General features: G+C 46.0%; 1 protein-coding gene and 1 long non-coding RNA gene across 2 annotated transcripts; both read right to left on the bottom strand.

Moving 5' to 3' along the window:
- Nucleotides 1-21,239: 21,239 nt before the first annotated feature.
- On the bottom strand, nt 21,240-27,119 carry LOC309879403. Its single transcript, XR_014317737.1, has 3 exons — nt 27,025-27,119; nt 26,652-26,753; nt 21,240-21,585 (listed from the first exon to the last, which is right to left on the bottom strand). It is a non-coding gene; the product is annotated as an uncharacterized lncRNA (long non-coding RNA).
- Nucleotides 27,120-51,461: 24,342 nt separating this feature from the next.
- Nucleotides 51,462-67,712, bottom strand: FRZB (frizzled related protein). The gene is made up of 6 exons (XM_082762852.1): nt 67,183-67,712; nt 61,327-61,374; nt 56,807-56,872; nt 54,538-54,742; nt 54,254-54,317; nt 51,462-52,613 (listed from the first exon to the last, which is right to left on the bottom strand). Exons 1-6 carry the CDS (start codon nt 67,634-67,636, stop codon nt 52,503-52,505), a joined length of 948 nt encoding a protein of 315 aa, XP_082618978.1. The 5' UTR covers nt 67,637-67,712; the 3' UTR covers nt 51,462-52,502.
- Nucleotides 67,713-72,089: the final 4,377 nt, after the last annotated feature.

Genomic DNA, 72,089 nt, shown 5'->3' with positions numbered 1-72,089 from the left:
TGCTGTTTTAAAATACTGCTCTAACATTATCCATGCCTCTTAGCCTTCAAAGTTAAACATTGGTGTACAAGAACATTTTTACATCAAACACACCACCACTTCACAGCACTGTTAAGAAGCCAGGCTGGAAGGAGTCTCTCTCCATTTTGAAACTGTAGGCTGGCCCTAACAACAAAACTCAGACAATTTTGAGTACAAGTTTGTACTCAAAAGTTTGTACAAGTTTGTACTTTGGGTACGAGTTTGGAGTCTTGAGACTTGGAGTCTTGGAGTCTTGAGAATAGTCTTGGACTATTCTACCATTAACGTCCCATACATAATTACATCACAGGACTTACAGGGGGGAAAATGTACAGCAACAAGGAAAGGGAGCTGCATACCTATCAGGCTGATATCCCAAAGTTGTCAGACACACGCAGAGCTTTAAGCACCTCTACACAGACGTGCAGCACTCCCGACAGTGTGAAAGCAGGTGCCAAAAACCTAATAGAGAAAAGTGACAAACACTGCAGACAGCTTCCAGCTGGGAACAAACCCAGCCTGCTCCTGCAGGCCCGTTCCAGCCACAGCTCAGCTCCCACTCTCCCTACCACTTCATACGTGTACATGCTCAGGCTTCCTGCCCCACAATTAGCTCAAAACCCCCTGACCAAAACCACATTATTGTGCCTGGTTTTCTGCTTCCTATGTCCCTGCAAAGTATGCCCCTTAGAGGACTGGCTTGAGGTTTGCTCTTTCAAGTCCCCATTTGGATTCCACAAATCCCATACAAGCTGTATGGCACAGGATGCACACCAGCAGCTCCTGCTTGTTGTCAGTATCAGTGTTAGTGGAGCAGTAATTCACATTCAAAGTCTTCACCAGTTTTACTCAAATTACCAGCAGATCTGGTGGGGTAAAAGCACAAGCTCTCTGCTCTTTGTCACAACTTCCCCGAGCCAGGGAGCACCATCACAGCATGCAGCTGCTCCTCGCCTCCTCCTTCATTACTGCTCCAACATCTCTTTGCTATTAAAAAACACACACCCTCCAAGGGCTGAAGCTGCCTGCATGAGACACTGTCTCAAGGAAGTGCCCTAATTATGCCTCTCTCATAATTTACATTTTTATTTCAGCTTCAAAACAGCTGGGCTCCTCTCTGGAGAAAAACAACAGCAGCACAGTAAATCCTCTGGGCACATTCTCCCTGTTCTTCTTTCCAAGATGCTGCTGTGGGACTTTATACAGGTTGAAGACAGAATCAATCCACAAAAACAAACAAACAAACAAACAAAACAAAACAACAACAAAAAAAGGAAATTCAAACCCCTCTGGGTAACAAACTGTTAATGTAAAGATTGTCCAACCTGGGGCAGTAGCTTTCAAGAACTGAGATTTATTTTTCCTGTCCCATGGCTAAAATAAGAAATGCCATACAGTCTTCCAGATTCACAGAGATTAGAAAAAGAAAAGACTTACTGGACAACTTGATCCACCCTTTCATGACAGAGTTGTTCCATATTCACGTGGCCACACCGTATCATGTGGTAGGGTGTTACTGGCTCATCTTTAAAAAAATATACTCAACACTTCCATTGCGTAATGCGAGTTACCTTGTCTTTAACAGCGATCTCAGCTGCAGCACCAACCCCACTGGTAGAAACCTGAGAACTGAAATTATATTCAAAACGTGGATTTTGAGTCACATCACTCCGAACTCACTGCAGGAAATTCACAACATGCTGCAATATAAGCAGCAACAGCTAACTAAAGTGGTATTTGAATGGTAAATGCTTTCGAGTTGTGCTGAGCGAGTTTTAAAATGGAAGAGACAAGATCTATTGTCTGCAAAGAAGATGCTCAGGGAATACAGTGGACAAATGCCAGCAATACTCTTGTTACTCCAGCGGCAGCACGAGAACGGAAGCAATGAACAACACTCGAGCTTCCTGCAGATGCTCCAAAGCGTCTGTAAGGAAGGCAATGACATCTCGCACAGCCACAGGACGACCAAAGTTTGTGCCTGGCTTCTTGTACCCACGACCTACCTAGAGCCCTTTCCGCACAGGGAAGGGCTCCATCAGCCCCAGCCAGAGCCTGAAGACGAGGGCCACAGAGTCCCAGAAACGGCTCCCATCTTCCAGCCCTGCAGCGAGGCAGCCAAAACCCACCCACACATCCCAGTCCTGCCGTGCCTCTTCTACCTGCCCGCGTGGGCAGGCAGTACGGGGGCTGTAGGAGGGCACAGAAGAGGTGTGTTAGCACAACTGAAACAAAACTACACGAGTTTGCCCTTTCTGAATTGCAGGCACGCCGAAGGGGAAATGCAAAACACAACACAGACCAAACAGGAGTGTAAGACACCGAGTGAGGCTTCTGTAAATCACAGAGCAAAACACACAGTCCTGCCCCTCTAATGGCCTGAGCAGCCTGCAGCCCTTCTGTGCTGCTCCTGGAACTATTCAGAAAGCCCCAAAGCCAGCTGCCCCGGGGCAGCAGAATAATACCAGCTCCACATCGCTGTCCCCAGCCCACCTGCCACCACCCCGGGCTGCTTTGTGCCCCACCAAAGCTCTTGTGGGCTCTTTTGTGGGGCACCTGCAGAACACCACACAAGCCCGAACATTTCAAGTAGCTCTAAATCAGCTCCCAGCTCGGCTCTTTGTCCTCTAAAAATAACTTGGGTTTAATTGCAACCGGCCACAATTTTCTAATTCTCAGTGACCCCAAACCTCTAAATCTATTACCCGGAGACAGCCAGGGTAATCCCTAATGAAGGTGTGGGCACGACGCAGCGTGCTAGGGGCCATCTGGCTGCCAGGTGTTTCCTGGCTTAGCTTTTCCTCGCAGCATACATGCCTCCTCTAATTCTAAGGCAGGCAATTTCCACCTCGGGACACCCCTCCATTAAAGACACAACACAAGCAAGGGCTTTCTTGCAAGCAGGTTGCTTTTCTGCCTGCAGCAGAAAGCCTGGAAGGGCTGCTTTTTACCACACACGCCTCCCTGTGACTACCAGCAAAAGACGGCACCGAGTGTATTTCTGCCCGTCAGCAGGAAGGGAGCCAAGTACATTCCCAGGGTAGCCCCGCATCTTCTGCCCTTCACTTAAAACCAAAAAAAAAAAATAATTAAAAAAATGGGGCAGTGTTTGAGAACTAACAGAACTATTCATGCGAAGAGGTGACTGAAAAAGCACGGGACGAGCTTGTCAGCTGGTGTAGTTTGACATCTTTCAAGGAGCAAAACAGCCTGTGCAGGGAGGGTAGATCCCGGCTTTTACTTTCAAAAGGGGGCATCAACTTCCCTGAAGTCCCTGTCTTTCGGACAAGCAAAGCCTTCCAGCTCCCGGACACAAACGCCAGGGCTCTGCAGCATTTTTGAGCAGCGGGCTGGCAGGGAGCGAGCCCTTTTTGCACAGTGCTGGGGCTGCCCTGGCTCCACTTCCCCAGCTGCCTTCCCACAGGGTCAGGCGAGGACCAGGTGCCGTGGGAGCAGGCAGGGCAGGACCCCCAAGGCTCAGCTGAGATAAGCCCAGGCTGCCAAGAGACCTCGTCCCAGGCTGCTCCTGGTTCCCACTGGCTGACAGGCCAGAGGGGACCCTGCTGCTGTGCTGATGTTTGGGGGGCACACAGCATCTCCTGAGTTTTGCTACAGCAAAGAGAAAAGGCCTGCGGACTGCTTCCAGCACACAGAAAGGGACGCAGGGCTGGGGAGCTCTAGAGAGTCGGCCTCGATGCTCCAGCTGTCCTCAGGATATTAAAAAAAAAAAAAAAAAAAAAAAAAAAAAAAAAAAACAGCAGTTACTGGAGGAGCAACGCCACATCTCAAAACAGGATCCAGTGGGGGAATATCACAGGTTCTTCTTCCATAGTTTCATCTACTTACTTGGGAAGTGAACCCACTTTTTTTAATCACAGGCTTATTTATGCGGAGCTCTGCCCAGAGCTGTTTCAATGTAAACCGAGCGACTGAACTGAAAAGCAACAAACAGAGAGACAGGCACACTTAAAGGCAGCCAGAGCTGCACTACAAGGGGAAATAGCTCAGCTCCACTGCCAGTTTTGAAGCATTTTCAAACTCAGCTGTGAAGCAAATCCAGCGTGGAAAGGGCAATATTAACAAGTGACTACAGACACAGCACCTTTAGTCTTGAGGCACACTCGCTTGGTCATTTGACTGTTTGCATATTTTAATCTCTTTTATAGCAGAAACTTTCTGTATAAAAATTATTTTCGCAAGCCTCAAGCCATTCTTCGGGGAGCTACTCATCTGCCTGGTGACACACCGTGGGGCAGGGCTTGTTTACTAATGCAGGACGACGCTTCCATCTCGATTGTGCCTTGCCTGTAGGTAAGGGCAGCGGAGCAGGCAGTAGGTATGCCAGGCTTTCCAACTGCAGACACACGAGGGGAACAGAGCCCAAAAGAAAGTTGTATTTGGATCGTGTTTGGATGGGGAGAAGAGGGGAGCATGTGGAGACAGCTGCTTCTTTGTATCTATTGTACAACAGTCTGTCCAGAAGTCCTGGGCAGGCAAATTCTGTTCCTACTGTTGCATCAACTCTGAAAATAAACCCAACAGCTACAGCTGAAACTAGTCTCCACACCAAGTTTTTCAAAGAAAAATGTAATGCATGCATCAGACCTCGCTTTTTGCCTCTTAAATACACGCATAGATCACTCCCCCACCAGAAGAAAGCTGGTATTTCACTCACCTTTCCTCTCCCTCAGGCACGTGAGGCAAAACTGCCAAAACACTGCCAGACGAGAGAGAGAAAAACCACACTGCATCTCAAGTAGCAGTTCTCCAAGGGAAGCGCAGACAGGTGCCTACACGATGCACGCCATGGTTTGGTATTTATCTAAAGTGGTGGCTCCACTGGAAGCACAAGTGCATCATAAAATCCTCCGGCCCATTCCAGGACAGCAGCAGATCACTTACCCATCACACACTGGGTAAGCAGTGCCACCGATGCTGATCTTGCACTAGCTTAAAATGCAAAAGAAAACCCCACCCTCTTCAGAAAAATCTTGCTGTGAGATAGAAAACAAATTAGAAACAAAACTGTCTCAGATCTCCCCCAAAAGACTGGAACTTCAAAACTGAAATTCATGTGAGAATGGCAGGGCGAGAGGGGCAAACCCATCGCCTGGTGCTGACCAGGAAGGTATTTCAGACAAATGACCCATCACACCAGCTCTGCACTAACTGTAGCTCCATACCCTGAGGTATGGAAACCATTGGGTTTGCCCAATATTATTTCCCAAATTCTTATTCCCTCTGCCTGCTTGTAAGAGACTGTAAAATAAATTTAGTCCTAAAACACTTAATTCGAAGTGTAAACAAGTAACTTTAAGTGCTACCACCACCATGATGCTGTCCCAGCACCTGAAGCAAACAGAAGGTGCGACCCCACCCAAAAAAGAAGCATCGGCCCTGTCACAGTCATCAGTATTTCTATCTGCTGGCTCAGGATTAGCAAATCAAATCGACCTGTCAAAACAGGAAGGTGCTCACTCCACGCCAAGCAAACTGCTGCTGTCAGCCTCTTGCAGCAGTCAGTCACAAAGGCTGCTCTCCTGTCAGTAGCGTACACATCCACTGGTGCTGCAGGGCAACAAGCAGGGTCATGTTCACAGGAGGATTTCACAGCAAGATTTTGTGACTGACCTAAGCAGCCCTGGAACCAACACACTCCAAAAGTTAGGAGCAACAGACTGATACTTCGCCAGCAGGCAGCGCACAGACCTGGGAACACCGCTCTAAGCCCCTTGGCTAGCACTGACTCGGTTCGGGGCTGCCGACCTCCCCAGGCTTTGGGCACAGCATCGCTCCCGCAGGCGCTCCTTGGCTGGCAGCGCCTTAATTTGAGTTCCCAATCTGGGCTTCCAAGATGACTTAGTCCAGCCAAACCAGAGAGCTGAAAAGCACCGTGATTACACATCAAGCAACACGGGTGGCACCTGCACGAATCATCCCTCACCCAGAAGAGGGCAAAACAGACAGGAGGGCTGCAGAGGTGGGTGAGCAGAGCAGCCTGCCTGCCTCCTGCCAGCGATAATCCCGGGCAGGGCTGGCCTCTCCAGCCAGGTCACACGCGGGTCCAATCCCCAGACATCCAAACAAACACACACCGCCACCCAGGCACGTGCAGGATCAGTGTAATAGAGCTGCTGTGAAGGTGATCAGGTGTGCTCTTAACTCGAGGGTGATGGCAGCCATTAATACATGAAAGCTCTGCAACATATTATTAATTCCACTTACTGCTAACGTTGGATGACAACGAGAAGGGAAAACCTGCCTGAAAACAGCTTTCACACCAACAGAAATAGCGTTGTACTAGAGATAACTGCAAGCAAATGCAGCTTGACTACAGGTATTTTTTTTTCCCCCATGCATTTCATGAAAAGAAGTTCTCGATTCTTCACAATGAAATACACTTTTAATATTTTTTTCGTTTACATGTTGCAATCCAAGTACTGACACCATTTTAAGCGACACTAGTAGCATGCCATTTAAGTGATCTAACTGAAGGATTGTAAATATTAGCTATAAATCACTGCTGCTAATTTTGGCAGCCCGTTAAATTATAGATATTGTCACATTATCAAATGCCTCGCACTCAGCATCTCAGCCATAGATTTATTATCTGCTCTAACAGATAGCACTGGGTAACATGAAATGCTTACGTTCAATATTTTGCTAAGTCTAATTCAAAAACACAAGCAGCTCTCTGTACCCTGAAAAGCTTCACTTTGCGGAACACCACGGCCTGAAAGCCCTTATTTACCCTGCTCCATCCCTCGCTCTTTGGAATGAATCATGTTATTAACTGCTCCCCCCCACAGAAAGAGGGTTGTTTGGTTTTCTTCTTCTTCTTTTTTTTTTTTTTTTTAATTACTCTCGTGTGTGTCTGCCAACTTTCCCTTTACCATTCCACAAAATATGTATATTTTCTCTCTCCAAACCAGAAGAAATATTCAGTTTCCTTCCTCCTGGTTTATGTGTTTCTCCATCATTTTCCCAGAGGAAATTTTTTGAATGGAGCATCTAATCAATCACGGGAGAAAGAAGGGGGAGGCGCTAGGGACAAAAACACCTAGCTTGTCACTGTCCTTCCTGACATGCCAAGCCTCTCCACCAGGCCTGTTCTGGACTCCCTGGCAGGCAGAGCCCAGCTCCCCAGCATATCCTGAGCACACTGACAGCCTGGGAGAGCATCCTGAGGGCCAAACTCTGCTCTCCTCGTACCACTGCAAACTGAGAGCGGCTCTGATCCAAGCCTAGAGGAGCTTACTCAATCCATGCAGAAATCTCTCTCCGCACCTGCGAGCAGTTACACCTTCTGGTTCTGTCCGTTCAGCTGGAAAATAACCCTCCCTCCTAGTCTCGGGGCTGTCTTCCACAGGTTTGGGAATACAGGTGCAGGGAAGGGACAGCAGGGTAACTGGGGGGAAGGAAGCAGCACGGGACTGGCACACCCAGCTGCAGCTCTGGTCCACCCCACGCAGGGTGGGATGTGAATTACTGAGCAGCCCCTGAGGAGCGAGCTGTACTACCCTGTTCCCTCACAAACCATTCAGCTACACACCTGTGCCTCTCCTCTCGAAGCCCCTGGATGATTTCCTCAGCCTTCTTGAATGATTTCTAATTGCTGGGGGAAATAAAAGCTGGTATTGAGCTCAGCATGACTCAAGCGAAGCAGGCAAATGCCTAACTGTGTGAACACAGACTTGCTGCAAACAGGAGCAGCAGCAGCCTGCCCACCACACCCTGCGATACAACCCCTGAGCAGCAGCCTGAGACACCTGAAAAGCATGTCAGGCCCCGGCAAACAGGGATCCCTCAGTGAGAGGCACGATGACTGCGCACGTCCAGCTGCTGTTGATCAAGCTCCAGTCCCAGTAGCTCAAACAAAGGGAGCAGCCCTGCTTTCTGAGTGATCCCACATGGCCAGAGCAGGAGCGGGTACCCAAACACATCTTACCTGATCACATGGAAGCAGATGAAAGAACAGGGCAGGGGCTTTTGGAGGCTGGGGGGTCTCTTTGTCCCACAGTCAGCCAGGGGACAGGCGAATCAGGTTGACCTTTGCATGCATGGGATAAGAGTGCTCAGAGTCACGGTGCTGCAGCGCACAGCCCCGGGCCCAGAGCCCTGACACAGCCCCCATTGGGGGGATCAGATCTTCCTGCCCTGCCCTGGTGGTCACAGCAAGGTTGCTGCAGCAAACAGAACAGCTTGGCACAGGAAGAGCTGGTAGCAAACACAAGCCCCGCAGCATAAGGATTCAGATCCAGATCTGAACCCTCAAAATTCAGGGATTTTGAACGTGGAATTTCAGCCCATTTCACAGCAGAGAGCTAACAGGCCTGCCTCACAGCCCCCATTAGTTTCTGAGCCTCCCTGAGGTTATGGGGGCCCTTACTCTCAAGGCACAGCACCTTGCACTTGCCTGCATGGGCTTAGCAACTTATTGCAAATAGCTTCCACAGAATGTGAGGGGAGGAAAAAAAAGAGACTGAGCTCCACCTGAAAGGCAGCTGGGCTTCCTTCGGACACAGCCTGGACAAGGCTGCAGTTGAGTTGTGCGGGGAGGAGGCCAAGCAGCACAGATCTGCTCTCCCAGGCAGCAGGTCTGGGTTTCTGGCCCAGCCGTAAAGCACCCAGGTCACTTTTGAAGGTCTTCAGCACTTCTGCTGTTCATCTCAGGATCAAGTTTGGCCTGGGGCCAGAAGTCTCAAAAGCACAAACCTACCTCTGCTCTGAGCTCCTGTAATATCCCTGCCCTACGTTCATGTTTTGAGGCGTTTTCTCACCTCGTTCATCAAAACTGCACCCGAGATCAGAAGCTCAGGAAAAGAGGCAAGTTTCAGGGGGTGAGGCGGCCGCTCTACCCGATAATGCATGTTCCTCAAAACAGAGCTGACAGCCTCTAGTTTTAAACCAGAAACCAGCTCCTATCATTCTGTCCAGAAAATAAAGTGAAAACATAGGGCTGATTGAATCAATAGGTCTTGTAATTAAATGCTGCCAAGTTAGCTGACATGATTGGCCTACTGCGTTGGTTTTTTTAATATTGTTCATCCAGAGGTTGCATACACATTAAATACAGCTAATTTTGCAAACAGATACTGGAAATTTGATTTAAACCTCCCTCAGGGGTAGCAATGACATGTTTCACCAACAGAATAGCAAGTTTTCATAGACTCAACTCACTGGAAGCTGCTGAGACCTAACTGCATTAGGGCGAGGCAGTGCCACTATCAGGAATCTCCTCCTAATTCTTCCCAGTGGGGCTCGACCAACAGGAGGCAAGGAATATTCCTCAGCTCCCTGTATCCAGAAGCATCAATTGCAAATGAAGGAGGAGAATTCACCAGAAGAGCTGAATTCAACCTACAGATCCACAAGCCAAGAATTCCCAGGTATAAACAGATTATTCCCCTCGAGTGGAGAAGTATCCCACATTTTTGGTAACAAGGAGACAGAGCTGAAAAGGGAATTAGCTCTTTCCAGATGGTGCAAGTCAGGTGCGGGTTCAATGAAGTCAATGCAGTTACACTGATTTTCTCTACCTAACACCCCTGGTAATAACAGGGTCAGCATCTTCCTCATACAAACACACATGCGTATTTTGTCTGGAAGACAGCCATCATGTGCTAAAATAAATAAATACTTACTACACCACATAAAATTAGAAAACCAACATGTTTTGAAGCATTAGAAGAGAAACCACGTACCATAATTTTGGTCATGACTCGACCAGTGCTGACCTGCCTCACTGATTAGAGGAAACAAAGATTTGGTAAATCTTTACATTACCAAGGTTGCCAAAGCCTCCTATTTTCACCACAACTCCTTTTGAATTAGCCCCCTAACAAAGACACTGGATACTGCATACAAACACCCACACTGGCACTGCTGCCTCGTTAGCATTTTGAATGATTGTGACAGGCCCCACCTCCCCAATCAAGACAAAAGAGCAAAGCTAAGTTTCATCTGCTGTAGGGAAAAACACTGGTGAGTGTAAAACCATAAGGAGCAACTGCATTAGCTCATCTTTCTCCCTAATAAAGCAGCAAACAATTAAAGTAAAATGGGTCAATCAAGACCTCAAATCTGCTTAGCAGCTAGCACTGTTAACCCATGTGGCCACAGCAACCCAAATTAACCCCCTGGATGCATCAGGCTTCTTCTAACACCTAGAAAGCAATTACAAATGCCACATTGAATGTCCTTCTGAAACACTCTCCTACAGCTTAGCAGCATAACCAGTGATTAAATCTACCCCCGAAAGAAAAGCTTTTTCCTCTGCTGAGGCAGATGGCTTAAGAAACCACCTTTGTTTCCATCAGTGTCCCTCTGAATCAGCTCCACCCTGTGGAAATCAGTCTTTTTTTTTTTTTTTGTTCATTTGTTTGTTTTCTTAGGTGCTAAAATACACTACAGAATACAGAAGTGCTGCTAATAAGCACACCCATACGTGAAGCAAAAAGAAAAGGAAACCCATACTGTCCCTCAGCGTGTGTTTGGGGAAGGATAAGCAATCCGGTCATTTCAAGGAACATTGCTCACTTCTGTGCTATCTCCAGAGGTCCTCAGCACCACCAAACATCACCAGGGGTTTTCCACAACTGAGCCCGTGTACCCTGAATTCAGACTCTCTCTTTTCAGCAGAACAGCTAAAAATATGCTTTACTTCAAAGCATGCTTACAGCTCACTTTCAAGAGCACTTAAGGATATGTTTAAACAACTGAATAAATCCAGATGGACCAAAGCAAGCATCTTTGAGTCCTAGGGAACAATTGTACATATGAACACACACATCATTTTACTCCCTAATCAAGTACACACATGGAGTTTAAAGCAGCACACAAATGCAACACCCAGCTCGCCAGCTAATTCAGTTCAGGAGGTACCTTGGGAAGTCACCTAGTCCCGAGGCCCCAGCATATCGCAGTTATCCAAATTTCTGTCACTGCCAGTACCTGGTACTGTAGGGAAAAAGAGGTCTGTACTCAGGGTGTTGGAGCATCCCACAGGTTAGAGAGCAGTACTGCTATCAGAGCTTGCCTTTTAGTTTTTCCTCCCTTAAGCTAGCTGCCACTTGTCTTATCGCGGCATATCAGATTGCAGATCTGACAGATGCTGCAGCTGCAGTACAAGTTCTCTCAGGACCTTCCAAGTTTGCAGAGCTTGTAGCAATAAAAAGGCAGCTTTTTGAAAGCCATTATCATACAGTCCTCCCAAGTCTTTTTGACTTCTCCTTCTCACCCCTTTAAAAAAAACAAACCCATCACTCACATATGTATGTGAAATGCCACATTTGAGGGTGACTGCTGAAACAGTCCAGCAGAGCGTGCAGTGGGCCTCACCCATCCATTTCTGTGTTTAGGTATTTCTAGCACTTTCCACAGCTCAGCCAACTGCTCACCAAGAACGGGGCCAGGAACGGCTTTGGTGTCAGTACGCAGAGCAAACGTTTCCTCTCATGAAGCCAGGTATATGGCTTAGCAAACACTAACTCATACAGAAAGCAGCATGACGCAGGCTGAAGGGAAGGCACACTTCCGAAAAAATGACGAGCATAAAGGGAATTCATAACCCAGACTGCAGCAATTAATTTAGGGACTACTGTGATCACTCATGCCCAGGCACAAGACCTCAGGGGTCAGTCATTAAATGACGACTATTTTTGTTATAGTCAGAATATATTTAAAGAGCACAGCTAAGTGGGCACTGACATAACGCGCCATAAAAATTACATCAGATCCCTAAATCCAGGGTTCAGATGCTGCTTTACGTAACAAACTGTGTTAGAGGCTCAATGAACTGCCCTCCGCATTCAAAGTGGGCTAAAATTCTCCACAGAACAACAGTGACTTTTTACTCTGGGGATGCCAGCCCTCTGGCTTCTCTCAAACACCAAAGTCAATCTGCAATACGGGTGCAACAAAGTGTAAAGTGTTGTTAACCAAACCCTGTCCCTTGGTAGAAAAGGAGATGAAAAGAAGGAACTTGCACTACTGCACCTGACTGCTGAAATCACCTTTCGTCCCGGAGCCCTGCTGCATGAGGGCTCGCTCGTGTGCTTTATTTGTGCTCTGTGGATGCTCGCACTGAGCCAAAGGGGTGCAGTGCGCTGGTGTAGCTCATCTGAAAGCTCCACAGGGTTGGGGCCTGAGTGCCATGAGACTCGGTACCGCACCTAGTTTGGGGTCCTGCCCACTGCCAAGTGCATCGTTTTGCAAACAGGAGAAATAAAATGTGCAGTGAGGAAGTCAGGGGTTCCTAAACCTAGGTGCTACAGTAGCGAGTTTGAGGTTTGCCGTACATCTTATGTTTTGGAAACATTCACAGCAGAAATAGACACCTATCCAGACCGAACAGGACTGCCTCTGTGCTAACTGAAGGGAGTTTCTACCACACACAGGGGAGATGCCCGTTTTCTTTGTTAGTGATTCACTCCTTCGTGATCTGTGAAATCATGGCAGGGGCAATTTCACTAGGTAATGCTCTCTCAGCACGTTCTCCCTCGCTTCTCAGCAAGGGCTGAGATGCTGTAATCACGTCATCCAGCAGGGTGGGAAGGGAGAGAAGCTATAGCAAACAAATACATCCTGCAGCTGAACCTCTTCTTGGGTGCATCGGTTCTGACATCTCACGTCTAGACATCCCCGCAAGTCTAAACCAGCACGGGTGGAAAGAAACAGGCTCTTTCACAAGGAGAAAACAAAGGTTTGCGGAGGAAGGGGGAGAGGCAGAACAGAAAGGATAGGCGCTTCACCCTGGTGAGGAGGAACCTGTCAAAACAAAAGGGGCAGGTTTGCTGCACCCGGAGCAGCACAGATGCTGGACAGCAAACGATTTATTTGAGAAAGGACGGAGAAAGGTTCCTTGTTGCAGCCACAAAGGCTTGACGGATCGTGGAAAGGGCTGACAGAAGCCTAGAATAAGTAAGGCTTACAGAATATGCATGTATACCTCGCTTTCTAATGCAGGGCTTTATGTTAATGACCGCTCCTGTGTGAAAGCCTGCTATTTTATATCAGGAAGAAGCCTACATGAAACGCAGAGAATATCTTTATTCAGAGGAAACCTGAAAGCTGCAGCTTAGCATAGGGAAATGCATTACAGTCGTATCTCAAACCCCAAAAGCAGCTCTGCCGGCATGCGGCACACCCCCTTCTTTCCCAAAGCTGCTTCACAAAGCACGTCTCAGCCAAGCGGCAGGTGGCAATTAGCGCCTCAGACGCGATAGGCGACAAATTGGGGCGCGCAGCCTTGGTTTGGGGAGCACACCCCGCGTACCCCGCCGGCACTCACCGCACCTGCGGCACCTCCAGCGGGGCGCGCTCCGCAGCGTTTTTTCCTCACAAAAAAAGGCTTTGTTCACCGTCACCCCCCCCCAATGCACCGCTGCCTCCTCTCTGTGGCAGAGCCAGTCAACGCAGGGAATAATTCTTCTGTCTGTTTGCTTCCCCGGTGCAAATTGCAAGGGGGAAATCGCCCCCTCCCCACACACCCACACACACACACCTCGCTCCCCCCCTCCTCGTCTCAGCCTCCTTTGTTCAGCCTCGCAGATCCCCTCAGAGGGGCTTAGGGCGGGCGGGAGGGGACGCCAGGCTCCGTCCTTCGCCGGCTTTTTCGCTCTGGAGATGCTCGAAACCCTGCGGGCTCGAAACCCTGCGGGCAACCCTCCTACGAGGGGCAAAAGGCGCGTGAGGGGCAGCGGGCACTCCCCGCTTCCCTCAAGCGGGGCTGCGGGGGCGCCAACTCCGCGTCCTGTCAGCGCCTGCCCCGCGCCCCCAACGGCCCCCAACGGCTCCCAACGGCCCCCAACGGTCCCCAACGGTCCCCAACGGCCCCTTACCTGAGCGCCACAGCGGCCGCCGGCACTGGGACGCCGAGGGGCTGAGAGAGGAGGCGCCGCCGCCTCAGCCCGCCCCGCCGCTCTCGGGGCTGTCGCCGGGCCGCGAAGCCCCGCGGCCCGCCCCCCGCTCCGCCCCGGCCCCGTTCCCGGCCCCGTTCCCGGCCCCGGCCCCGCTCCCCCAGGGCCCCCCGGCGGTGGCGGAGGTGGCGCTGGAGGTGCTGGAGGTGGTGGTGGTGGCGGCGGGGCCGGCCCCTCGCTGCCCGCCCCGCCCCGCCCCTCGCCCGCCGCCCGCAGCGGCCCCTGCATTGCGGAGGGGCCCGGGCGCCGCGCGAAATGGCGGGGCCGCCTCTGAGGCAGCGCCCCCGCCGCGGGACGAGATGGCCCCGAAGGTCCCGCACCTCGGGGGCTCGCAGTGATGCTCCAGCAGCTTTCCCTTTCCTTCTTGCCTTCCCTTCCCTTCCCGGAGGCGGCTCGGTGACAGGGGTACGGCACCGTGTGGTGGCAGAGCCCCCAGCCGCCCCCCACACGGAGCTCGGCAGCAGAAAGTACCCCTTCATCACCCACCCGCTTCCCAAACTCATCGCACCTCCTCCTCTGCCCCTCAAAGCAGCCGTGCTCCTCTGGTGAACGTCGGAGACACCATCACCTCACCTTGCAGTCAGTGCCCCCTGCTTTCCGTTCCCTTCGCTGGAGATCAAAGAGTGGAATAGGGCGCTATTAGCTTTTCCATTTCCTAAACAAATCAGCTTTCTTTGTTGTTTTTCTATCGTTAATGAATGTGCAAAAGCCAGTCTGACAGAACCTTAACCAGCAATTCTCACTATAAGTATTAATCTGTGGAAAGGTTCTGAAACAGGTAGTGTATTTTGTTCCATTAAAGATAAATATGCCTATTCTTTACATTTGGGTGCCCAGAATATGTACTAATTTCAACCCATACAACAGTGCAAAACCCTTAAACTGTGACTTCAGTTCTGTCTAATTCCTCTGCAGCACTCTGAGCAAGTCCCCTGTCTATTTTTTCCAAAGCTTCACTAATTCCAGGTACCATGAATCATGCATAATATCAAGCATCATTTTCAGAAGCGCTGAGCACTCTTTCTTCACAGACCCGAGCAGGCGATCTGCGACATTTCAGCTCTGTAATTTGGGCCTCTGCTCTCTTCGACAGGGTGGTCAGGGCACAGGCCGAGAAAAGCACGGGCCTCACTGCCACAGCTGTTTCTTTGACTGCCATCTCAAGATGGCAATCCCTCAACAACTACTGCTTCTGTTGTATTTCATTCTCACGTCAAGGTCAATAAAGGGACTTGAGGGTGCCAAATTATTCTGTGCAGAATTTTTTTTAAATGTATTTATACATTGTGCTTTTTTTCCCTGTAAAGATCTGAGTAAATTAAGGCTGCAGACATTCCTTCCAGTCCTTTTTCCTTGGCCCTCCTCAAGTTATCTGGGAGAACTTCCCATCGCTGCCACTTCCCTGTTCTAGCATTTCATCTATAAATCAGCGGCATGCAAAGGGAGCAGAATCATGCCAAGAGGACAAAGCCATCATGATCCCCGCTGGCTGCTCACCGTCAGTGATGTATATCCATCCGGAGGAGATGCTTCCAGAGGAAACATTTGCTGCAGGCAGTCATTCTTCCAGACTGTCAGGAGTGAAGACTGTCAAGGACAGTGTACCTGCATACCCAGGGCCACAGCAGTGCCTTTCCCTGCTGTCCTCTTCAGTGCCTCCCTTTGGAGGCCCATACAGCCATACAAAGACCCCAGAGGAGCTCCCCCCACAAGCTCAGCTTATTTTGAGCTTACACTATTAAAAAAAAAAAAAAAATGGAAAGGACAGCTTATATTTTTGTGGGAAATAAGCCCTGTGATGAGTGTCATGGAAGAGAGGTCTCAGTGGAAAGATAATAAATAGGCTTCATGCTGTCTACAAATGATCCTGGAGTTCAGGGTGATAAAACTGACCAGAGAAAGGCTCAGAATATTCCATGTGCCATGGAGAAATCAGTGCCTCTAGCTCCAATGCAGTACTTTAGCAGCCTCTTTTCAGCAGCAGGCTGCAAAGAGAGAAGGTGAATCTTGGAAGTTAGTCATTCAGCTGCAGCTCTCCTTTAAACAAGTCATCAAAGATGATGAAAAATAAACACAGAAAAAACAACGTGGCATTCACCACTTTCCACCAGATAATTATCTAGTCAAATTACATTATACTTTACATTAAATATTCAGCAACAATGTTGACACTAGACGTTTTAAGACAGGGAAGATTCTTATAATTTATGTTAGAGATGTTAAGATACACACGCGTATCTTTATTAGAAATATTCATGCAGAGATCAAAAAGCATCATCCCACTAAGAGATAGTGGGGAAAGATTTTTTACAAAGGAGATTTTTACATAACCTCACAAACGATGAGCTTTATAGTAAAGCTTTGACACACTGAATTATGAATGTCTATATGAAGGTCTACTATGTGAAATACAGGAGATTTTTGCCTGCCTGCTAAAAGGAGGAGGGAAGACATTGTCTGTAGACCTTTCTAAAACGATTCGTTTGAAATAGCAGCTGAGAAACACCACAGTCTAAAAGGGACCATGTCAATATACGTCCTTTTCTTTAGACTATATAGCTATAATAACAAACTCCTGCGTCTCCTCTGCCAGTTTATCGAGCTGTAATTGTTGGCAACTTAGGTGTTTGGCTTCCCTTCAGAGCAGAGAAGGAAACATTTAATCTCTCAAAAACACAGTATGACCCAAGACTCGGTGCCAATGTCACAGCATTAGCTAAGTGAACAGAGCAGTCAAGTCGAAGCCAACTCTTATTTATTCGTGATCGGAAGCGCTACAAGCAGAACCCAGAATTATGAAGCGACGGAAAGCATTCTGTAGTGCTTTTGTGCACTTTCCCCAGTGGCATGTTCTCAGTCTCCGGGCATGTGCCACAACCGGTTGAGCAGTTTTTGCCACCTTTCCCCTTGGAAGCACCTAGGCTAAGGTGACCGTGAAGGCATGGTTCCTGCCTTGTTTTGGCTGAGATGTTTCTCCCAGTGACAGAGCTCTAGGGTCCCAGTGCCCAGCTGAGCCAACAAGGAAAAAAAAAAAAAAAAAGTGAGGTGAATAGCTCTTTAAAACGCATTACCAACCTCTAAGCAAACCAAAAGCATCTACTGAAAATATTACATATGTATCCCTGGCTTTGCAGCAGAGACTATGTTCAAGTTGCTTCTGACTTGGACAGGAAACTCAACTGTATCATTAGCTCATATGGTAAAATTTCCGTTTGAAAGACCTCTGTTTTCTGCCTGTCTCCCATTTGATAACATCTGCCTTTTAAAGATTAGTTGGAGATATTACCTGTCTGTAAACGAATGCCTCAGGTTACCACGGGAAAGCTTTAAGCAAGGATTTAGCCACAGTGGGAGGACTGTCACCAAGGGCAGCTCTGCCTTTGTAGACCTTTGCTATCTTTGGTCTTTTTGTGCAAGGGAACTAGGTTCCCACGTGAATTATGATGGATTAGTTAGCTTTAGGGAGCTATGCTCTCATTTGCTAAATGCTTTAGATGTCAAAAGCCAGTTTTTACATCAGAGCTAGAATGATTTGAAAGCAAGCAGAGTACTAAATACTGCTGGCACCTGCTCTTGGGGACACAAGGAGAGAAAAATTACAGTAGAGACTCCGCTCCAGGGGGCATCTCGATCCTCATTTCTCAGTGCTGTGATTGAAAGCAGAGGGTCCCCAGACACACACGGCAGTGCAAAATGCACAGCAGAGGTCCCCTCCTGAGGACGCAGTTCTGTGCAGAGCCTCCTTTTTCCCCTGTCATTTACCTAACCCAGCTACTTTTTCTCTCCACTCTTGAGGCTTTGTGACATCTTGGTTATGGGGCTGCTTGCCTCTGCTGAAGAGGAAAAAGCAGATGTCAGGCTTGTCATGTTAGGGACATCTCGCAGGAGGTTTTGTAAATGTATTCAAAAGGAAGTGAGGGGTGTACCGATCCTGGCAGAATGCAGATGGTGGAAGTTCCTAACCTAAGCCATTTTTCACTGCTTTAACCCGTGTTCTGGGGTAGAGAGGAACAGTTCAGCTGTTAAATTCCCGGCTCCACACGAAAGGAGAAGGCGGCTCTCTAGAAAATAAGGTTTGTTGCTCTTAACATTTTCTAGTTATAGCAGGGAATTATGATTGCCAGAAAGTATCAAATGCAATTTTATGAGCTTGGATTATTTGCTTAGCCATCTCTAGCTTCTCACTAGTATAAGCACTGCCTTCTTTATCTAGCATGAAAGCTGTGGGAATAAAAACTACTGCCCCATTCAGCCTTGCTAGGCCTGCTAATGCAATAAGAAAATAAACAGCCACTGCCTACCTAGAGGTGAACAGAACACACACTAAGGTTTAAGTGGTGAAATCTCTTTGCGCATTGCATCAGTAGAAAATTATACAGAAAAGTCACATTTTGAAGTAAAAAGGATGTATAAATTACTAAATATTCAAATGGGTTAGAACATAAGGGGTATCCTATTTTTGAGATTTAATTTCCTGTTCTGTTTTAGAAAGTCTGATTTTTTCTAACATATCTACTGAGAATTAAAACCTCAGAAGGAGTCTGTTACTACGCTTGCATGCTTGCGCATGGAAGCTCTTCAGCTCTCTGATGCACTGATAGCTTGTTTTATTAATGTGGAATTTTGATAAGGCTTTTTACTTAATATGCTCATCTTCTTATGTTCAAACATGTAAATGTTAGTACGTTTTCCACGCCTAGAGCTTAAACTATCAGCTGAAAAAAATTTTCCTAATCAAGTTAACACTACAATACAGGGCAACATAGTTCATCTTGGGGTTGGGGTTTCATATTTCTTTTCCCCTTTTTATGAATAAAACACTGCTGTTATTTGTTGGGAGAGGGGAGGCATGTGCAGAGGGAATGAGGGGCTGTTTATTCACACAGGCTACAAATGTGGCCTGTTTGCTGCTACAAGTCCTCAGGCAGTTTTGGAAGAGACAAACCTGCATCCTTTCACGCCAGGGCTGGAGCAGGCACAGGAGTCTGTGTCCTGCAGTTCTAAAAGCACTGAAGAATTAAGGCAATTCATAGAGGGCTGTGATAGACTTCACCCTCTTATGTGGATCAGCCATGAGAAGAGCATAAAGGCTGTGAGGCAGGATCTGCCCAAAAGAAGAAGAGGGACTTGGAAGTAGCCTCATGTACGCCACACACTTCCCAAAGGCCCTGCTGGCTGCTAGCCCAGCGGTGCTTCAGGCTCATTGATCACAGCCCTCAGGAAAACTGAAGTTCAGAAGATTCATCTGTAAATCACATCACACTGCCTTGCCAGAACTGTGGCTAGAGGTTAAACATCAAATGCGGTTGGGCTCTTTCCCATCAACAAGCCTCAAACTCTGCCTCAAAATCAGCTTCCGTGCAAACAAGAAATGCGGTGTTGTAGTCTAAGTTTGAGAACGGCCTCAGCCTGACCACTGAACACATCCATCACGTCTTAGTGTGGCTGAAATAAGTCCCTGGCCTGAGGAAGGTGGTCCTAAATGCCTGAAGGTTACCTGTGGGCTTGCTGTCTTACAAAACAGCTCCTCCTTCCGGGTCATCACCAGCACATCACTTGAAAGGTCTGCTTTGTACATGAAAGATGAGGGATGGAGATAAGGTGCTCCTGTAGGGCAGCACGTACAAAACAACTGTAAATTCCTGCCAGCTTGTGCCCATATATTTGCCGATGGTTATCTAACAGCACAAATCAGGACTTCATGTGCAGTTATCTGATCTGAATTACAGATGTTTCCCCACATAAGCCCCTGGGTTAATGAACTGATACATTTGCTGCAACCAGCTTCTGAATTGCAGCCCGTGTGCCTGCATGTTCTCTCCTGAAAGCAGAGCGGAAGAACCCATGGGATCTGTGAAGAGGAGCAGCTGTAGTTGCTTTAGCAACTCTGCCATGCCAGCAGGTAGATGAAGTTATATAAAAAGGTTCAGATCTTGTTAAATCCGCTGTCACGGTAAGAAAGCAGTAGTTCACGCAACTCTTGGGCAGATCACAAAGCAGCCTAGCAGTCACACAGCTACCTGCATGAGCTCTGAAACACATTGGGCTAATAGAGGCCACGTCTTTTTCAACTAGCACTTGGGCTTCTTCATTTGGATACCCTGTGCTCCAAGGCAGTTCAAAGAGGAGAGTCAACAGAGCAACTTGGGGTGCTCGTTTCTGTAAGTTACCTCAGCCAGCAGTTTGAACGAAAAAAAAAAAAAAAAAAAAAAACCAGAACTGGGATTAATTCTGCCTTGCTGGGATTAATTCTGCCTTGAGTCTCGTATCCTGGCAAAGGAGCTGTGAGATAAACGCGAAGCATGTTATAATCAAGGACCTGATGGGTGGAGAGAGAAGCATTTCAGGTGGTTGTGAAACGCATCAACATCTATTGTCTGCAGCGACTCCTTGTCATCACTTGATATTTCTGATTTTCCCAGTGCCTGTGGATGCTTTGCGCAGGCTGCTGTGTTGCCATGGATACAGTGGTGTCAGCGCTGAGGCCCTTAGTAAATGGGCTGATCTGTTTGTGCACCTCCAGAACGAAAAGAAAGACAAATCCCATCGTTTGTGGGGCTGTTAGCAAAGGGAGGCTGACAGTAAAACAAAATGACTCCGCGTAATGGTTTTCAGAGCGCCCTCCTCTTCATAATGATGGTGGAGTAAAGAGAGGGAAGATAATGAAGCAAAGGGATGAGGAGAGCTGTCAGGCACTTACCAAAACCCTGCTTGCATAGCTTAAGGCAAAGGTCCCTACATGACAGCATCAACTACACGGTCAAGGAAAATCAATCAGGTTTAATAATTCAGTTTCCTAATGGCTTGGCAACACTTTCTGCAAGAGCAAGGCAAATCAACAACATCAGAAATACCAAAGCGAACAGGAGCGATCAATAGACAACATAACAAAACAGAGCAGCTTGCTTTTGAGAGATACCCTGGGAGCAAGCAACAGATCCACATTATAAAGCTAATATTTAGATAGTACACATTAAATGCTTTTATCCAGGCACAGCTCCACTGCTAAGTGAGAGGCAAAACAGGTTTAGAAGTGACAGGCTAGTGTATGCACAGGAAATCGAGTAAAAAACCTGGGCAGCAGTCCAGCCTATTTTCAAACTTCTGCTTTTTTCTTGGTGTTAGAACCATCTCATTAGCTGTCCATGTAAACAGCACAGATCTGAGAGCTGAATTCCCATACATCCACGCAGGGCTTTTTTATTATTATTATTAGCATTATTATCAGGCAACAGCACAAGATTGTTTGATTATGACTTTTCATTTTCTGCTGTGTTGTTCTAAAGGGAGCTGCACAGGTTAGGCACGTTACCGTGCATTTCACCGAGAGCTTCTCTTGCCTTTGAGTTTGGGTACAAGCACCAAAACTTTCCCAGGGGAGGCCTGTTCCCCACTGCTGACATGGATGGTTGAGGTAAATAGCTGTTACCAATACGAGGGAAGAATAATACCAGGTCACCCTTAGTGTACCTTTTCTCAGTGGGGCTGCATCACTGAATAGGAACCAGAGATAGAATGCAGGGTGTTTTACAGGGATCTCTTCGTAACCGATGAAGTTTCACCCACTTGGTTTCTCTGCCATAAACCAGTGATAACAAAGTTGGCCAGTTCTGCAGTCAGCTGGAGCGTCCTCCCAGCCTCACATCTGCAATGGAAGCACCAAGAACAATCTTTAGAGGAGCTGAAGATAAGCAGAAAGCCAGAACTGCAGTCCTTGGCCTTCCTGTAAGTCATCTTGGTCTGGCATCTCTCCAGAGGCGTAGGCAAAGACTTGGTGTCTTTCCAGCTCTAGACCAACGTGGCCAGTAGCTCCAAGCAAGCTTCTCCAGCCCAGAGCCACTCCAGCCTCTCCTCGTGGCTTTGCTCTGGGGACAGGCCCAGCAGCACAGCTTTGTCAGGGTGCTGGTTCCACTTCTTTACCTCCTGCTGCCGACTCACACTGAAGACAGCTGAGCCCAGAGAAATGCTTTGCACACCAGCCCGTGGTCACCCCAGAGAAATGTGAGTGTGGACAGGTGGGCTTGGCCCTCCCAGCTGCAGCAGGAGGGAGCCCTGAAGCACATCTCTTCGTTTTGATAAGACTTACTTCTCATTGCACTGGCACTGAAAGATAGCAGGCCCAAGTCTGTTCCCGTTTCTCTGAGGTAATTCTGCTTATGCCAAATCAGTCGCCATGTCCTGTCTCTTTCTGGCTCTCTCGACCAATTTTTTCTTTTTTTCCTGGCATAAATGAGGCGCAGAATTGTCTGAGCACAGCTCTGCTTCAGTCTCATCTGCGCAGCATCCCTCCTCAGCCACCTGGAGAGCAGACTATGGCAGAAGTCAGCAAGTGCTTCTGCAATGTAACAGGAGGTCCTGCTGTCCACAGGGACAAGATCAAGCTTGGAAAATAAGGGGCAAGCTCAAGACAGAAGTAGTCAGCACTCTTTCGGTGCACATTCCCTGGCACTACAGACAGGCATGTGAGAACTGTGTGTAATGCCATCATGCCTAAAAAATCCTCAGCGGTGCAAGTTTCACGCAGCCCTTTCCTGCTGAGAGGCTGGCTTATGCCCTGGAAAATGACAAATTGCATCCCTTCCAAAAATCTTGATTATCGCTCAAGTCCTCGTGTTCACAGTCCTAGCAGATCCTCGTGGAGGTTCAGAGCAGCCTTCTCCTGCGTACAGATAACTGTGATTAAATTTGGCTGTCAGGCTGAGAGCTCACCTCCAGACTGTTAATTAGAGTTCAAAGCACAGCGCTCCTGTCTTTCGCGTGCAGCCCCTCTGGGACCGAGGAACATATCCAGGGCACTCACAGGCACTCGTTTTTGTGACGCTGCAAGAACGCAGCCATGGTATTCTGTCTCAGAGCTCTACTAACCAAAGCAAACTGGCAGGGAAAAGCTGAAGGGCGTCAGCACTGCAGACAGAGATCAATATGCACACAACACGTAAGGGCAGCTCTGCAGCTCGCGTTGCCAGCACATGATGTAGCCTGGCTCCAGTAACGGGGTTTAACTGGGAATCAGTCTTCCTACTGGGAGTTGTATGTCAGCAGCAAAGTAAATGGGGGGTGGCAGGGCAAATTTTCCTCCAAGTCTGCAAAATTTAAAAGGCATCCTGAAAAGAAACTTTACTTTTCATCCTAGAGACCTCCGTGTTTGAGCCATGGGAACCTGCTTCCACTAATTAATGATTCATAAAAGAATTTATAGGAGGGGTGGGGAGGTGCCTGGTCAAGCCAAAGGCTGTACATCTCGCTATTTTTCCGACTAGGTTTGAACTGATTTCTGGAAAGCAGTGACAGAGCTGACCGTGTAAGCCAAGACAATTTCAGAAACACAAACAAGCTACAGCAGGTTGTTCTCTTCAGCAGTCCTTATCCTTTCCCCAAAAAATTTTGTAGCCCTGTCAGAGGAGTAAGCAGCTACTGACATTTCCACAGCACTGCAATAGGTGCCAGAAGCCAACTGCAGAGATCATTAGGGCTTTTCCTTGCAGAAGCCCCCAAGGAGTCCTTCTTTCATCTCATTTCCCCCTTTCAAGGACTTTTGTTCCATAATTCCCCCCCCCAAACCCAGCCACAGCCTGCAGACACCCCAGCTACAGTGAAAGCAGAGCTGGTGGCAGCGCACTCCCCTGCAATCAGCACCGTGTAAGCTAGAAGCTAGCAGTCACGGGCACTAAAACCTCAGCATATGGGACTTGTAATGTTCCTGTGCGTCCTCTGATGAGCATCCTTTGGGTCTTGTCATATTTGAAGCGCTTCAGTGCCTGCTCTGCCGTGGCTTGGGCTGTTTTTATAGAGCCTTGTAGCTAAGCAACAGTAACCTCAGCTGGGCAGCCTGAGCGATGTGGCAGGGGTGATTTATCCCGCAGGAAACCCGTCCCCTCAACCAGGACCACTGCCCCAGCTAATCCTGACGACTGCCCGCATCTGAGCGTGCTGCTGGCTAAAGAAACTCAGGCTCTGAAAAGCCTCAGATGGGGGAAAAAAAAAAAAAAAAAAAAAGGCAGTTAACAGGCAGTGCTGATGCTGGGGGTGCTGCTGAGGGGAGGACTGCTGCAACGGGAATAAAATGAGCTGTACCTCTGCACAACCAAGCACGTAGCAGTGACAGGTATTGAGTGCAGGAGGAAGGCAGTGCTTCCAAGCTGGGTTCATTAAGCACGCTGGGAAAACTTCTTCTGCCTTCAGCAGGCTTCAGATTAAGTCCTAAAGCTCAAAATCAGCAAGGGGGGCTGGGAGAGCAGGTCCACGCTCACCGTGGCTGAGAAACAAACCCATGGAAGGGGGCTCACCCCGAGGAATGATCTGCAGGGCTGGGAACCCCTGGCCTTCCATTTGCTGTGACAAGAGAAGTGGAAAAGCATCAGCAAGGCTAAAGAAATATGGATGGGAACGTTTTCTAAACACTCAAAATAGAGAGAAAAACCCTAATCCAACCACAGCTGGTCACAGCACTGCTGCACTGGACTTGGAGACTGAAAAGGCCTTCCTTTAGGAAGGGCAAACCAAAACCTCTGGTAACATAAACAAACATTTAACAGAAGGCTGTATCTTCCTGGGGGTCAGCCTCTAATTCCCTCATTTAGTCCTGGGCACTAAAATCTCAGCCGGGGAAGCACCACCTTCACCGCTGTCACAGCCACGTGGTAAAGCCCCAGGCCCAAGCACAAACAATTTCAGCCCAGGCCGTGCTTCTTGCTCCAAGTCAGGCTGTAGTCAAGCCGTATAAAGACCTGCAGGCACTTTCTGGCCAAAAAGCATGGAAATTAACTTTTTTTCAGCTGAACAGAGCTCCAAGGTATGAATCAAGTGCCATTTGGCAGCATTCCTGTAGCAAAGTACATGCACCATCAAATATTACCACAGCCCTGATACATCCCAGCTGCTGCTGCCCAACCGACAGGCTAATGCACTTCTCTTCTAATATCACCCTCTTTTTCTGAAGACATTTGCAAACATTTATGAATTAAGCCTCACAGCACTGTCACACCTTACAAAAGGGCTGGTCTTCAGGCACAGCAGCATGGTGGTTAAAAAACCAAGCTGCAACTGAGAGCATTGATTCCAAGGCTGACCTTGGGTAAGTGGCTTTGTTTCCACCTGAGACAGGGTCATAGATCTTGTCCTCCAAATTAGTGAGGACAAATATGTTGATATGTGCCAAGTAGCCTGCCCCTATGTGCTGGGAGCTGCGTAAGTTTCAGGTTAAAAGTAATATTTCTGTCTCTTTTTCAGATGGAGGCAGGCAGACATTTTAGGGTTGGGCAGAAACTTGGCAGCAGATGCAGAACCACAGATTTCCAAACCAGTGCCATAAGATCCTGTACTTCACCACTCACTTGAATTCAGTTTTGCTCATCTTACCTCAGTTGAGAAATTCGTATTTTATTCTTGCTGTGGAATCACAAAAACTTCCCATTAGAGCTGCCTGAAGTTCAATTCTTGACTCCAAATTTAGGAACTAGCTTTATCATCAGTGACTCTGCAGCTCTCCCTGCTTTCCATCAGGATTTACACAGGATCTAACAGGGACATTAGCCTCAGGCTATTCTCTGCCTAGCGGGAAGCATCTTTATGAGGACACATGATTTGCAGAACTCGCTGATAGAGGACTCTGTGAAGGTGAAGAGCCTAGATGGCTTCAAAGGAAGTACAGGGAAATTCAGGAGGGATGAAGGAGGGAGTTCAACATCTCACTCTCAGACATCTCTTAGCAGCCAATTGCTGTAAGGGGTGCTGAGAAGGACCTCTGCAAGCAACCTCTGCTTCTTAAAAAACTCTTTCCCTAAGCATGCTGTGCTTTCCTTTTTACTGTCTGTCTGCTACAGAGCTGTTCAGTCTGAAACAGCTACAACAATTCTTTCGTTACCAGGGAGACCTTAAAAAAAAATGTGATTTAAACAATGCATCAAAATCGAGCTGTTTCTTAAAAAGTCTTTTCAACTAATAACCCCAGAGAAGAAATAAAGAGGCATTTTTGTTGTCAATGTGTAAAGCTCTTTCCTCATTTTGCAAAGCAAACTGAGGGACATAAGGTATAGCATGATCTGATTTTAGAATTATCATATAAGACTCCAAATTTATTTTATTAAAGGGAGCTATAACTAAATTTTGATGCCATTAGATCATACAATTAAATGTTGGCTTGCTTGAAGGTCTTTGTATTTTGCCCCATATAAAAAGAACTATATTTACAAATGGAAGTCTTTTGAGATTTTCTCCTACTGGACGTTTAATAGCTACTGATATATGAAATAGATCCTTAACATCTAAATCTTTTTTTTTTTTTTTAAATCTACAGAACTGAGTGGAAGAAAAGTTGCTGCTTGATATGGAGACCTACTAAATGTTTTCTACTCTGTGAGCTCCACAAGTTCTGAACTCCTCCAGGTAAGTGAAAAATAATTAACTTTATTGTCTCATGTAGAAAGGGAAAAAAAATAAACAGAACTCTCCAGGTTTTCTTAGGAAATGAAAAGAATACAGAACATGAAACAGATTAACTATTATTGTCATATCATCATTAAAAAGCATTAATATTGCCTATCCAGCTAAAAAAAGTCTCAGTAGATCAATTATTTTTGGATCACAGAAGTTACAGTTGAGTAGTACAACAACAGAGTTTTAGAGACAGAGGGCTTGGGACCCATCATAGGTTTGGAATTTGACAGTCACCATTTGAAAATTACTTTTTCCCCTAACACCCAACGTACCAACCTAATATAACTTGATCCATCCAGCAGCAAGGAAAAACGCTCAACTCCAAAACTTTTGTAGAGAAGGTCTGGGCTGTTTTTTTTCTGTTCATTGCCAAAACACCTGTGGAAGCAAAGCACAGCATTATTAAAAAGCCATTAGAGGTGATGTTTTACCCAGAATGGCTCAATATTTGAATATATATTAACATGTTTGTCAACACACTGACTCAATTATTCACCTTGGCTTTTAAAAATAAAAAAGCCCTACATACCTTGCTATTAATAGATATTGATAATAATACAGCAATAAGTCGTAAGCTATTTAATTTGTAAGAGCTGGTTCATGTGTGGGATAGTTTCAGAAGGGACCATTAACCATTGTCATTACTTACGTATGAAAAGTTAAAGAGAAAAGCAAGAATATCCTGTAGCTTCCAGATATTAAAGATAAAAGCACCAGCTGCTGCCCTTTGTCTATGTCCTGGAGAAAGAGGGAAAAAAAGGTGAATATGAATATAAATTTACTCCAGGAAACAGTTATACATCTCCTTTATTACAGTTCATAGCAAGTCTTGAGTGACTTCTAATAATTGCAGGTAAGGAGGTGAATTTGATATTACAAAAAATCCTCATTATGTGTCCATGTTATCAATTCGCAGCTATCATGCAATTAGAACTTCTTTTTTTAATGTTAGTCTATAAGTGATATTACTGTAACTCCAGACTAAAAGCGTGAACTGTTTGATATGTGCTGGGGAAGAAATGTAAGACTGAAAGCATAACACAGGCATTAACGGACCAGAATTTTTTAATAAAAACAATAAAATAAGATGCATGCTAATGCTTGAATGGCAGATTCATTCTAGAAGGTACAGCTTCCACAGGGTTACAGTCCGGGCCAAATAAAGCGACCTATTCAACACAAATACTTGCTTGATCAGATTTATTTAGCCCTTCTGACTTTTCCATTAAATGGTATAACTGTCTCAGTGGTTGAGCTGTCTTAGAGAAGGCATAGCATATAGTTTAAGACTGCAGATTCAGGATATGAAAAATATCTGTGCAGCATAACTGTGTTGTAAACTGTTATGGTGCCTGAACTATTTCCCAAGCAGCTTGGACATCTGCACGAGGAAACAGCTGGAAGCCCTAATTTTACTGCCTGGTCAAAGCTAAGCCATCCCCAGTGTGCAAGCAGAGCCCCTCACTCTTTTAGGCTGCCAGAGAGATTTCATTTCTCATGGAAGTGCTGACAGACAGCACTCAGAGACAGTCTGATTCCTCAGAGAAGCTTTACCTTGAATTTTCCTTCATTAAATATATATGCACGCACAGATATTCTATACGTATATACCAAAAAAAGGATCCTTCTCGAAAAGATTATGCCAAGAAACTAGTGAAATTGATGAAATGGCTCCTAGTGCCTTCCTCGGGCACTCATTCAAAATATTAATCTGATTACCACGATGGCTCGCGTTCAGCAAGGTTGTTCAGTACCTACCTAACAGAAAGCATGTGAACAGCCCCATTATGATGATTCATGAATTTAAAAATAGAAATATGTTTAAATGCTCTGTTGAATGCTCAGGTTGAAATGAAATCAATACATGCCATGCTTCTTATTCATGAAATATTAAGGGAAGATCCATAATTTATTGTGCTCCATGTATGCAGATGTACTTAGCACTGATTATACTGTAATATACTGAGCTATGCATAATTTAAACTGTATAGCACATGGGGAAAAATCATTGTTAAACCCAGAACAGTGCACTTTTTGGTCAACTAGGGATTTATATTATTCTTAAATCTGTTCTCATGTGCTCAAAAGCCCTTTTCCAGAGGGAAAGAAAATCATAACTTCCTCTCAAACCCTGGGAGGGGACCAAAACCAGTGCGCAGCTTCTACAAGCTGTCAGCCAGCACAGAGGTCCTTTGCTGACCTCTGGTGACAGGCAGGGCCACAGCCAGCACCCAAATCACTGCAAGAGCCTCCCAGACCATCCATGAGCAGCAAAGCTAAATATATATGTATATATTTCTAGCATTTAATGGTGCAGCCAGCTGGACAGGAAAAAAATGAGCCCATCCTAGTAAAGTACATATTATTTATTGACTATTGCAGATAACCGTCGCTATTACTGGTTCTAAGCCCTTTTTCTGTTCTGCCAATGGCATCGTGGTAGCTGCGGGCCTTCCAGTAATATATTAAGGGACTTGCTGAGAGAAGCACTCAAGGGCAGACTTAGCTGTATTTATGGAAGGAAGCACACTTCTATTCTGCAGCTCACATCAGGGAGTGTGTAATTAACCTGCTTGGAGTCAGCGTGCATTTAAAAGCTTCGCTCAGCCAGGAGATGCAGGATGTAGTTAGCACCCGCCTTGTAGAGAGGACTTTGGAAGCTTTGCTTCATTTTATTGCAACGTGACCCTTCCCTGCCCACACCTGGACCAAACTCCTCCTCTGCTGGAGGAGGCTGCACTGCAATTCGGATGCCTCCGTGCCCTGCAAAGGGAATGAGCTCTAGGGATGATGCAAGTCAGTCAGCACAGCCAGATTTCCCAGTAGGGATGCTGCAATAAGACCAAAACCCCTGCTGCTTCTCACTCCCCTTCTGGATTGCTTTTGCTGAGAAGCAGCAAGTTCAGCAACACAACAGCTACTGAGTAGCAGCAGCTGGAAATAGCCTGAAACCTCACTGCTTTCCCAGCCCGTGCATAAGGGCTAAGGGTCTCAGCACACCTCATTTCATTTGCTTAGATTCATCTGTTTCTTTACCTCTAAGCATGAGGGGAAAAAAAGTAAATAAAATCACCAGATGTGTTTGAATTAGAGCTAATCTAACCATGATTTCATGTGACTTATGGCAGATAATGCTGAAGAGAGCAAACTTTGATGAATTCCTCTGCAACTTAATCTTTTTTTTTTTTCCTCCAAACCCTTCAAACAAAATGTTCCATTGATAACATCGTGGGACATAAACACTTGGCACTGGTGGTGGTTGTTTTCACCAAATTATTATACCTAAAAACCAGAGAGTTAATATGTCACCCATGACTTCCCCATAGCAATCATTTATGGAGCATTCATTGATTAACACTTGGCAGAGAACATGCCTCCAAGCTAGCTGCGTTGCAAACACCTCCGGAAAGTAGGCAGAAATCAGTCTGAGCCTCCTGAAATGCAGGTGGAACATCCCCAGGAGGCTGCGAGCAGGGAAGGGGTTGTACACATGGCCACCTTGGTTGGGTGCGCCAGAAGTGCACTTGGCGCCCAGTACTCAATTGAGATAAAAATTCAGAAACACAAACTTAAGGTCAGGATTCAATGGGTAGGTCAAAAAGATAAAAGGGGCAGAAAACTATGGAAATCCTCTCCTACAACTCTCTCTCTATATATATATGTATATAATTAATTCTGTAGTCAGCGACACTGTAAGAAGTCACTAACACGTCATAGTTTGCATTGCCCACCTCCAGCTGGCTCTACCCTTCCCGTCCCCTGAGCAAGCCAAAAAATAGTTCTCCAGTTTCTTTGCTGACCCCCCAACCCATTGCCCAGTTTCTCCACGTACGCACCCAGATAAGCCCCACCAAACCCACTGACTTGCTGTGCTTGCAGACGCACACAGCATTACAAAACACCCTACAAAATAAAAGCTATGAATTATTTCCCTCCCCCCACAAATAAATAGTTTGTAAGTGTTGCTGAAAAGGTTACATTACTTCTCTAAAACTACAATGCAACTACAAATACTTGGTGATAGATGGCGCTACATGAACATGAATTTTCTATTGAAATACCTTTACTATTAAATATTTCTTATATTTACAGTGAAGCGTGCCTAAGCAGCGTCAGCAGTTTGTTATTTCTTATGCGTGCATAAACGTTATATTAGAAATAAAAGTGAGGAAAACCATTTATTGAGATGTCAGATTTCACCCATATGTTTGGCAAGGAGAGGGCTGGTGTCATATTTGCAGGCACAGGTCAGGCAGTGTCACATCAGTCCCCTCCTGGATGTGCTGAACATCCTGTAGACTAACCTGGCTTGCTGATGAAGGTGTCCCAAACTGCAACGTGTGTGTAGCCTGCCCAACCCCAGGTCTAAGTGACTGTACCAAAGTGGTTGTGGGCAACGCAGTGGAGTCAATCTGATAGACCTAACTACATTTCTGGTTTTCTGGGTCCCAAATTACGCTGGCAGAGTGCGCTGTTTCTAATGAAGCCAACAGAACAAAGTGTTTAAACTGAACTGGCAAGTGCAAAAACAGCAGAGGTAAACTTCCATTCAATCTAAACACTGGTCCTGGTTGTTGCCCGCTTGCTGGCAAGGCAACCTCCTGCAGGAGAAGACATCAAGTGACAGAAGGGGGAGAACTGCATGAACAGAGAAGCACAGAGTGAGAAGTACACCGTAGCAATAGTCACAATGGGGAGAAGGATTTGCAGAGACAAAAAGCTCCCACTTCTCTTTCAAGAAGTACCAGTCTTTACTCTCAGTATGTATAGGGGGGAAAAAGTTCCTACCAACTCATGACAACATCCTCTCTGCATCTCACACACCTACATTCATAGACTAGATGCTGAAACAGCAAGTGTGGCAAGCAAAGCACGTTTACTTTGATTTCCCATTTTACTGCTAGCAAGACCAAGATCAGCGATTGCTCAAAACCAGCCTGGACCAGCTTACATTTGGGACTGTTCTGTAAAAAGCATCACGGTAATGGCTAAGTAGTAAAAAAGCCTGTTAAGGAACAAGGGGAAAGAAATCAAGGAAATGCCATGGTTGAGAGAAGAACAGAAAAAACTAAGTCATAAGGTTTTGTAAAAGGTAATCACCTCGTACTGTGACCACAGGAGAGCTTGAGAAGTTTTACTTGCCCCTCCACGTTCATGGATTAAACCAATGCAGGCTTCTTTTCTCCACTAGCAATTTAGAGAAACCATAGCACACTAAGACAGCATGAAAAGTTGGGAAGATCATTACCTGAAGCTGAAATCCAGAGGACGCAGAGTTGCAATGCCAGGACACATTTGGAGCAGTCGTCTTGTCACCTCTGAAGCAGATCTTCTGGTTGGTCTCAGCTCCTGCACATTGATTCACATTGCAGGGCAGCCTCAGAACACCTAAACCAGATTCCTGTAGGATGAAATTAAACTGACTGGCCTAGTCCTACCACCATGGTGAGCTCAGACCCCAGGAGGAGAGTAGAGCTAGTCCGAGTAAAGCCTGGAAAACACGCACAGTGCGCAGGGCAGGTCCTCAGCACCCACCACTGCTCCCTGCAGGGGCTCTGCCCTTGTGCCACCTCCTCTGTTTGCCTAAATGCAGCCCTTGCAGCTGGCCAAGAGGCTCCAGTCAGCAACACAAGGTACACCAGCACTGCAGCTGCTTTGGGAGGACAGGCTCATGCTCTGGCCAAAGAAAAAGCCAGTCACCCTGTCCAGCCTGTCTCACCATGCATGGGTACCCAGAGCTTCTCTCTTCGCTTTTCCTTGGGATCAGCATCACGTAGTGACAGCTGATGAAGCCCAACTCCTCCTCCTCCTCATAAACCACCATCCCCACCTCCTCACAGCATTAAACATGAATTGAGACGGGTCCTAGAGAGTTTTTTCTTGCAGAATTGAAACAGATCATATCATCTTTGATATTAGCTGCATTATTAAATCTGCAGGATGTGAACCATATTTAATAACATGCTTGCTCCAAGCAAAGACAGCTAATTTCCCTTTATCAGCTCTTAACCATCAAAATATTTATACCCTAGCTCTCAGTTTTGTATGGGCTAAACAATAATTAGAAAATTTAAGTAGCATCCAGGAAAGCTTCCTGTACTGTTCTGCATTTGCTTATTGAAGTTTGCAGGTCAAAGAAAGTTGTTGTTGTGTCCTCTAAGAGAAGCCTGCTATTTCCTAAAACGCACTTAGCCTGTGGGAAGACTGAAGTAGGTAGAAATGATAACTGTGGGAGGAAAAGCCAGCTTCTACAGCCACTTGAAGTGGCTGTGAGCATCAGGTAAGACTTCTGAGACAAAGGGAGGGAAGGAAGAGCACTGATGATTCCCTTTTGTGCAATTATGTAAATCTTGTCTGGTGAGTGGTCAAATACTGTGGGAGACACAGCCTACAGCCAGGCATCCCCCGTGGGCTGATCCCCCACCCTTCACAGAGCAGGAATCAAGCCACGAGTTGTGTCAGGAAGAGATGCACATCCACCTGGCAGGGTCTCTGGTGCAGCTGATGTGTGAGGACGCTTTGAACCAGCCCTTCCAGCCTTGAGAGCAAAAGAGCAGGAAAAAAGCCAGGTCCAGCTCATATTTGAGACTCCTCATCTGTGGGGCTGCCTGACACAGGCAGCCAACTTCCAGTTTCCAAGGGAAAAAAAGATCATGAAGCACTTGAAAAACATCCTTGTTCAGGGCAACACCTGAGCTAATTCTTCCATCCCGTGGAGACTGAGGCATTTTCTGTGGCCTCCAACAGCCTTTGTGCAGGTGAAGTGGAGCAGTTACATGGCTGAGTGAGCCCATGCTACAGAGGAGGTGGAAAACCTTTTACAGAGCAGTCCGTCCAGAGAGAGTGTGTATTACAGTGAGAGCCACGGCTGCCTGCTCAAGCAGGAGTTGCTCACACACCTGTGTTTGGCTGTGAACATCCCCTGCTGATAGACCCTGCCACATCTCCCTGCCCCACCATCCAAACTCTGTACCCCTCCTACAGGCTGGCATCGGTGCCCTCTACCCCGAGCCGATGCCGGTGTCGTTTCCCCTGTAACCACTGCTGTTCACTCTCCCTTTCCCCACCTCCGTGGGAAAAAGGAAGCAGGATTTTTACAAGCGAGGAGCAGAGAAACGAAGGCAAAGGCATGCAACACGCTGCCGAACCACATCCTCGGTGTCACTTGGCAAGCCTGCACAGCTTACTGCCAATCACAAACACCCCGAGCTTCACGGACTCATTACAAGATTTTTAGGATGACAAATTCTACCTAGCTGATCACACTGTGCTGTTAGATCTTACTACACGTATCTATCCTTTTCCTAGAAGTTCACCCTATAAACCCTGCAGCCTGAGAGCAGGTAGCCTGCTGCTCTCATTTTGGGTTGTGTATCCACTTCCATTGGCTGGAAAAGATGGTGAAAAAATATTGTTTGTGCAAAATAATCAATATTACCAAGTACTCAGATAAAACTAGGGTTTGAGTATCTAAAAAGAAGATATTTTTAATGCAACTTCTCAGAAACTTTACCAGACTAATTAGAGCTTTATGAATAAACAAAAACAAATGAGGAGAGAAGTATTTCTCAATATTTCAATTGAAAATAGAAGGAGCATCTGCTATTTGAGATTAAATAAGCAATCTTGAATGAGAACTAACAAGGTGGTTACCATTTACACACACAAATTTAAGCATCTGCTGGATATAGATACAGGCCAGCAGGGTTGGATGGACATCATCTTTTTGGACAACAGGAAAACCTAAGCTTTCAGAGGAAAGCAGGGAGATTTCCCAGGTTGTGAGAATAACATCAGGTAATTGGATTCACAGCCTAATGCAGAGAGAAGGGGCAGCTCAGAAGTGAAAGAAATGGCTGAAGTGCTCTGACTGTAATAGTAGGCAAGAACTGTGGATCCATTTTTCTACAGCCAGGAGAACCATAAATAATACAGACTTTTGGCACATTAGCACACAAGTGCAGGCAAACTATTTGAGCCACAATCATGTCTGCAGGGATACAGGAAAGATTCAAACTTCAGGCTACTACAGCAAAATTAATTAATTAACAAGCTCTTCACACCTTGTCTCTGCTCCTATATCTGTCACCTGAAATTGTAGCTCAAGCTACCAGTTGCCAACTAAAGGATGTTTGTAACATTAACACCAGATTTTTAGAAGTAAATAAGCAAACTTCTGCACAGTCGCTCCAAGCCCCAGCCCTCTCCCGAAAAGAGTAGGACGTTCAAAACCCTATCCCGAAAACTTAGGACGCTCCAAAACCTAACCCAAAAAACAGTAGGCTGTTCAAAGCCCTAACACTGGGACGCTCCAAACCAAACCCAAAAACTTAGGGTGCTCAAACCCAAAGGTTTGGATGTTCCAAACCATATCCCGAAAACATTAGGACGCTCAAAACCCTAACCCAGATCATTAAGACGCTCAAAGCCCAAACCCAAAAACTTAGGACGCTCCCATCAAAAAGTGCCCCCAACGGAAGCCTTTGGGGACACCTGAGCTCCCCTGGGGAGCCTTTACGCAGCCCCACAGGACACAGGGCTCTGTGCCTGACCTCCTTCCAAACAACCCTAAACAGAACGATAACCCTAACCCTAACCCTAGTTCCCGAGAACTACATCTCCCAGCATTCCCCGGAGAGCCGGCACGGCCAATCACAGGCCGAGTGCTCGAGAACTACATTTCCCAGCACTCACTGTAACCCTGGCCCTTACAAAAAAGCCTCAAGCCCTAACCCTAAAAATCCTCGAAACCCCTACAGACCTAACCCAAACTATTTACCACACTAAACCCATGAAGACCTATGCCTAAAACCCCAACCCAAAAACTTAGGACGCTCAAACCCCAAACCCAACCCAAAACGTTAGGACGCTCAATGCCCTAACGCAAAATATTAGGACACTCCAAACTCTATCCTGAAAACTTAGGATACTAAAAACCCTAATGCTCCAAACCCTATCCCAAAAACTTAGGACACTGAAAACCCTAATGCAAAAACATTAGGAGGCTCAAGGCCCTAACACAAAAACTTAGGACGCTCAAAGCCCTATCCCAAAACAATAAGATGCTCCAATCCCTATCCCGAAAACTTAGGATGCTCCAAACCCTAACCCCAAAACAGCAGGACTCTTTAAAATCAAACCACAAAACTTAGGACGCTCCAAACCCTAACCCAGAAACAGTAGGATGCTCAAAGCCCTAACCCGAAAAGAGTAGGACGCTGAAAACCCAAACCAAAAAAAACTTACGATGCTCCAAACCCTAACCCAACAATTTAGGACGCTCAAAGCCCCAACCCAAAACATTAAGATGCTCCAAACCCTATCCCAAAAACTTTTTTTTTTTCCCCTCCATGTATCTGTATCCTGCTCCAAGAGTGAAGTTGTTTCAGCAGCCTGATACAGAATTCATCTGGGAAATTCTGGAGGGAAGTATAAGGTTGCAAGTGCTTCCCCCCTCCACCTCCCTTCCTTTCTCTTCAGTTCCTGTTATTTGTCTGCACAATTGTGTCTTAATTTATCTTAAAGGTATTAATAAGCCCATTGTACCTCCTATCTCTATGCAAATAGCTGGAATTCCAGAGAGTGGTCGTATCAAAAAATGCCACTTTCTTGCCTGGATAAATACCTGCAGTCCTTCAGCAACAGTGCAGTGTCGAACTCCTCCTGCAGCATGCTATTTCGCAGCACCAAGAGGAATGTACAATAAAGCTCTACTAACTGCTGCCACCCAAGCCATCATACCCTTATCTTGGTCTGTATTTCAGGATAAAGCAGGAGGAACATTAGTGCTGCTTGTATAGCTTCCCAGTGCACTGAAGGGAATTGCTTACATTGAATGATAGCAATGGGCTGCATTGCCCCACTGCTTGGAAAGATCAGCCCAGTTTCGTGTTTGCTTTGCCTTTTGGGGTGGGGCATATTCAATATTGCATTCACTTATCCACAAATGTATTTTACATCCACCACATGCTACAGATCCTGTTAAACTGCAGCATTAAGACCAGACGTAGGCTTCAGCAGGCTGTAGAAGATCATAGATAATCACATCTATGGTAGATGAAAAGAAAACTGTTTTCACCTTGAGGGTAGTCAAATACCAGAGCAGACTGCAGACCTCCAGCAGTGGAGACAGCAAAACTCCAGTGGACAAACTCCTGAGCAAACTCTAAGGAGACTTAGGTGACCTCAGGCAGTCCTTTCAGATCTGATTTATACATTTCAGACATTGGTAGAAGCTCCCAAAAGTCATGAGAGAAATTTTTGCAAGAATTACCCCATCGTAAACAGCTGGCAAATTCTTAACCTACCCCCTGCCAGTCAGGATTTGAAGAAGTGAAGATGTCTACATGACATTGTTGCATCCAGCATGACATGGTGTGGTATGTAGAGTATTTCTGGATACTAAAAACATGCACTGGCAAACAAGTGACCTCTTTTTCCAGAAAATCATTTACAAAATCCCTACTGTCCTGGTCAGCCAAATGCTGGTTTCCTTGTTTGTTTTCATTAGAAGGGTAAATAGGAAATTGGTGAAGTTTTTCACATTCACTTCAGGTGTAGCTCCAATAGAAAACGTTTTATGAAAATTCACATCACCACAGAGGACAGAGAAACATGGGAAAATTAAAAAATTTGGGTCTTTGTTCTCAAGCGTACAGTCCTATACAGGCTTGGCAGGCTTGTGTACACCACTGTTCTTGGGGATATTAGAACGATCTCTCCCTTTTCCTGTACTTCCACAGTCTGAAATTAACCTCCATATTTCTTCTATGCATACCTGTGCCTCCTCAGCTGGTCTCCACCTTGGGAACTGGGGACAGAGAGATACTGTAATTCTGTAAGTCAGCTGTGGTAAGCCTTCTAGCTCATTCCAGGTAAACAAGCCAAAATCATCCTAGAGCTTCTCACACCCCTATGAGGACAGTTCCTTCACCTCTGTTTGGAGACTATCACCCGAACACTCTTACTAAGGGAACTCAGAGGCTAAGCAAGCAGAAAAATCACAATTGCTTTATTTAGGAAGTTCCATGAACTGACCCATGTTGGGAGACAAAAGATATGTCGTGCAGCAAGATGTCTCCAAATTTCTAAAGTCATCTTACTTGGGAACTCAAAAATGGATTTTCTGCACTCCTTATAAGCTGCCAGTGGGTGCATATCTGCATTGCTGTCAAAAGAACGAAGGGAGTTAAGAACGAGAACATTTTTCACTTTGGAATTGCCCAATTTCCTGGGTCTTCTGACAAGTCCTTGGCTTCCAGTCAATTCCTAATCTTGCAGTGAAACCAAGAAAGTAAAATCAAAGAAGTTAACTCATATCTAACAAAAATGTAAACTTAAAAAAAAAAAAAGCTAACTACATTTTCTAAATTTTGCTCATCTGTCCTACTAGACTCATAATCCACTTCAGAAAGGATATTTTGTGGTTTCCTCTGTAATATCAGTAATGTCAAAACGCTACAGCTTAGTAAGAGGCACTGCTAGTAGCCAGTACGTTTCTTCAAGACTGCACATTTCCTCCTGCCTCTTCTTTTAGTGGCACACAGCAAAACCAGGGAAAATCTCACCGTGGCACTGCTCACAGCACAGAGCCAACAGGACCAACGGGGCAAAGAGCACTCAACTTCGGCCTTTCTTCTCCTTTCTCTGCCACTTCCAAACACTGCGAGCCTGTCTGCCCGCTGGAATGTTACTGCTTAGATGACTCAAGCAAGATGATCTGGCCATATTCCCATAGATTTGGGGAAATAATACTGCTCTGACATCTTCTTCAGAGAATGAATCACACATGTAAAAACAGGCAGCCATTCAGATGCGTAAAATGAAACACAAAGCAAGTCATTCTTGAAAGTTCAGGGAGAAAGGAAATTTGACTCCAAACTAAGTCTTTAATTTGTAGTGTAACCTACAGCCCTCCCCTCTTACAGAAAGGGCAGGGCTTTTAATGAGGTCATCTGGGAATGCATATTTAGCATATTTTTAATCCATATGCCTAAGAGTAGATTTGTTTTCTTAACATGTGCAAAGAAAAACACCTGACATACTACAGCCACAAAGACTGACCTGTTTGCAAAACCACTTTGAGCCAGGAAGAATCTTGACACACATTGCACCAAGGCCCCAGCAATCTTTCAAAATAAAATTAAAAGATGCAAGATAAAGAGCATCGTGTCAGCCCTCGGAAATGGTGATGCACTTCTGGTTTACGTGCTTATTTCTCCTCTGAAGAGATTGCAACGCATAATAAAAAGTTGCTTTGCATTCTTAACCTAAAAGTTACTTTATTTGTTTAAAAAGGTGCATTGCTTTTATGTATGCTGCCAGTGACCTTTGAGTAGGTAGGATTCCTAAATGTTTCTGGGATTTACAAATGGAGAAGCCTATCTACTTGCTGTGCATGTAAGAGTTGGAGTATTTCCATTATGACCAACTTTAATTACTTAAAATGTGAAAGTGACAACATTTGTTTGTGCCATAATAACAGGAGAAACATGAAGAAAAGCCATGGGTACAGATCTTAATTTGCTCACTCTCAGGAAAGACACTATAAAGCTATAACAACTATAAACCAGATAACAACTTCCCATTGCTTTCCTTATGTGCACCTTCTAAAGTGGTCTCAAATACTGCACCTGACTTGTGCAGGCATAACAACAATACCTGGACTACTGCTTAACAACTCCAGGTACGTTAGCACCAAACAGGAGGGAAATCTCAGACTAACAGTAAATATTTGAGGAACAAATGGGAGTGCATATAATAGAGTGATCAAGGAGGGGGGAAAACACCCAAAAACTCAACCCCCCTATTCCAAGAATATTGACAAGTTGCAAACAGAAGCAAGAGATAGAGGAGGAACATAGCAGAAGGATCTTTTACTTAGTTCATATGAAACTTACCTTATAACTGATGGCCTAAAAATTTCCTGTATATATCCTGAGACTTTAGGCATCCCTTGCAAAAGTGTAGGTAAAGCAGCTTTTGAAAGAGCCAAAAGGAAACCACTCTTCAGTGCTCTGCAGTTGAGCACGGTCAGGGCTCTCTGCATCTCCTTGGAAACATCTTCTGCTCCACTCGCTGGAAGAGACGCAAGTTGAAGCCTGGCTTGCCAACCTGCAGACCCTTATCCCAAGAAGAAGTTTGGCCCTGATACATGAACATCTTTTCCACCATGAGGAGAGGCAGCAGGGGAGCTGGCTGCATCCTTGGAGCTTTTCAAGAACCAACCAGACGAAGCTGCAATGAACCTGATCTGATGTTGTAACCCAGCCTAAGTGCAGGAGGCAATTGGACTTGAGGCCTCGGAAAGTCCCTCCTGCTGTCAACCCTTTACAATTCTGTAATTTTATGGTTGGATAACAAATATTTGTTAAGGGAGAAGCTGCTAGCACTGTTTTCCAAATGCAGGACAGTACAGAAAAGAACAAGAACCCAAATGAAAAATCTCCTTCCATTAAATTCAGCATATTCACAGTTTCTTAGCAGCAGTCACAAAAATAAGCATCTTCATGAAATTAGAGCAAAATCTTAAATTCAGATTCCCTGGCTCTGTTGCATATGCACAGATCATTTAACACTGAATACAGCTCTTGCAACAGAAAGTAAGAAATACAGAAATAAAATCTAAAAAAATGAGCAATAAATAAATAAATAAATAAGTTACTTGACTGCCAGCCAAACCTGCCAGCTTTCTACAAGGCCTGGCATTTATTTCTGAATAACTTTCAGGAACAATATTTGCAAGCTTGATAAAATGTTTACAACTCCTCTCGCAGGGGACTTGCATTTTTACAGACCTTTGTCACAGATCAGAGTCGGGGAAATGCACAGTCCAAACACGCCACCAAAAAGCAAACAAACAGCAACTAATCAGTGGATTGAATCAGTGGATTGCATTACGAAGTAAGACAATACCTTATGTGTAACTGCAATAGGCAAAGGCCAGCCACACCATGCCAGCTACATTTGAGCAAACTGCTCTAATTACTCCTTTTCTGTCCTACTCAGAGGACCAGTAATTGGCCAAAGCTGGTAGCACTTAACATCACCCTGCTCCCAGCAGCTGGAGCCCTGGCTTCACTTTGGGCACAACTTTAATTAGCTGTGGTATTTTGGGTGTAATTACAGCTTAAAGTTGATTTCTCTCTTTTGCCTTTTGTTTGTTGCTATTGCTTTCTATAATTATTGACAGGAGTATTCTTGGTCTCTCCCTGTGAAAAGGGTAGAAATGGTAAAGCTCCCATATTAAAAGGGAAGACAGGTAACCTAAAGCAAGCCTAAGCTGCACAAAGATTTTTTGTGAGAAGCTTTATGGCATGGGAGCTGATGTAGAGTTTGCAGGTTAATGATGAGCAAGCTCAAGTTTTGCTGCTCGTAATTGTACAGTGTAAATCAGGCAAGTGCCCTAAAAAGGTCACTGGAGCTTGTCCCTTCCTTGGGGGATGATGCAAACCATATGCTCTTGTAGGACAGAAGGCTTGAGGTCCGGAATATAAGCCCAGAGCAAGCTCACAAACTGGTGAAATGCACAGTATGGGCCATCTAAACCCACAGGCAAAACACTGGTTTTAAAAAAAATCAAGCTCATAATTGTTAAGACAGGCTGGAAATATTGACAAATGCCATTACAATGGCTCTATCATCATTGCAGAGATATGGGAAGCATTTCCCACTTTGAGTAATCTTTACCATTTGAATGAAATTCTTCAACTTGCCTTTAAAATATGCCAAACAAATTATAGCCTAACTACTTCCTTTGGGAAAGAACTGACTGTACCTAGCATCCCTGAGGACTTCTCCATCTGTGACTAAATATATCAGCATACAGGAAAACATCCTGCCTTGTTATTGCTTCTGCGTTTGTGGATGGGGCAGAAAATACCACTGCCTAAAATGAAGTTAAATGTTCATGCCTAAAATGAAGTTAAATGTTCATCCCATGCGTGGAACGAACAGATGAAGCCTTTTTGAAGGAGTTACCTCTTCTGTGCCTTGTGGACAGCTGCGAGGAGTCCCGAGCTAACAGCACAAAGTTGGCACAAGTTAGCATTCCTCCTAAAGCCAAATTACTGCTACAATCAAAAACCTGGTTTAATTAACATAAATATTTTAGCAAAGTGCTGTCTTTCTATTTTAAATACGTTTAAACTAAATAAGCAAACTTTTTTCTTTGTAAAGCAAGCTGTCAAGTCAGAAATAGCACTGAGCATTGACAGTCCTAAATGGGCACCATCTGAAATCTGTAATTCCAGGAGAACATCAGTTGTTTGTCAAAAAGACAATCTCCAGTGAGAAAAGGTATCCAACTTACTGGCTTTTCAATATCATTCTCTCTTGTTACCCAATTTTACTTTATTCTGAGGCAATTTTCCCTGACAATGGTTTGTCACAGCCTTGTGAAAAGCTCGCTGCTTGAATATGCTTCCATTTTGTTCCAAATTTTTCCCTAAAACTGGATGTAACTATCATAAAAACATAATAATGATTTTAAAAAATGTATTTTCTTTATGAAGAAATAAGTTAGCATACAACTTCCTCGTATACACGTAGTTCAGTTGCTGGTTAACTGGAGGTAACATCATACATGTATTGTCAGCTTCAGCTTCTATTTTTCACTTTGGGAGCCCGTTGCAATGACATTACTGCCTTTTGAGTCTGCACTGCCTCTTTTTGAGACTAGCAGCTTTATTGTGACAGCTCCTTCTTGTCATATACATCACGGTGAATTGAAAAAAATCACATTTTTGATGTGGTACATCTACTGCAAGTAACATGCTCTTTGTCAGGATTCATCTGCTCTGCACTTCAAAATACCACCTTTAGATTTCCTTGCAGCTCCCTTCTTTATTTAAAGTGTCATTGAGCTAATATTTACGAACTTTTCCACTGAAAACAGAAACTCTTCCCTTGCAAACACTGCAAACTTTATATCCCCACATATGTCTGAAAAAACCCGCGTGTGTATAGCTTAGAGCTTAGTCCACATTACTCCAATTTTATATTTGCTTTCATTCCACTTAGCATCCAAAAAACCTCAAAGGAGGCCAACAAAAACCAGCAGCACTTGTATCAAGAGATTATGTTAGACCTTGAATTTATTCAGCCTTTCTGCAATGAAATGAGCCATTGTTGTCGCGGGCGATGCACAAGGCAAAGCAGCTTCACCAGTCCCTGCCACGGCACGTGGCAATGGAAGCCCTGTTTCCACTCACCGAGTGATAGCACAAAGCCACGTGTATTCACCCAGTATATATCCTTACCTTGGCTAAACAAGGAGTCAGAGATGGGATGCCCGAGGTGGGACATCAGCTTGGGCGGCAGAAGGCTGGCAAACCCTTAGCAAGTGATTTTCCAGTAGCGGTGCCAGTCATTGTCACAAGAATAACTGCGTGGTTTCTTCCCAGAAAATCTTGGGAAGATTGTCTTCTTGTGTCTTTTGTTGGCTCACAAGCTTGGCTTTCCCTGGATTTTGCTGCCTGCGGGGTTATGAAGTGATTTTCCTAGCTGCTTCTCTGGCAGCCCTGGCAGAAGCAGCAGGTAGCTTCCCAGCAAGTTTCCGTAGCTCAAAAGGGCAGTGTGAGGTGCCTGCTTTCCTTGGTTTGTTCCTCACTGCTCAGTGACCGTGCACAGGAAGCCTGCGAGGCTGAAATGGCTTGGCAATAAGGGTCAGTAGTGACCTATAGATAGGGCTAACTAAAGGAAAATTAGAAAACGAGGTGTCTTTTTATCATTTATTGCGTTTATTGAAAAGTAAATAGTGGGAGAGAAAGGGACCTGGAACAGGAATTATAGGCTTCAGCTGCACTTTGAAAGCAGTCGGAAATGGGGCTGTTTCCCCCATACAGGTCACTTTTTGAAATTTCTGTTTGCTTTTAAGACCAGCACTGCCTCTCCTAATACACAAGTGTTGTCCTTAAATAATTGCAGAGTGAACAAGTCTCCATGCTCAGCCCCCTGCCGTGTTCCTGGGATGCCCTGGTCCTCCTGGTACTGTTCTCACCTGGTCCCCAGCTGCACGTGTTATGCAGCTCCACGTATGAGCAGCCCTCATCTCAGCGCTGTCTTATCTGAGCTGAACGTAGCAGGGCTCAATATGGAGGAAGCAGCGATATGGGAGAAATTCCTCCGGGGTTTATTCAGTGTAACCGCCCTTCTGCCAAAAGCTGTTGCAAATCCTAAGCAAAGTCTGAGGCCGTGAGGCTTGGCCGTGCTGCTGGTGCTGATTATGTTGACTTACTGTTTGTCTCCCTGGAAAGGAGCAAGATATATTGAGACACTGGTGTAACAAATCCCTGCTTTATTAGGCTGCAACCCTGAGCTTTTATCCCACCCAGAGCTGGCTGCCGTTTATCTCAAAGTTGCCTGCACAGTGCATAACTCACCATAAATGATTTTGCCTTCTGAGCTACACGGTCACCTCCTCCCCAGCCTTACTTCCTCAGCCCTGAAGTCCAGCAGCAGAGCTCTGCTAGTTGTTAACCCGTGCCTTTCCCCAAAACAACCTTAAAACCCAATGCCTACCACACTCAGTATCATACGCACAATGATGCTGTGGCTGGTTTCAGGCATGCTGAAACGCCCTTTTTGTTACAGATAGTGAAGAAGAAACAACTTGAGGTTTTTAGTTTTATGTCTCTCAAGCCTCCCTGGAATAACTCATCGCCATATAATTCCTTCTTCAGTTTCTGACCAGACTGCATTGTTTCAAGTCATGTTTTTCTCCTATCTCCAAAAAAGTATAGACACCAGGAGTAAAGGACCCCTGATCTGACACATACACACTCGTCAGGGAGTTCCGTGCCCACCTCTCTCACATCCTTGGCTCTGGTACTTTGAAGATCACCCACATTTCTCTCACTGAGAAATATTCACATCATACTCCTTAACTTACTGCAGAAGATGAGTCTTTCGATGCTTTACTTTTTTTTTTTTTTTTTCTTTGTCAAAAGCTGAAGTCTATAATTGGGAGTGTGGAATGTGAGGGGAGATTAATCCAAACCACATAATTCACAACAGCATGAAACCCACCTACATCATTTTCGTTTATAGGTAGAAGTAGGTCCGTAGGTCACACAACCACCTTCCACATACCACCGAAGCGTATCATGTAACAAGACTCCTGATATGAAACAGTTTTGGAATCAGTCACAGTCCAAACAAACACTCTTAGAATATGATCAGATTAAGTTGTTTAAAGTAGGGGGCATGTGGAAGTCATCACAAGCTGACATCAGATGTAAATCAGGCCTCTGCTCTGAAGGGGCTGAACACAGGGTAGGTTGTAGTGTAAGCTCAGCAACTTTCCTGGACTATTTCCTGTTCTCAAATGTTTTAGCAAAATGCTTTTAAAAATGCGATAGAGATCCAGAAGGGTTTTACAAAGTGCTGTTAAATGATACCTATCATTTTACTAGCTGCTGGGGTGGCTACTTCAGAAAGCAGAATGCAAGTAGGGAAATAAAAACCTGCAGTGTTCTCTGTTGAGCAGGAATCAGACCTCAAACATACTTCAGATTCGACAAAGTATGTCCGCATGGAAAGCATGTCAGGAGACCCAAGAGGACCTTCAACATTTTGCAGAATCAGTTTTCCAGGGAAGCATGCCCTGGACAAGGAGGCATGTTTAGCTTCCTGCAGACAGTCCAGGAGATCCATTACAGAAGATATCTGTGGATAACGATACTAGAAGCAGCAGTTACCTTCTACAGGCATGCCCTGTGTATCTTAGATGCCATAAGAGACATTCAGAAACATCTCAGAGGTAAAAATATAACTATAATAACTATAATAAACTAGTTTAAGGCGATTGGGAAAATAACAGCGATGACCTCGCCTACCATGTCTGATGCACCAGGAGACAATTCCTTTGACGCACCTTTGCAAAGTTTGCAGTGCGATGATCAGAAGAGTGAAAGCAGTGCACACAGACACTCAGCACACCAAAGGGAAGGCATTACTCACTGTTGCTGTCCGCTGGACAGGAGAGGAAGCTGCTGGACTCTTCCTCAGAGCCCCTGCTGACTTCCCCAGCCTGCAGAAGGGCCTGCTGCTGCCTCCCCACCCCGTTTACTCCCCACTCTGCACAGCACCACAGCTGCTGTCACCGGGCTGAGCAGCCCCACAAAGACTGGACCTGGTGGCCTTTGGTCAGGGCAGGGAGCATGAACTGAGAGCAGTGAAGGGGAAAGCTGGTGGTTAAATAGATTTTCCACGAACATGCTGGCAAAGGAACAAATACCCTGACATTTACCTTTTCCTCACAACCTTCCAGGAACAAAACACGCTAAAATGCAGCTGAATGCAAAGACAAGTCTCCTGGCTCTTTTGGAAACTCTCCTTGGCAAGTTTGTCAGCAACTGCCTGTACCATTCTGCTAGTGCGTGGAGGGTATGAATTAATTCCCCATGGCTGATCCAACCCTCTAACCCCGCACAAATGTCTGCACCGAAACCAAGAATTTCCTTGCTCCCAGGCAGGAAAGGTTAACTCCTTCCTTGCTGAAACTGCAGGCTTCAGACACACACTGAATTTCAGAGCCATTCAGCCAGCAGGAGCACAAAGAAACTTCAAACAGTCGTCAGAGTCCACATCCAGTTTGGTTTTTGGAATGAGGGAGTTCTTCAAACAAAATGCCACAGGTCTGGTAGCACTTGTAAAGCACTGTACAGCACTGGGGGAAGAGCAGGATTTCCTCTGTAGTTTGAGGCAAGAGGGTGATTTACAGGCATGCCCAAGTGGTGTTTGGGAAGAGCAATGAAGCCCAGCCTTCATTTCTTGTCACTAAAAGGCCTGAAAGCACGTGGCATCCCCATCAGCCTCATGCAGCTGATGCTCAGAGACTTCCCGTTATTTCTATTCATCTCATTCAAGGACCACTGGAGAAACACCACCCCAAACAAGCAGTGTCTGAGGAAGACAAACAAGCTCTCGTGGAGCTGAACATCTGGCCGACTGCAGAGGGATGGGGATGCAGAGAACCCTACCTCCAAGCACATGGGCAGGCACAGAGTCGGGGCACAATCCTGCAAAACCTATTTCCCATTGGCTCCATCACGCATAGTCCACAGGAGCAAACCAGCAGGACTCACAAAGCATTATTTACAAATGTAAATCAAGCTCCAGAGGCATCTAAATACTTAAAAAGACAAAGATGCAAATCGTTAGGAAGGACATCAAAAGCTAAAAAGAGTTTTAGCTGAAGGCAGTCAATCAGTGCTCTGGGAATTAGCAGAGTCTTTACAATGGCTAAGAGAGGGTAACCAGGGGTTCGGCATGGAAATTCAAGGATTAAAGACCTTTGAGCTAACCTGTTCTCAGGGTAATGACGACAGGAATGTGGGCATCAGCATTTGCTTACGCTTTGCTGTGTGGTTTTAAGCAGGGGCAGGCCAAAAAGCCCGACTGATCTTCAGGGCCATTTAAGGTAAAACGCACATCTTGGCTTTCCCAGTTGCTCCCAGAAATATCTGGAATGCACGAGAACATTTTGGGATCCAGCTGATAATGAGTGGTTTTCACAGCAGCCACGTGCTGCTGGATTGATGGGAATTTCTCTGCAGTAGGGCTGTCAGCCCAAGGAGCCTCCCTAGCGCTGCTCAGAGCTGGCCCTCCTTCCAGCTGCACACACATGCCGACATTGAGCAAGAATAAATGTGCTAAAGCCCACTGAAATTCAACTGGCAACCTCTTTAACATCTTTTTTCCTCCTGAAGTAGCGTGTTAGAGACAGCCATGCCGGATTTTTGCGCTCAGGAAGCTGGGCAACGTGCAGCTCAGGATTTAGGAGTTTTAGGATTTGGGGGGGCTCTGCACACCACAGTGCTGATGGGTGCCCAACAGTCCTCCAGCTTTCCTCCTGAGCTGAAATATTCAGCACCGCATATTGCATAGCCTGAAATATTAAATAGCAGCTGGCTGGGGGCTGGGGTTTTGTCGTTGTTTGTTTGTTTGCTTTGCTCTGGTTTTCAACTTCAGTCATTTCCAGGGGCAAAGCTAGGGAAGAAAGCTTCACCCACCCACACAGGCAAGGAGAAGCCAGTCCTTCCACGCAGCAGCTCCAGCACATTCATCTCTGGGCGATTTGGGAGGGGAGGAATTTGACATTAAATCGTGAGTGTCAACAACGTACCAAGAGCTCTTTGACATTTCAATTCCATTCCCCAGATGGGTCTGGTTGTTAAATTCCCAGAAGATGGAGCACATTCCCCTGTAAGCGATACCCGCAGACCACCTTGAAACTGGATGCAAGCTGCAGGGAGGGAGCGGACGTCCCCGGTGCCCAAAAGTCGGCGGTGGGAGGTTGGCCGCAGCTGCAGGAACAGGGCTGCAGCAGACAATGAGCGGAAGAAAGGCAGATAAGCAGCCAGGAAACAGGCAGGAGAAAAATGTGAGGCAGCAGAAAAGGGAGAGCTGCAAGGAGAAGAGCAAGACCAGCATCCAGCAGTGAACAGGAGGGAAGCCTGTATTGGAAAGAAAGCCCTCAGGAAACGTTGGATGGGGTGGCTGAGCAAGGGTGCTGGGGGAAAGGCTCCACAAGGAAGGAAAATGCTGGCAAGGAGGAGCAGAGGGACTGGCATTCTCTCTGTGAAGTCTGCTGGGGGATGGAGGAGCCTGGTCATCCCGTGCCATGGTGACCAACATCCAGTTAGACTCAGTCTGCAGCAAAAAAAACTGGTTGACTTGTGATGGCATGATGCTGCCCTTACTTACACATGCTCTTTATTTTATCCATGGGATCCCAATTTTTCTCTTAGCGCTCACTTTCCCTCCACCAGCAGCTCCTAAAGCACAGTTTCACAGTTGCACAGTTTCAGCAGTGGGTCTCACAGGAGTGAATGGATTTGTCTTCCCTGAGAAATGTTCATCCCGTCTCCTCCACCTCCAGCTCCCCACCTTGAGACCGGCCATTGGAGAGGCTGACACGCTGTGTCTCACCACATAACACCTCACGTGCCATCCTTGGTAGCCACAGAGAGGCTGCCCATTAAAAAATACTGCTGTTTTAACCTGGCTTTGGGCTCATTTCCGAAGAGTGAAGGGAACCAGTGGTAGCCAGCACCTCTTGCGCAGCTGGATGTAAGCCCTCCCCAGCTGTAGTACCTCCCCAGCACACAGTGTTCGTTCATCCTTACTGTCCCCTTGCCTTACCTGCCCAGTCTGCACCGCAAACCCCTCGGGGTGTTGATTTTGGCAGCGCTCTCTGCACATTGTGCTGTCTGGCAAGCTGCTGACTGCACTGGCAGCTCCCAGGCTGGGGTCCCTGCAGTCAGCTGCTCCCTAGCCAGCCCCACATTTGTTCAGGGTTTAACTTGGTGCGGACGTATTTATTCCCAGCACTGATATTGCACTCTGCTAATACTTGTTCTCAGGTTTGATGCACCAGAATCTTTAAAAAACAAAACAAACCCCATCCCGATTCTAGTTAAGCCATATTACACAGTGTTGCTCTTTGATGCCTTCCCCTCCCTTTGAAGACACTGATGCTTTCCCTTCCGCTTGAGTCCCGACCCCCCAGCACACACCCCGAGGATCCTGATTTGGCATTTTTCTCAGAACAAAGACTCTGAGAACAAGAGGCCTTTATTCTTCCTACTTCTGGCACTCTCTCTCCGCAGAGCTGTTAAAATGCACAGCGCTCTCCTTCGCACTAATTTGAAGGTTGTTTTCACCATACAGACGCTGCTTACTCCAGGAGGAACTGCACGTCAAAACAACCGTGCGTGGACTGAAAGGAAGGCATGTTATTGCCATGCTATTTCGAACATGCCCAGCACCTTCTGTGCAGATGTATTAACACCACGAGTGAACCCCTGCCAAAAACTTGACATGGCTTGTGAATAGCGACTGCGGTGTTTATTCCTCCTGCCTTCTCAGCTGCCGAGCTGTGATAGGAAAGGGTGCCTTCTGATAAGCAACATGTCAGGCTAATTATCCACAGGGATTGTAGGCTGCATATTTGCTCTCTGGAATAATATAACCCAGATGTGGGAAAGGCATGGTTTCAATCAATCCTTCTATACATCCCATGACACTTGGTCACATGTGCGTGCATAGGTATGTGCGGCACCCACTGAAACAACCACATTGTACGCAGTTAATAAGCTGGCTGTCACACTTTCTGTTGTTGGTGTTATTTGCACTCCTTTTATACAATTTTAGTGCTGCCTCCAAAAAAAAACAAACAAAAATCTCTAAATGAGAAAGATTTTGCATTTTCAACTAAAATAACTAAAAGCTCATGGTCATTACAGAGCACTCTTTCCACAGCGACAGAGATTTTCACAACAGATTGACGACGACCCTCAAGTGATTTCACTGCAGGTGAAGATGGAGAATGAAGAGATACACAGTGCCTCACTGCTGTTAGAGGAGCTTGGGGAAAAGAGGGAAAACAGCTTTCTCTCCAGCATCTGGACGGCCATTTGAAGGGACTCACCAGCAAAGCCCCTGCTTGGTGCAGCCCATGATGTGGCTGCCGTAGCAGGTATGAACAAGCCCCCCTTACCTCTTCGGCTGCACTCCTAGCCGAGCAGGAGTGAGAGGTGACCAGCTGTCCTCACGAGCGTGCTGCAGAGAAACCGACCTGCTAGCACCTCCGCTCGCCTTCAGAGGATGTCACGGTGCCCCCCTGTCCTCGCTGGAAATGCACAACAGCAGAGATGAACAGCATTAAAAATATCTGCCCCAGTTTCTGGTCATCGTGTTGTCGACTGCACAAAGACTGGGCACGAGTTCAAGCCAAGCAAATAAAGAAAGCAGTAAGGACTTGAAGCTGACTGCAAATCAGCTCTTCTCAATAACTGAAGTGGAGCTACTGCTTTCTTTCTCTTTGTCCCCAGAAGGCATTATTGTCCCTTTGTCCCCAGCTAATGTGAGTAAAAGATGAAGAGAGAGTATCTTAGCTCCAGAGAGAAATGGAGCAGATGCTAGATGGGGAGGAGGACCTTTACAAACAATTTCATTGAGTTACCTGTTAGCAGACGATGACTTTTTTGAGTGAAGTACTGGGGTAATGACGAGGGAGTAGCGCTAGGCAAAGCTCAATAGAATTTGGGGACAAAACAAAAAAAAATAATCATACCACAGAATCTAAAATACGTGAGACATTAATCTCTAGTTGAGACTTAATTAAGCAGGGTGCAATACTACAAACTTAGTAGTTTTCTTCAGACAGCTCTGAGGATGGGGTTATGAGCACAGCAGCAAGCAGGACTACTCAGAAGTTTGGTTATCTTGGCATCTTGTTCAACAACCCTTCCTTCTACTATGAACTGCCTACTATTCACTGCATTAAAAAAAAGCCCAAAGCTCAATAAGTAAATATAATTGATAACATTGGCAAGGGGCCTCACAGCACTTGCTGCTTACTCAACTCTTGGCTCCTCTTGCTGCTGCAATGATGATGTTGGTCCTGATGTACCTGCTGGACCCCACCACAGGCAGAGAGACATGCATGCTGACAGCATGGCTGGAAAAAAAAACAACAGGAGCCAAGCAACAGAGTAGATGAAGAAGAACAACGTCCAAAATAGACCAGAGCAAAGTTTCCAGATGTTGTTTTTTTGTTTAAATTCAGCTTTTCCTTTGAAATCCCTTCCACAGCTTCTGATCCAGCCTGCACAGTATCTGGAGCAAACACTGAACCAGCTGGAGACTTAATGTCACTTCAAACCTTCACAACCCATCTCCGCCCTACACTACCCCTTTATTTAAAAGCAAAAAAAAAAAAATAAAAAAAATCAAAACAAAACAAAGCAAAAAGAAAACTCAACAGATTGCAAATTTTGCAGGACACAGGTCTATGTTTCAACTTGCCTGATATCCACACGGAGGGAAGACTTGCCCTGAGACCTTTGGTTATTAACTGGAATCTTAAAATAACATAATATTATAAACGTTCCCAAATACTTCTGGGTTTACTTGTTATCAGCACATTTTCAACCTAACAACTGCAGCACTTCTGTGTTAACAAGAGGCAGCCCGAATGCATTTAAGCGTGCTAGGGTGACCACAGAAAACACAAGCTGAGAACCCAACAGCCATTTGCATCTCGAGTAGTTCCCCTCTGTAACTACACATGGAGAGGACTTATTTTATTTACATCACTTTAATTTCTTTTGAGCAAGAGAGAATAGAAAAACAGAAGAACAGAGTGATAATTTCAAATACGTTGTTACTATCTGCAAAGAATTTTATAAAAGTACAAAAACAAAGGGGTTTTGGTTTTTATATTTTGAACAGCAATATAAAAATATGATGTTGGTTCAAAAGTCAGATAAGGTCCATGCTGAGAACTACAAGATTTTTATTGGACGTATTTTACTGAGCATTGAACACTTGCTTATGTAGGCACAGATTGAAGAATAAAACCACAAAATCCAAATGATAAAGTGCAGACCTGTACTGAGGAGCAGGCCTGGTAAGTCAGTCTATTCCTACAACTCAGCAGAGAGAAAGAAGAAGAGGAAAAAAAAAAAAAAGAAAGAAACTGCCATTATAAGAGAAACAGTGTATGATAAATTAAGTCCTGGGGTGGTACGACTCTGAGGTTTCCTACAAAGTCCAGAGAGTATTCAAATTTTATTTTCTTTTCCATTATTTTTCCAGAAGTGCCACGTGACTTGAACTGTGTGTAAATTAATACATATATGGCTATTTTGTTTCGGAATTAAGAATTATGCACTTACATCAACAAATTCCCCTCCCCAGCAAGGGGTTTCTGCAAACAGTGGCCATGGCTGTGACGAGGACCGGCCCAAGGAAGCCAGTGGGGGTTGTGATTTAAAGAAGGGTTGTGCCAAATCTCCTGCTTGCACCGGTTCTCCCCCAAAGAAGATTTGGGAGATAAAATGGCAACTTCAGCACGTCCTGACCTCTCCCCGCCTCGTAAGGGCAGTTTTTTAGTAACAGAAATATATATTTATATTTCCAGAGCTTGCACACATCCAAAACCAAACCAAACCAAAAAGGCAGAAAACAAGAGGAAGAATAAAAACTAATATAAGCTAAAACATTATTTTGTAGTAAACAATAGAATATAACGTGCAATAGTGCAATTTCTCCTTTGCTGCTCCAACAGTGAAGTCTTGACAGATAGTCCACTGAATTTCGGCGTAGGGCACTTCACTTCTAGCTGCGAGCTTGCCGGGGGTTGCTGGCCTTGCCGGGCTTGGGCGCTGCATCACTTTGTCCTGGCTCTCCTTTCCCCTTGCCGAGGTGGCGGAGCTTTTGATCCCAGCGCTGCGCATCAAAATGCAGACGAATTGCAGAGAGTTAGCAGAAGGAGGAGCTAAGTTTTATAAATATTGTAAGTAGGACAACTACGTGCATTTGCAAGCAACACTGACAAAAAAAAACTGTCATTGTTGCCCCCGCAATACCCCACGTTGGGCCCAAGGGGAGGAATGTGAAGTTGTAAGTATTATTATTTCGAACGGAGAGGAGCATCCATTCCCTGGCCTGATTTTCTTGTATATTCTGTGAATGAAAGGGCCAATGCAAGGTACAACACCTTCAGCAAAAGTGTTTCACCTTTTCATCAGCTTGTGCACCTCACTAACATAACACAGTCTGAAGTTATGAAGCCATCAATGCCATAAATTCCTGATCAGTAATTTCTTGCCCTTTACACTTCAAATTATACAACTAGTTTCCTGATGCAAGCACCATTACTGTACCAGAAATCATTTCATATAGTGACACAAAAACCTTCGTAAGTCTTATCCACAGCTAATATCTATCAGGAGCTACCAGAACTGGAAGTGTGGCAAGAACAAACAAGATTAAGAAATCACAGGACTGGAAAAAAAAAAATAAAAATGGAGCTTAGTTATTGCTTTTTTATATCTGTGGGCCTCTTCACTGCTGAGGCTCTAGAGCCATCACAAAAATGCTCTGCATATTGAAACCCGTGGTGGTCAGAAAAACATCTGAATTGAACTGAAACCAATCCTCAATACAAGGCAATCCCAGCTGTGCAAAAAGTGAGAAAATAAGTGAGAAAATAAGTGAGCTTCCAAGAAAGAAACCATAAATCACCCTGCCACCCCCAGGCTGGGACTAAGCAGAGATCAGCCCACAGCAGCAACGCGGTGTTTGCTCTGCGGCACTGCATCTTGGAAAGTTCTGCCAAATCAAACAGCAACTTGGAATAAGATCCCCATATCTTTTCCCTCATGTAATCTCTGTGGATGTACCAAATCTTGTATTTGTAATGAGAACAGTATTTTCCTGCCAGCCACCATTAAAACAGTTGAAGAAAGATTTCAGTGGAAGAGGAGCCTGGTTTGCACAGGCACAACCACTGTGTTAAGACAAAAGTTAAGAAACTGTTTGAAAATAAGAACAATCTGTGTAAAATGACACTCCTAGCAATGACAAAATCACCGATACTCTGCTGTGCATCAAAGCACGAAGGCCATGCTTCCAGGGCTTGGAAGGCATTAGAGTACTTTACAATTAGAAAACATTATAGAGTATATTCTCATATATCGTTTGCGTTTGTTACTTCCAATTGGATCCTGTACACAAAATGCAAGACTTTCTTATTATGCACCTCCATCATCTAAGCCAGAGAGACAAATTTACAGTATCTGCTAACCCCCATAATTTGTGAACTAGATTTCAAGAGTATTAAAATCTGAAAAGTATAATTCTGACTTAGTTTGGAAGACACTTGTAAAGCCTTTTTTTCACTAGCCGTACGATCCCAATGAAGTGCATAGCGTTGCAGAAGGCACAGTTTGCCTACAGAGTTAAAACACTCACTCCTATTAATTAACTGGGCTCAGCATGGGCATTTTCTTTCTTAATTTTGACAAGCTTTGGTAGCTGTTTCATGGTATCTACAACATTTGGCTTCTGGTGAGCCATTTTCTTACCTTGACTTTTTTACCCAGTCGATCCTTCCATTTCTCAGCGATGGAGCCTTCCACCAAGAGTAACCTGCAGAAGGAGACAACCCAACATCAGCAGGTACGCACTACCTATACAACCCCAGAGCTCTGTGACCCCTGGCAGTCCCCCTAGTAGAGAAGATGATTATTATATTGGAAGGTGATCCAAAGAGTGACACCAAGTTTCTCTTTGCAGGTGACTCTATGCAAGCTCCAGGGGCAGGGAAACAAACCACAGAAAACACCTCGAGGGTAATGGTGCAAGTTACCTGGAGCGCTCCTCGTCTTCGTAGCCCATGATGATGTACTCTTCGTTGGCACTGAGCGGGGGGCACAGGCAGCCAGAGTTTGTGTAAAGGTTTACAGTGTCCTTTGGGATGTTCACAAGGGAAGATTTGAGAATCTCCTTGACTTCCACTACCGCAGTGACGTCGTGACATTTAGTCTTCACCTCCTTCACTTTCGCCCGAATGACTGGGAAGAAATGACAAGAAGTATAGTTAACGGCAGTGGATAATGCAGGTCACCCGGGGTGGTTCTCAGTGACCTCTGGGATTAGACTTTTGTATGGGCCATTATCAGGAGCTTAGCTGGACTCGAGCAACCCCCCTGCCCCCATCTCTCCACTGCTTCCCCCTCCACCCAGAGGCTGCAGGTAGCTGGGTATATCTCAAAACATTGTGGGTCACAAATAGGAATTATGTTGGATTTCTGTCCTATGAAATTTGGGCTTTACTTTTAGCATCCCCTCCTCTTTGCTCTTTCCACTTCGTGCATTTAATTCATTCCTTGTGTGCCCTTCTTCTCCCTTGTGCCACAACAACTCCTTCTTTGACTGCTTGGAGTACATGTGACTGAACTTAATTTGTCACTCTTGGCCTTTCATGAAATGTGCATATGCATGAAAACTTATTGTATCGCTATCCCTGCTGGATGACAGGCCCTTACCTTTTTGATTCTCTCTCCAGTGACCCAGCACCAATCTGCTCTGTTCTTTATGAACTCCAAACGCTCCTGATCTTGACCTGGTGACCCGCTTAATTGTTTCTTCCCCTGCCCTTTCTTTTTGCCTTAAGTTGCACAGGAGGGAAAGTTGCCTTTCAAAGACAACAGATTTTTGGGCCTCTCATGGTGACCAGTGAACTGATGCCACATGTAAATGCAAAGCAAATCCAGAGGTCACACTCTAGAGAATATCACATCTTTAACAGCTTGCAAATGAAAACCATTACAGATCTGAAAACTGTGGACTAGTACAACTCATCTCTTCGCATATATTGTCCATGAAGACAATCAGCCAGCACATACTGCAGCAACATTAAAAACAATCAATAACTGGTATGCATTTAACATAATTTATCTAGTGATCCTCTTTCTTAAGACCTCTTAAGAGTTTAAAACAAAATCCTACTTCAGTTTGGTGTTCTTTCCAATGCATTCTGAAACCTCTTTGCTTCCACAAGTGAGAAAAGAGGGATACAATATGACTGAGAATACGAAGTGCTGAGGGGTCATCTCCGCCAGCTCACACACAGCCACCTGCAGCACCCTCAGTGACCACCAAGTGCAGGTGTGTAATCCCACTACAGACCAGTCAGTCTGGAGCAATTCCCCAAACAAACCCCAAACAATGCAAAACTAGTCACCTCAAATACATCAACAACGTCTGACTGAATGCAGTTACAAGCTTTTAGCTTTCCATAGGATTTATTTTTGAAAGGAAGCTTATATGGCAACAGTTGGATAAATGCATAATCTTAATAAATATTAAGCAATCGCTACCACTGAAATGAAGTGTTTAAGTTCAGTGAACTTCAGGCAGTTCACATGAGTAATAGGAGCAAGAACAGACCTGACTGTTCAGTTCCCCTAAGTGATACGTATTCATCAACCTCCTTGGCTTAATTTGGTTGAAACAAGCAGCATGAATAGAAGTAGCAGAGTGGACCTGTGATAGAAAACCAGGGCAACCTGGGCAACAGAGGACATAATACAGACACCGTGCACTTTTACAGGTGTTAGTGCCAGTGTAACACAGCTAGAAAGATGTTAATTGATGGCTTCAACGCACAGGAAGGCAAAAGCCTAGTATGTCTGTAAGATGCCAGGGTGAGTTTGCAGGCCTAAGAATTACCACAAACATCCCTTCCTGTGCAAGCAAAACACATCGGAGCTGTAAATACAAGAGGAGGTTCAAGCGCAGCAGCCCACAATGTCACTTCTGCCAAATGACTCTTTGCACTAAAGAAGTGCATGAACCCCGAATGCCCATGCTGACGCTGAATTAACTACCACGCAGTGTCAACAGAGACACTCTTGTACTACCCTATTAAGCTAATCCCCTTCATCCCTCTGCAAACACTCTCAGTTTTGAATTTGGAAATGTTTCAGGCCACATCTGTAACAAGTACTACTGGATTAACCATCAGTAATTGGGTCCATGGGCTATTGCTGTGAAATTCTTCCCAGCCCCGTTTAATTCTCTTCCTGTAGCCTTCTCCTAAAGGGCTTGGGAGCTGGCCATGCAGCTGTCCTTACCGTAGTTGTAATTGTTGCGTAGATAGGTCTTCTGGGTAGCTTTAATAGGCTTGCATTTGCAGCGCTCTACAAAACAGAAACTTTTGTTTAGAAAGAAAACAGCATTTGGTCACTGACAATCTCCCCCAAACCCCACGGTCACACCTGACAAGTATCTCCCTGAATTTACTTAGTTAGTACAGAGAAGTTAAATGTTAAAAAGCACAGGGTACTTCTGCTGGAAGATGTTCTGAAAGTGAGCAGCAGAGGTTTCCAGAAGAAAATTGACAAGATGAAATTAAAAAAAAATGAATAAAACCAAACAAAACAACAACAAAACCCTAGCCTCCAAAAAAACCAAAACCAAACCACAACCCTTTATTTTTAAGTATGCCCTACAGACAGTGCTTCATCTAAAATACAGATCCAGCTGAGAAATTAAGGGCTACATCCAGCACGGGGCTTTGACACATCCCAGGGCATAACTTTCAGGTCTCGTGTCAGCAGCAGAGTCCCTGGCCAAGAGGGCGCACCAAGCAGTGGTCAGGCAGGTTACTCATTTAGGACTTGCAGGAAACCCACCTGGCACTGGCACTGTCTTTCATCCTAAAGGTATAAGCCACGTAGCAGCAAGGGATAAAGGCAAGAAACCAGGCTCCTTCACCTCAGGGATGCTGTTTCCTCAGTTCCCAACTCATTTCGCTCGAAACAACCTAAGGAGGGGCAGTGCTGAATTCTCCCTTCAGAAATTATGAGGACTGAAAATTCCTGGAGTAACAAATGTCTGCGTAGGTGTAACTAAAACAAGGAGCTACTCATGAGCCTGTGTTATGGAGTGCGGGACTGAAAACTGAGAGAGCCAGAGGAGGGAATGGAGGCATTGACCAGCAGGCAGCAGGGCCAGCAGCTGAAAACCTCCGATTCAGGGCAACAACCACCTCATTGAGCACAGCGCTCAGCAGATGCCTGCAGCTTGCGCTTTCCAAGGAGGAAAGATCAGCAGTTTCTTGGCAACATCCCCTAGAACCCACTGTGGTTCCACCAGCACACTTGCTGTCTAAATTGGAAGGAATAACGGGGAGAGGCTGCCACCAGCCTAAAACCTACACAGTGGGTCATCGGCCCTGGGTATAATGGGAGCTTGTGCCGTACGTGTGGGATTTGGACATGCCTAACAACAAATCTGGGCCACCCTCCTGCTTGGGCTCGCTGTATAACATCGGGATCCTGTACCTCAGGTTTAATTAAAGCAGGGAAATTACTAGCCCACCTAGCAGGATGGATGACCTTCAGAACACAAACTAACTGCTAGCGTGCAGTTAGTTTGGTGGCCTCTCACAGTCAGACCCAGCAAGAAATGTCACCCATTTCCAACCGCAGGTCCCAGTATTATCCATATGTGGTCATCCAATGTAATGCATCGGTGGAAACAAAATCTCCTTTAGGAAAGGACAGGTGAGCTGTGAGCAGGACTCCGGTGTCCTCAGTCGTACTCTGTGTCCTAAATACCACCCCTGCCTCCTGGCTGCATTTCACCCAGCACCTAAGTGAAAGAAGACTCAATACAGCCTACTTCTGTACAACACTGTTCTAAAATAATGACGCCGGGCATTTAGTTAAATCCACCACGAAGAGTTTGGGGAAGAACTTTTATTTTCTTTTTAAGACTTCTGCATTAAATACAAAGATGGTATCTTGCAGTTATGGACTTCTCGAGTTATTATTTATTTTGGATTGCAAGGACTTTTGTAGTTGAAAGTACCAAAAATCCAGGAAAGAGATGAACATCGCACAAGAAGAGGATATTGTTTCCTTGAATTTCAAATGTCCTCAGGAATCTATATATAGGATCCTACAGACTTCAGCTTTTGTATGACTGTGTTAAAATAATATAAGCTGAGAAGGGAAGTGATTTTTGGCTTCTCTTCTGCCTGTGGGAGCTCATACATATTTTAGACTGAATTATGGCCCATTTTATAAGCTGCCTCAAGACAGGCCATACAAGAGGCTCCTAAGACCCACACTCGCACAGGCATCTCGGCATTCACATCCAACACATTTTATACTCTCCTGCTCAGCAACACTTTGCTCTGTGGCACAGGTAGAAAAACATAGTCTAAATTACAGGACAAGGACATATAGCCTCACATTTCCCTCATTTTAAGGTAATACTGGATTGCCTTTTAACTTGATTATTTGTTTTAAATTTGAGGAGTGCCTTTGATTATTCTTGGTGTAGAACTTAGTGGATAGACCTGGCTGTGCTCTTCACAAAGGGTACCTTCCCGCTGTCCTCGTCCTTTACAAGTTTGTATTTCCGAGAACTTTACAAAATGACGCACTGTTTCTACTACTTAGAAATGCAGAGACTGGCACAGGGGCACTTGCCAAGGTCAGCCAGCCGCAGAGCAAGAAGCAGCTCATCTCTCCCAACGCCTGGTACAGTGGCTTTCAACGGGAGCGCGATGCGAGGATTAGAAAATACTCTTTTGATTGATGCATATTTCTTGTAAATCTGAGCCTTCCCAGAGCAGGGAACATCCTCAGAGGGTGGCTGCAAAAGAATTGTGTTAAAAATGCACTGTGTCTCGTGGTGCTAAGGGCAAGTCCCATCTGACATGATTCTCTCCTCCAAAGCCACCAGAAGAGCTCTGAAACTGCAAACTCATTATAAACCAAACTCATTATAAACCAAGACAGGGAGCAGAGGCTCACATCAAGTTGGTGCTGAGATCTCAGCTGGCTTTGCCATTAAATATTCTTTTTTAATACAAGTCAACACAATACTAATGTATGCTCAGCATCTATACCATGGGAAACAGCTCCCTGTAAATACCCAAACCAATGGATTACAGGGGAAAAGGTTCTCTGTTGTAGCTGCTACCTACAAACTGCCATCTTACATACACGTGTGCGCACAACATAAACACGTGCTCGAACCTGGCAAATGCTTCCCTGATAAGTTAATGGAGAAAAAAGCCTGGAAAAAATGTCTAAATGACCGAAAAGCATCTCAGGAAGCCGACAGAAATCTAGCTTACTTCCAAGAGGCAAAAAAGCCAGCTGAAATGGATATAGCACATTGGACCACAAGCTAGCAATAAGAACATTGTCCTTCTCCTTCATCAGCTCCATGCATCTTTACCCCCTGTTTTGGATGTGAGTTTTCAAGCCTGCATCCCTAAAGGCAGGCAGTTCTGAAGATATGTTTGATATTTTTGATATAAGGTGGCAGGAGATCAGTGCTGAAGTTAGCAAAACTTGGTGTCTAACTGTACATTTCACAACCATATTTAGGTGCTTACGTTAATAAACTGGACCTCAGCATGTACTGTAGCTGGTCAGCACCTCTGGAGAAGAAAAATTCCATGGGAATGGTAATAAAATTCAAGAAAATCTATAGTCATTGGCTTGCTTGAGCAACAAATGCACCTTTCTATAATCTGCTAGCTACTGAACTGGGCTTTGCTTTGCTTTGCACTGCCTGTGAATAGTGGCAGCACTCAAGGGATTTTGCTCAGTTCCAGCAAAAACAAAATGAAACAACAACAACAAAAAAAGCAACGGGGGAGCTGTTGGAATAAAAACAGCCTCAGAAGGTCTCATTCTCCATCTCCTCAGGTTAACGGGAGTTTTGCCATTATCTACAGAGAGGTCAGAATTTAATTTGCAAGTCAGAATGAACCACAACCCTGTTTTTACCCTCAGTGACTGAGAGAGCTAGCCTACTCACCAGTGCGCCACAAAGGGAATTAACATTAAGGAAAATAGGGCAGAAAGCACTGCATTTTTCCTTTTCGACTGAATCTCAAACAGCCTGCTTGAATCTAGCCTCTTTTGGCTAAAATGAATAAATAACAAAAGGAACATTACATCTCTAACTTCTTTCACTTTACTTCTGCAGCACATTACTGTGAGCATCTGCAACTTCACTGCTTCTTTCCTTACAACTCACAGCAATGGTATTTACAGGTGTAAGGACGTTTCTTTTGGTACGTACAATCCCAACGTCCTACTGCGTCGCTTTGTGGTTTAAACACTTGGGATTTTCATCACTGCAGTAAGCGTTTCTCAGTTAAATAAAAACTCATACTGGTATGCTAGTTAAAGCCTGCCAACGACTACAGCATTATTTTCCTCCCTGCATTTTCAGTTATGCACGGAAAAACAACTGGAAGAGCTGAAGAAATAATGACATTTTTGGTGGGAGGGAGGAAAATTCATGTAATGATCATTCTCACTGTTCGAGACAGAACTCGTCATGAGACCAGCACGGCCACCTTGACTTCATGGCAATTTTGCCCTGGCAAAAGCAGAAGAAACAAGAGCTGGAGGGCTGATTTGGCCAGAAGTACACAGGTTTACCAGCCCCAAATCTCACCTTCCCGTGATGGATACAGGTACCAGTCAAAAGCACAATCTACAGGATCTCAAGACAAAGCCAGGTATTTACGCATCACTTAGTACTGCTCTTACTTCATCAAGCATTAAAGGGACGTGCTTACACAGCTCATTAGACAGCTTTATAAAACTGTACTCACCGATGCCGGAGCCTCTACAGTTGCCATTATTAGAATCCATCGGGAAATCTGGCACAGATTGGTAAAATACAGAAAGAAACGTTAGGATGTTTAATAGTGGATTATTTCAACAACCCCCCGTTGCAACGCTTTCTCTTTCTCTCATATTTAGTATATTAAAACTCAATGAATAATCGGATTGCAATGTTCCAGAGGCCAGCCTGTTCCTGCTAGAGTTGACATCAGTTCTTATCTACGCTTCATCCAAACACGGCACACAGCATTACGGGCTGAAGCAGATTAAATAGCCCATTTCCAGAGGTGCACAGACTGGCAGGTTCAGGGCAAGGAGGGAAATTTATGGCAGGAATTTGCAGCATCTACAAAAAGCACACGTAGTGTTTGCATTTCATTAGATGATGAAGGAGAAATTACTTTTGGTTTGTTTTTTTGGTTACTGAGGAAATCAAACCAACCACAATCGTATCATTGAAGCAAATGCCAAAACAAATGTTTCAGACCTTCCCCTTCCCCTCAATTTAAAAACATGCTGATTATTTGAAGGAGAGATAAAGAACAGGAGGAAAAAAAAACAGGCCCTGTGCCAGACTTCCAAAGAACTGCTTTTGGATGCTCTTGTCCATAGAATGGTCCTCGCATTGGTAAAATGCGTAATTTCAAATCTATTATTAAATTGCACAGTTCAATGGGCCTACACACATACTTGGTCTTGAGAAACGAGTATGTTAATGCACACAACCTTGTATAAGTCAAGCAAAAAGACGCAAGAGAAACAAGACTGGGGAGAGAGGTAGCACACTTTATTAGAAGGACAAATAAAATGGGAAACAAATGAGCTTTCAAATCAAGCCCCCTTCTGTAAGCCTGCACACCCAAAAGTTTCCACAGGTTTTTCAGCTGTCGAAGCTGGTATCATACCAACATCATCTTTCTTAGATGCTTACGGTATCTTGGATACAACAACCTTGCTACTGCAATACAGAACAAGTGAACACACAGCCACGTAACAGCAGCTCCTCTCGTGGCTGCAATACAGCCTGGAGTGACACTTGGCATAGGTGAAGGATTTAGACGCATAGACTGAATTTTAAGGGCAGGGGCTGTTATTTAATCATAGATTACGTAAATACATAATTAAAATACTGGTCTACAAGATATCTAGTATTAGTTATTTAATGTTACAATTTGGCCATGCATTTAAAAAAAAAAAACAAAACCAAAAAAACCCATACCTTCATCTCAATGCATATTTATCTTTGTACTTTTCATCGCAATGTGGAACTTCCCTTACATTAACAGAGATAGGCTAAAGGACTAGCAAGATGCAAGGAAATCTGAAAAACATGTAAATCACTTGCCTACTTAATGATTAACTTCCCAAAATTGGGACTTCAGAAGTAAGTACTCCTACTCACTATGAAATTTTTGACTTTTTGCTCCTAATTAGCAAAAGATTTAGCAAACAGTATTGAATGATTGCATAGATGCTCCTTTACGTCCAATACCTGGTTGCTACCTCAAATCAAATGCGTTTTCTTCCAAAAAAGCACCAAACTGCTGTGGTACATTAGCTTATGGAACAAAAACAAGGTTTTAACGGTGCCAATTTGGTCTTCGGTAACCGTGTACTTCCATGGTAGCTGCAAGGCTTTTCCATGCTGCCTTCTAACAAGTCAAGTTATACACACTAATCCTTGCTTACGTGTTTCATTTGGATTAATCACTTGAATTTTAAAAAATAAGTTCCTATCATCAGGTAGTGTTGGAAAATTCCTTCTGGCGTGGTAACAGCATGACGAGTGCTTGAGCCTCCAGCCTGGTACTTCGCTGGCTGCTCCCACAGCAGACACAAGTCTGCACGACCTCCCAGCAGCAGCCTTGTGTTGGGTTTCCTTGGCCAAATTCCCTGCTTGCTTTTAGGGCTGGCTGGCTTTGCAAATGCCCTAGACAACTCCTTCTGGTGCTTCACGTGGCCCAGCAAGCTCCAATCTTGACAAGATTTCATTGATAACCATTTGACATGAGAATAAATCTGTTTGTTAGGGTACACTGCCTGAATTGAAACCACAGCTTATTGAATTTGAAATCGAACCTACAGCTGGATCCCGTTTGGTACCACTCCAGTATCAGCTGAAGGTCCAGTTCCCTCTGGTATTACAGCTGAATACAAGCCAGAGCTACGCGCACTTGCCGTGGCCGAGGAACTCTCCTCAGAAGTAACGCTGATGCAATGAGGGTGGTGAACACTCAAGGTGCCTACTATAAGCCTGCCACCACAAACACACACCAAACTGAACCTGCTTTCCACAAGACGTTCTCTTCCACTCCTGGGTACACAATTTAATTGCATTATTATTATTTTTACAGAACCAAATTCCAGCACACCGCGACCTCAGCCCACTTCCTAATTCTGCACACGTTTGTTTGCCAGGCCACGTGCCCTACCCCAGGCCAGTGGCTATGGGTCTGTGAGAAGACAGCTGGCTGCGTGGTGGGCGAGTAACTCCGAGGGCATGTGCAGAGCAGAGCGGCTGTTTGGGGAAACGGCTGCAATTTCTGTGCTGTGCTCAGGCTGCGGTGCGTGGTGGATTGTGCTCTGCAATTGTGGTCAGCGCGCCGTGTTTGCCCGTGAACGGCAGAGGAGTAAGCAGGCACCTTCGTGTCACTTCGTGACTCATCTCCTGACTTTGGAGGGCTGGGCACAGGCGAGTACCAGCCTTAAGGTGATGCTAATCGTCCTCAGGGCACTTGTGTGTGTTGAGGGATGAGCAGTTTCTACTGAGGAAGAGAAGCGCAGGCTTGTGCAGGCAGCTGGAGACCTTCCCCACTCCATGGCACGTCTGGGTAAAGGCTTCCCGCTCCCCCATCTTCTCCACGGCCACCAACAGGTCAGGCTCTCCTCACCTGGTCCCTTCCCACCCACCAGGGAAGGGAGGATGATGAAGGTCTGGGCCAGCCTGAGCAGCAGCCACAGCACCCCATCCGTCGGACAGGTGGGGGGGAACTTCTCCATCAGGCTCGTCCACGTGCTGCTTGGACCTCCAGTCGTCAGGCAGACACGAGAAATTAAAAAAGCTATTTTTAAAAAATAAACAGCTGACTTCCTATTGTTCCTCTTCTCTTCAGCGTGGAGCTCTTTGCCAAGTTTTGTCTTTGCAAAACAATCTTTTGAAAGAAGTATCTGTCAGCGATGATTAGCAGAACTGCCAACGAGGAAATGTTCTCCAGAGCTCCGATTCAAAGGCTTCCTACTAAATCTTGGTTAAGAGTGGGGGATAAAATCCAAACCGATTTTTTCCAATAAGCTGTTTTAATTAATCATTTTTCAGAGGAAAGCTATTAAAACACTAACAAAGAGAGAAGATAAAAGCCGCTTGCATAGTAAGTGCGCAAGATAACAATTCTTGGACCACAGGTTTGGGTGAGAGCCTTGCGAAAAAGGAGCAATTTGGCAAAACTTACTTTTGAGCATACAACTCAAGCATCTTATCTAATTGCAAGAAAAGAAAAAGCACAAACAGCAGAAGTAATGTGAAGATCAGTCCCAGCTGAAACTGAATGCAGACCACGCGAGCCCCCAGGCCACAGGGCGGCTCCGCAGGCACACAAGGATGCTGAGCCCCTCATCGCCCACTCCCACCAACACTGAGCCGACAGGTTCAGAGCCATCACCAGGGCAAGGAGCAGAAGGCTTCCTCTCACTTCCACACCTGAGTTTGCGTTTGGAAACCACTCCTTTGGAAATGAAGGTCACAATGTGTGAAAAGCAAGCATGGGAAAGGGTTCTTTCTTTTGCTTCTGTTTGAAGCACACAGCGACAAATTCAGATACTGGGTGACTGTAATTTTATCTCGGTGTACAGGCAGATGTAGAGGACTCAGACTACGTGGAGAAACCACGGCTTCGTTAAAGATCTGGCAACACGTCTCCATCAATTAAATAATCTTTCCTTTTCATTAATGTTTAAGAGGTTGTATTTCTAAAGGGATTTGGGACTCTAATCCCCTGTTTATGATGATCGCCCAAAATAGTTCTGACACTTATTATACACGTTTATGATGTTTCCCTTTTCTCCAATATCTCGCTGACGGCCTGATGTGCCTTCACTTTTACGTCTACTTTTAATCCAGGCCACTCTTCTTCCAGGTCAAAGGGATGAAGTATGTGCAAGGATGAGCAGATGGTTTGGAGCAGCAGCGAGGCCACTTTGACTGATACAGAAACCCACAAGCACGTAAACCAGACACAGATCTCCTTGGGACAGGAGCAGGAGGACTCCTGCCGCCTCCTAGGGCAGCAGCACGTGTGAGCTTCTTAGAAGTAACAAAACATTTAAGAAAATAAGATACAGTGAGATATGACTGCCTTTACCAAGGCACCACTCGCAATTGCCTACAGGGAAACATCAAGGACTGCAAAGTCACTCCTGCACCTACTGGAGAAGCTGGACGTTTCCCTATTTTCCTCAAGTAGGGCCCACTGATACCATGACTTTAACACTTGCAGAGCCAGAAATTCAACCGATGGACCTGTTCCCTAGTACAGGCAGCACCCAGCTCCCCCTTTAAAGCAGGGACAAACACATCACTGGAGACAAGCACAGTGCGAGAGGCAGCAGCAGACGAGCACGCAGGCTGAGGTGTGTGTGCATCTGCATCAGCAATGAACATTTTGGAGACCAGCACAAGCCCAGGGGTTCCCCCTGCCCCTCTTAATTCTAGGGCTCAGCTGGAGGAAAGCTGTGCAGGCAAACAAAGCAATTCCACTATCCTTAGCAGCCTTCTCCATCACGGACATAGCAGTGGCTACTTGATCCCCGGCAGGCACGGGGAGCACAACCGATGAGGAATCTTTCATCCCTTACAGTGATACCAACCAAAAAAAAGGAACAAGTGAACTTCACCTCATCTTCAACTTGGCATCAGCAACAGCAGAGCCAAGACCAACTGCTTCAGTGGTGAGAGGGAGTGTTAGCAAGGTGTGTCCTCGGTCAGAGGAGCCTTTTCACATCATGTATCACAGACCCTGCTTTGCAAAAGCCTCTGCTCTGATCACGGTAACCATCTGACCGTGCTGTCCTTCAGGCTGTCACCTTACCAAAAGGACCAGGCAAACACGTTAAAGTCCTCCCCGGTACTAACTCGGAGACCTTGGGAGGACAGGGCAGTCACCTACTCTTACTTTGCAGGCAGCATACTCCTTTATAAAAGTGAAAAATCAAGATTTCACTTCCAAGGAATAAGAACACCACCTTCCTCAAGAAAAGACTGTTAAAAATGGGTCTGTGTTTCTGCCTGCTCTCTGAGATGGGGTCTACAAGCAGCCTGAGGTCTGGGAGTGCTGAGGAGACACAGCAAGAGCAGGCGCCCTGCGTGCCAGCCGCGCGGCAGCTCGCTCTCCCTGTCTGCTACTTGGCTGCGCTCCTCTGTTTGGAGAATGAAACTTGGAAGTGTTCACCTCGCCTCTTCCCCGGACAGGGATCCTTCCTCCTGCTCTCTCAAGGAGCATTTTCATTCCCTCAAGAAGGATTCTTTCAGCCCGGTGCATAATGCATCGGTTCAGCGTTTTCAGCCCCGCAATGGGAATGTCAGCAGGTTCCCATTCGCTGAAAGGCAGTTTTCACGGACCCGGCACTGGGATCCCTCAAAGGGGTCATTGTGCTGCCGAGCTCCTCAGCAATAGGTAACTCGGGGGCACTTTCAGCAAAACCCTTCCTCCCTCCGGCTCTCACCGCGATCGCTTTCGGAGCCCGGCCGGCTCCGGACCCGTTCGCGAGGCCCCTTCCCGGGGGCACCCCGAGGGGCTGCAGCCCCCGGAGGCGGCGGAGGGGGGCCCGGGGGCTCGTCGGGCACTCACCGGCACCCTCGGCGGTGACGATGGCCTCGGGGGAGATGCAGACGCCGCGGTCGTAGAGGGGCAGCTCGTCGCAGGCCAGGCTCTCGGGCCAGGCGTGGCGGTAGCGGAGCAGGACGGGCTCGCAGCCGGCCCGGGCTCGCTCGCAGACGGCCCGGCAGGGCTTGATGGGCTCCTGCTGGAAGTCGATGGTGCAGATGGGCGCGTACATGGCGCAGAGGAAGAAGAGCAGGTCCGGGCTGCAGTTGGTGCCCAGCAGCCCCTCGAACTGCTCCATGGCCAGCACGGCGTTGGCCTGCGTGCTGTGGTGCAGGTGGTTGGGCATCTTGGTCACGTTCCAGGGCAGCGGCCGGCACAGCGGGATGCGCACCGGCTCGCAGGCCGCCGCCCGCCCCGCCGCCGCCCGGCCCAGCAGCAGCAGCGCGGCCAGGGCCAGCGCCCGCAGCCCCCGCCGCATGCCGCCCGCAGCACCGCCCCGCAGCACCGCCCCGAGCCCCGAGCCCCCAGCCCCGAGCCCCGAGCTCCGACGGCTGCGGGCCACCAGCGGCACCAGCGGCTCAGGGGCCGGGCGCCGCCACCGCCGCCGCTCCCCGCTCGGCCCCGGGCCCGGCCCCGGCCGCGGGCCCGCCCCCGGGGCAGGGAGCAAACAAAGGAGCGGGGCCGGGCCCGGCAGGGATCCCCGTCCCCTCCGTGAGGGTGGAGGAGGGAGAGCGATCCCGCCGCGGTGTGCAGTGTGAAACCCGTGGGGTGGCCGGTGACAACGCCCGGCCTCGTGTGGCAGAGATCCTGCCCCAAAAGGGACCGCTCTGACAGCGGCGACCACGCGAGCAGGGTGCCGGACTGATGGGTTAGCACAAACTCCGTGATAAAAGCAGGTCCCGGGGGTGCTGGGGGGCTGTGAGGGTTTGGTTAAGACCCATGAACCTAAATAACAGCAGCAAGGGAACGGTACCACACCAAGTCAGTTCCTAGAATAAAGCAGTGCTCAGCTGGGCTGACTCAAATTTGCCCCCAAAATACCTCATAGGAGAAATCAAGACAAAGCTCGTTACCGTATCACACAAGAGCCATGCTAATCCACACCAAGTTGTCCTCATTACGCTTATATAAATCCATTTACATTTGTAAAAAAACAGAAAAACAGTGGGGCTGTGATGCCGGGAGGGCGGATTTCAGGGAGCAGGGGCTCGCTAACAGGGATGTGGGGGTGCCTGGGGGTGCCGGCCTCTGCATTTGGGTACACACACAGAAGGGCTGCAGAGGACAGGAACGGGCACTGACAGCTTTGTTCCTGCACCAGAAGGGAGCAGCTAGCCCAGACGGCTGGGATTGATTTATTCCCTTGTTGGTTTTTCTTCCTCCCTTTCACAGGGTCTGTACGCCCCCTCCCCAAGCTTGTTTCTCCCTCACCGGAGGCAGACAAACAGCAACTGTTTGTTTAAGAAGTCAGAGTCGGCTTCCTGAGAGAGGCTGATGGCCCCTGTGCTGCTGAGGAGGGGACACGAGCACGGCTGCCTGCCTTGCACTACCTAAGGGTCTGGATCTTAAGGTGAAAGGAATACATCGAGGACCGGGAAAAAACACAAGACAGGTGCACCTTTTTTAGTCTTTTTCTCTGGTGTGTAACAACTACCTGCAGGGAGAGGCCAAGTGCCCTCAGTGCTGGCTATGTTTGAGTTTCAGACACCACAAAACGCATCTGTAGGGCAGGGAATAGCTTGCATTAGGCTGTAAGCACTGCGCCTTCCTCCTTTCTGCTCACACACTCCCCAGACCCGGTATCTGCTCAGAAACCCAGCTGAGATGAGACAATACTTATTCAGAACAGGTTTTCACTTTCCTAAGCCTTTCCATAGCGACCTCAGGATTACCCACATTTTAATTTCCTTACGTACACTGCCTTGGAAAATAAAAACACAAAAACCCACCAAAACCCCCAAACCTACAATACTTCTTTACATGGCAGTTACTAAAACCATAAAGCCATTGACTTACAGAGTCATAAAAATGGGATTTATTGTACATTTCCTGCTCCAGCCGGGGTCTTGTTACAACTCCCTCAGGTAGACAAAACACAGGGGACTATTAAGTTATTTTAATAATCTCTCAAGCTTCTGCGTGGATGACTTGAAAACAGAAAGGAAGAAGAAAAGGTTCTTTCAATGCAGCCTCTTCCAGACTTGTAATTTTTCAGGCTGTTTTTATGAGACAGCTCGTTATTAACTATCCTGTGCCCTCGGGGCCCACGTGCGTCCCAGAGACAAATTTTTCACCTTCGTATTTGCTCACATTACCTGTCGTCTTGAAATCTTAGCAAAGGGCTGTTTGCCTAGCACTTTGCATCCCGTTCTACTCTCTCATTTCTATTTAATTCTGTTGAAGAAACACAGCCTACAGAAACACGCGCGTTATGTTTAAACCAATATTATGTGTGTGTATCTACCACTGAAGTCTCACTTTGCAGGGTGGATGTGTTTGCTGCTTATGACTTTCCTGGCTTTCGTGGCCATGTAGAGGCTTACACCTCCTTGCTAATGAAGTTTCCTACCTGCAGCGCTCTCTTCCCATCTGGGCGCTGGAAATTGCATGAGTTTTGCTGCAGAAAACCTGCAAGAGGTGTGTGCCTGACAAAGCGTTCAGCCACGCACGCCAGAGACTTGCAGCAGAAGACAGAAAGCTGAGCCTCATGACACATCTTTTGGACGATCCTCCCATCTTGTTTCAAGTGCAGCAGTCTTTCAGGAGATAAACTCTGCAAATTTAGGCATGGTAGATCTCAGCTGAAAGAGAGATCTCAGCTGGTTGTTCAGCTGGAATTACGTCCACAACTTGCCCCATCACAGGGTCTGGCATGCAGTAGGTGCACACTGGAGGAAAGCAGAGGCTGCGACTCCCATCTTTTCTCCTGGGAGAGCACAGCTTAAATTCAGAGCATTAAATGCTATCTTTAATCTGTAGCCTCTCAAACCTGTGACCACTACACAAAGTCAAAACTCATGCCAGAGAGCATTTCATTGCTCCAAATTTTATAAAATGACTGAAATGCCACGTGCACTGTAATTCTCCTGGTAAATAAGCCACCTCCAGCCTGCGCTGGCACCCAGAACCAGCGTTTTCACAATACAGAAGTGCTTTTTCTGACATGTACAGACCTCTTCCCATTTAAGAACTCACACAAAGATAATGTTTTTGCAGTTGTGCATGTTTATGACTAGAAGTGTAATAAAATAAGCCCAAAGTGTCAGATAGGTGCTTAAAGCTAAGAAACATCAGAAGAGCTGACTTTTCAGAGGCATCAAACACTGAAGTTAACAGAAACTTTGTCCCCAGTTCCACAAGTGTGCCCTTCAGATAACAACACTGCAAGTACTGTGGGCTACCTTGTTTGCCTAAATATTTACAGAATCCATCTACGCTGCAGAAAACATGTAGAAAACAGCACGAGGGAGCTGGGCTGAACTCACACCCAAAACACAGTCGGCGGGGCAGCACCTGGGCTTGCAGATTTAAGATTAACAAAGTTTTTTGTTTGTTTTTAAGACTGCTGCTCAAGTATTTATGCGTATGAGATAACCTCCATGGTAGCATTATGTACACATGTTCGGTTTAGATGTGCGTTTAGTTTTGTTATTCTACTGCCCCAAATGCTGTACACTGTTATAATGATCATGCTGATAACAAAAAATACATCCTTCCCTCCCACTGCGGCCATACTAAAGACACAACAGACTCCACTTAACCCTCTCGGAGTTATAATCACCTCCAGATGGGGTATTTAAGGCAAAAATTGCAAATCTCTGTAAGATCACATACATTATGAAGCGTTTCTATTCTGGCCTCTATAGGAACAACTTGAGCTGCCTAGCTTCAACGCCATAACCACTCCAAATTTAATTTTGTTAAACCATAAATTTGCTGCCTGAGATTTATAACCTCTCCGGTTGCACTGCCGCAGCCTGCCTCTGCTCCTGCTTACAGAGATTTATTAGCAGCGTGCAGCAGCATTAAGTACCGAATCACACCCACACCTAAAAATAAAACCTGCAAAAACAGTCCGGTTTTACAGCACCGGCACCGCATCGCCAGGTGCTGAAATGCAGACTTACCACTGATTTCAGTGGGAGCTGACTGGGTTTGACATGTTCTAGGATCAGGCTTTTCCTATAAATAGGAGCCGTGTGTATTTTACTCCTGTTTTTAGCAACTGCTAGCGGGATGACAAGGGGTCTGTAGTGGAGCCTCAGAAATTTTGGGAACAGAAACAGTGCCTTTCCTGAGTGCTTTCCCTCACACACCTGTGAGACGCACAGACAGCAAATGATCTAGAAAACAGAAAACCAGGAAATCTAATCCTGTACAAGTAACTGCATTTCAAGTCAACCACACTCGCAGACATTTTTAACTCTCCCAAGCAAAGATTTCCAGGTTCCCTGATGCCAATTTGTCACGCTGAGCCTCGATAGCAGGCTTTCTCCACCGGCCCCCTTGCAGAGGTTAGGGGTGTGCCCGGCAGAGGATGTTCCGCAGACGTAGCTGCCTGATGCTTCCCTCTAGCTTCACACCTGACATTTATCAGACATTTTAGGCTTGCAGAAAGTCTAAAAAATTGTGCAAGTTACCAAGGTTGCTGTCACTCTGTGAGGGCACCCCCGTTTTTCTGCTTTATTTCTATTAAACAAAGTACAAAGGTAGAAAATAGGTATAGGCTCGTAAGAATTAGGGAAGAGCTGGTGATCTATAGGGTGGGGCTGAATGCAAATGCTGGGACTTAAGTGAGGCCCATACACACACAGTAACTTCTGGGGTTATTTTGGGAACTCTGGGACTTTCAGATCATCATTCTTAATCCCACAACGACTTCGGTGGTGGCAGATTAAGAATCACACCCAGGGAGCTATTGAAATGTTTAT

Source organism: Aythya marila, assembly GCF_965140915.1.
Source record: "Aythya marila genome assembly, chromosome: 6".
Lineage (NCBI taxonomy): Eukaryota > Metazoa > Chordata > Aves > Anseriformes > Anatidae > Aythya > Aythya marila.
The sequence above is the reverse complement of the archived record's forward strand: the minus strand, read 5'-3'. Positions and strand labels throughout refer to the sequence as shown.

Coding starts and splice junctions, on each gene's coding strand:
- FRZB (XM_082762852.1), bottom strand. CDS start 67,636: ATGCGGCGGGGGCTGCGGGCGCTGGCCCTGGCCGCGCTGCTGCTGCTG. Junction 54,743..56,806: donor ACGCAACAATTACAACTACG/GTAAGGACAGCT, acceptor ATTTCTTCCCAG/TCATTCGGGCGAAAGTGAAG. Junction 52,614..54,253: donor GACTGGGTAAAAAAGTCAAG/GTAAGAAAATGG, acceptor TTTGATGCGCAG/CGCTGGGATCAAAAGCTCCG.